General features: G+C 43.2%; 1 protein-coding gene across 1 annotated transcript; it reads left to right on the top strand.

Annotated features, from left to right (window-relative positions):
* Positions 1-51,696: 51,696 nt before the first annotated feature.
* On the top strand, positions 51,697-57,611 carry LOC134602554 (sesquipedalian-1-like). The gene is made up of 2 exons (XM_063447526.1): positions 51,697-51,966; positions 56,753-57,611. Exon 2 carries the CDS (start codon positions 56,770-56,772, stop codon positions 57,547-57,549), a length of 780 nt encoding a protein of 259 aa, XP_063303596.1. The 5' UTR covers positions 51,697-51,966; positions 56,753-56,769; the 3' UTR covers positions 57,550-57,611.
* The last annotated feature ends 14,478 nt before the right edge of the window (positions 57,612-72,089 follow it).

Here is a 72,089-nt window from a genome sequence, read left to right as displayed (position 1 = left end):
CCTAGCTGGAACAGGGGACAACCCGCAGCACTTCTGCCCACAGTCACCATTGCTTGACTGGGGCCCTGGAACCGCTCCTTCCTGGAGCCAAATTAGGAATTTGCTCTAGACACCCCCAGGCACTGGCCGACACTCAGTCCTGGGAGCTCTAGTCCTTAAAGGGACTTTCCCCATGGAATCCTCCACACTGGAACAGTGATTAAAGAATAGCCCTTTCCCCTCCCAGTAACCAAACGACACATAGTTCTGGGAGTACAAGCTTGAACACGTTTAATGGCAGCCACAACTGGCCTTATATGCAGGTCCCCATGCAAGGGGCACTCCCACCTTGAACTGAGAGTAGACTACAGTAAAAACATGAGTGCTATGAATCTGATTCATAGCACTCTAGTTCTTTCTGCACGGGAAGGGGTGTGTATACTTAGTGTATGTTCTTATCTAAGTATTTTTACTGCTTATTTGTTTAGGGTGTTGGGGAATACCTTTTCACACCCACGACCGTGTCAGCACTGTGAAAGCACCATTCACTTATATAATTTCGATTACAGTAAAAACATACACATGATTACCTTGGCTCTCAGGTCCAGGACACTCACATAAAAAAACAAGACAATCCCTCCCCTGTGCCTGGGAGATATTTGAGTCAAGCACTGTACTAAACTCAATTATCTCCTAGCACAAAAAACACACATTTCCTAAACACCCCAAAAGCACCTTAAAAATACATAAAACTACACAAAAGTTACATCCCCTGATAGCCCTGATCAGTTCAGGGGTTCCGGAATTTCCTGGAAGTCATAATTTGACCGACCGCATGCATGGTCCCACGCACAAAACAGTTCCAGAAAATCAGGGCTTGCAGTCGGTCTAGTTTGGAAAATAGTTCCATGAACTTGACGACCAAACACCGATGCCTGTGTTCATGCGTACAAGATGGCCGCCACCTCGTGGTCGTCCATAGGAAATGTGGCCACCCAGACGAACACTTAGAACACTGCAGTGGAAATTGCTTAACAAGCTCCAGGGTGGTCTCCAGTTCGTGCGCCTGTTCGGTTCCCGAGCCATATAGTCCAAATACACGAACGGAGACTTTTACATCACATTTTACAAGGTCCATAGTCTGTGGCAAGCAGGCTCCTCCAGGAACTTATGGCAAACTCACTTGGAAAGGTGAGTTTGCCACAGCCCTTACCAAAAGTTTACATACCCTTGATTGTTTGGCCTTGTTACAGACACACAAGGTGACATACACAGGTTAAACTGGCAATTTAAGGTTAATTTCCCATACCTGTGGCTTTTTACATTGCAATTTGTGTCTGTGTATAAATAGTCAATGAGTTTGTTAACTCTCATGTGGGTGCACTGTACAGGCTCGATACTGAGCCACGGGGAGCAGAAAAGAACTGTCAAAAGACCTGCGTGACAAGGTAATGGAACTTTATAAAGATGGAAAAGGATATTAAAAGATATCCAAAACCTTGAAAATGCCAGTCAGTATGGTTCAATCACTTATTAAGAAGTGGAAAATTCGGGGGTCTTTTGATACCAAACCAAGGTCAGGTAGACCAAGAAAGATTTCAGCCATGACGGTCAGAAGAATTGTTCGGGATGCTGGAGGTATTTTATCTGCATAAACAACATGGTTTAAGAATAAACATGCACTGTGGTCTTACGTGCTCCCAACTTGCGCCGTTACAGTCCATAATCAATGCGGCGAGGCTCATCTTCCTGTCCGCCCGCACCTCCCATGCCTCACCCTTCTGTCAGTCCCTACATTGGCTTCCTATAAAATATAGAGCTCAATTTAAAATTCTGGTTCTTGCTTTCAAATCGCTACATAATGCTGCTCCCACCTATGTATCCTCCCTTATACACAAGTATGTCCCGTCTAGGCCCTTACGATCTGCTGAAGACTTAGGTCTATCTTCTGTCCGTACTCCCACCTCTGATGCTCGCCTTCAAGATTTCTCAAGGGCTGCACCGTTCCTGTGGAACTCGCTTCCCTCCTCCGTTAGATGCTCACCCAGTCTCCACTCCTTCAAAAAATCGTTTAAAACCCACTTCTTCATAAAAGCGTATCAATTAAACTGTTAATAGCTCCCAACTGATTCCTCTTCTGCAACTGTCACTAGTTTAATACTATCCTTACCTTTTTGTGTCATTTTACCCCACTCCCTCTAGCATGTAAGCTCATTGAGCAGGGCCCTCAACCCCTCTGTTCCTGTGTGTCCAACTTGTTTGGTTACAACTACATGTCTGTTCGTCCACCCATTGTAAAGCGCTGCGGAATTTGACGGCGCTCTATAAATATCATAATAATAATAATATACATGTATTATATATTTTTATTGGTTTATTTACGAAGGACAAAATTACCTATTTGAAAGAATTCTTTGATTTAGATGTTTTTCCAGCTTTGCTTTTTTGCTTATAATTTTTAATTCTCAATTTTCCACAATTCACAGTTTAAAGCAGGTATTCTTAAAGGGACACTATAATCACCAGAACAGCTACAGCTTATTGTATTTGTTCTGGTGAGTACAATTATTCCCTTCAGGCTTTTTGTAGTTAACTGTCTTTTCAGAAAAATGCAATGTTTACATTTCAGCCTAATGATAACTCAACTGGCCACTCCTCAGATGGATACTGGAGGAAAGTGCAGCACAGTTTGTACAGCAGTGCAGCACAGTGTGTAGGGCATTGCAGCTTCCTGGGGCTTCCTGGGGCAGTGCTGCACAGTGTGTAGCACTGCCATTCGGTGTCTATACCCTATGCATACAGACACAGAATGTTCCTCATAGAGATGCATTTATTCAATGCATCTCCCTTAGGAGATGCTGATTGCCAGGGTTGTTTTTGGCTTGCGCTGGCTCTGCCCCTGATCTGCTTTCTTGACAAGCTCAGCCAATCCAAGGCTTTCCTATGGAAAGCATTGTGATTGAATCAGGTCACCACTTCTGATGATGCCAGCCAAGCAGGCAGATCAGGGGCAGAGCCATCATCAGTAGATTGGAATAAAAGTATGGTTTTACTATATTTAGGGGAAGGGTGGAAGGGGGCAGGGAGGCTGGATAGTGATTTTAACACTATAGGGTCAGGAATAAATGTTTGTGTTTCTGACCCTATAGTGTTCATTTAACTTGTGAGGTGTTAGTGGAGAGGTTTGACATTCCTCCTTAACATTTTTGTAATTGCTTATGTAACAAACTGCCATTTGCCATTGGAGAGGACTGATTGCCAGCCTCCTGCCCTGCGACTATGGCCCTGGGATGTATTGCCCTTTAAGAACTGTATTTGGGCATAATGGATTTTTATAATGCTGTCCCTGGCTCTTTAATTACTTTGGAGCAGTGTTGCAACTTTTAAACTGGCACTTCGGATGCAGTCGAAGTGCCGAAGTAGTCGCCATTTTAACTTATTCGAACGCAGTCAGCGGTGTGTGCAGCCAAATCTATGGAACTGTTTTCGGCTACCCAATTGCACGAACACCGCTGGCCCATTCCTTCTACTTTACTTTGACACCGCGGCTGGAGACTAAGTCCCGTTCGAAGATTCGAACACTCGTTCGAATGGGACTTAGTCATTTTCTCAGTGTAAAATAGACCGACCGCACAGCCCAAATCCATGGAACTATTTTGGGCATGAAAATGTGCTTGTGGTCGGTCAAAAGTGACTATCTCCCGAACGGCTGAACGGGTTCGAATGATTTTTGGGTATGTTTGTATTTGGAATGTGCTGATTAATAATATGTAACTATTAATATTGGATGTATGGTTTTAGAGTTATGAAAGTTGGGTAAAAAGTATGTTTTAAACTGTACGGATAATTGGGTTACCTCTCAGGCTAAGGGGAGGAGATGTGTGGGATGTAACCATTGTATAATTGTCTGTGGGCATCTCCCTTGCAGGGGAGAATTGCATAAAAGCAGAGTGTGTGTCATTAAACCAGAGTTCTTCTTGACCCTCAACACGTAGTCTTGTCTCGTGATTGGAGGGGACAGCTATATTCACACTGGGGATTGCTATGCGCTGCATACTCCCTTGAGCTTTAATCACTTAGCTCTTTTGAGAGCTTGCTCCTGTTACACTCTCCTTGGAGGAGAGGTCTTCCCCACACGGTCCTGGATGCTGGAGGTTCATACAGGGTGGAAGGAAGACGGTGAGACTCCAGTTAAGCTACAGCGGTTGTGGAGTCTGCAGTGGTTGTGGTGTCTGCTGCAGTGCTTGGAGTCCTCAGGAAGCGCTAGGAGCATCCGTCAACGGAAGGTGGCCGTTACAGCTTATTTTTAGAATTTAGTTTCTAGTTTCGATAGTCCCGAATGACAAATACCTTAGCTGTGATTGAATTGAAAAACTGCAGTATTTTTTATGTGCAAAAATTGATAATATATTAGAAGAATAAAACATTGTATGCACACAAATTAATAACATATTATAAAAAAGACATGAAAATGACGTAATGTATACAATATTAATTACTTTTCAGAAAGAAGGGGAGGTGTATATTGTAAGTTCATTCGTGGAAGGTGTGAGCCTCAAAGGGTTAAGAACCCCTGGTTTAAAGGAATACTCTAAACACCAGAGACACCACAGCACTGTTTCTATTCTGCCCCAGGCTCCCCTGTTTTTTCTTTGCTTCATGCTCCTCTGTTCCTCCTCTACCCTAGGCTCCCCTGCTTCAACATATTTACATAATACAGATAAAGGAACAGTGCACACATACAAATATAGGTTTACATTTTATAAGGCTACTTAAAATCACCTATCTCAGCAAACAAATATGGTGACTAGTTCCACCATATGGCCACACTGTGTTAAGCCCACCATTTCTTCACAGAACCTCAATATCGGTGGGTCCTATACTAATTCCAATGTAAGAGACAAATTAATATAGATCCAGATATGGTTATTACAGAGTTACCTCAAGGTAAACATATAATTGGATGTAAATGGGATTTAAAAGCCAAATGTAACTCTGAAGGCAATGCCTGTAGGTACAAGTCACAGTTAGTGGCAAAAGAGTATTCACACAATCTGATTATTTATCATCCACACAATGAGGATTATGATGCTACTCTTGCTCCAGATGTAAACCAAAGTATTTTCAAAACACTGATGACAATAGTTGCTCTACGGAAAATGATTGTGAAACATCATGAAGTCACAACAGCCTTTCTTCAAGGCAATCTCGAAGAAGAAATATATATGACACAACCAGAAGGATATGTGAAAAATGGAGAAGAACATCTTGTGTGCAAATTATAAAATCCCTCTATGGACTTAAGCAATCAACTTGAACATGGAACTTAAAAACAAACAGTTCTGCTATATGAAGGATTTACTTGAAGTATAGATGAGCCGTGTCTTTACACAAAATGTGTAAATTCTGAATATTATTGTCTAATCACACACAAAAAGAATAAGCAAATTGAAAAGTTAAATGCAATACTCAACCAGCACTTTGAGACTAAAGACCTCGGAGATGTGACATATTATTTAGAAATCAACATACAGCGTGAAAAGGATGGCAGCTTTTTGTTGAACCAGAGATCTAAAATTGATGCTGTACTTCAGCAATTTGGCAAGCACTCCAATGGACACAGCATATTTAATGTCAGAAGGAGAAGAATATTGTCTTACTACAAATGATCAGTACAAACAAGCAGTGAGGGCATTGCTATTTATTGCAATTACTTCCCGTCCAGACATTGCAGCTGCCATGTCACTTCTCTGTAGACACGTAAGTGAACTGGACTTCAGTCAAGAGAGTCAATGGGTATCTTAAACAAATGACAAACTTAATCTGAAACTGTCCACAACTAGTGATTTTAACCTCATTTGCTATGTGGGCTTGGATTGGGAAGGTGACCTCAACAATCGCAAATCTGCAAATAATTAATTGTTCAATTAGGAAGCGCTATATTTTGATCCAGAAAAATAGCAAATTGCAGTGGCTTTATCTTCTACAGAAGCTGAATACATATGTGCTGCCTGTGCCAGTCAAGAAGTTGTTTGGTTGTCAATTACCTGAAGCATTTGGATGTCAGACATCATTACCTTCATGATTTTGTTAAAAAAAAAATGTGTCTGTGCTTACATACTGTGAGACTGAAAACGTGATTGCAGATGCTATGATAAAACTGCTTACAAGACACAGATTTGTACAACCAAAGTCCAAAAAGACCTGAATGAACATAATGAGTAGTTGTTAAGTGGGGTGTGTAAAGGATCCTATTATCTCTGTAGTACCGATCCTTGCAGCTTCTCCCGAACTCCCAGCAGAATAATAACGAAGTAGTGATTATAGCTCCCGAGACTTCATGAAGGGGTAAAACGATCTGCTTTATTGATGGCCAAACTCAGCCTTTGTATGGTGGTCTCCCAGCAAGGAAACTCCCACAGGGGACCTTGTGGAAAACTGTGACAGAATATACAGAACCAATCAGTTTACAGTACAATTATTAAACACACCCACAGTAACAGTGCAATCCCTCCTCTCTATCCTGGAGATAATTAACTTAAGTGGTTAGATAGAACCTATTTATCTCCAGGTAGAGAAAACATTTCCTTTTTACATTTTGACAAAACTGTATTAAAATCCATAGCTCATATTTGGCTGAACGTAGTCTCCATGTTTCACATACCCCCAGATAGCTTGGATCTGAGCGCACAATATAGACGAATAGTGCTCAGATCCCACGAACACAGTTCTCAATATCGTTCGAAACAGTTCCAGAGGGTCGATGACCATCTACCGCTGAGTGTTCGACGATTTTAAAATGGCGACCGCCACGTGTTCGGCAAACGAACGCGGACCACCAAGCCTTTCATCAATTACCTTGTGGTTAACCACAAGGTGTGGGTTGTAAATGAGCTGCACACGACCGTGGTGGGAGGTCGGGTGGTTCGGGAGTTTGTTCAGCTCTTTTACAAATACACAGAATAGCCAAACACACGAATATTTAGACAAAATGCTGTTTCCCTGAGTCTGTGCAAACAGGGATTTCGTCACAGGGTGTTAGAATATATGCAACAGCTAATGTAAAAATCTAGTTTATATGTACGAATATAGTCTCTACTATTCAGTCAGTAGATGGCAGTGTTTTAAATAGCTGTATTTGTTGTATCCTCTTGTTATCTGAAAAAAGTTAGAATTAAAAAAGGAAGAGGAAACCAGTAACGTGAATTAAAACATGCATGAGAGGGAGATCCATGTTTGAAGAAGATTTATGACTGTGCATTCATAATTTCTGTAATTTTTAAAGTAATCCAATAGTGTGTGCATGTCTGTATGTGCATGTCTGTGTGTGCTTGTGTCTGTGTATGCCTGCCTGCATACAACTATTAGTGTATGTCTGTGTATGTGCCTGTCTGTGTGTGCCTGTGCATGTCTGCGTGTTTTTTTTCTGTACAACTGTGTCTATGAATGCCTGTATGTGCCTGTCAGTACATATCTGAGTCAATGCATGCCTGTATATGTTTTTCTGTGTGTGTGTCTGTATGCCTATCTATGTATGTTCCTGTCAGTGTGTGTATTTGGTGCATTCTTGTGTCTGTGTGAGCACCTGTGTCTATGTGTGTGCCTGTGTATATATGTCTTTATGAATCCACCTGTGTGTCTGTAAGTATCCATCTGTGAGTGTGTCTTTATGTGTGCATCCATGAGTATGTTAAGAGTCATATATTGTAGTTTGTTGGACATGTCATCACCTATGGCAGAAATATATTGCAACCCACATGGGTACATTTGGGACCATTACTAAAGGTATCTCTGTGGGTGGGGTTGCTCTCATCAACTGAGGGTCCACCAACAGACTGACTTAGATCTTCATGAGTAGAAGCAATACAATCACATTTTGGTTGTTGGTTGTAGTTTGCATTTTATATTTTACTTTTCCACTGTTGCTGCTTGCATGATGGCTTGGCTATGGGAACACATTCTGTCATTGTTTACTTGTGTGGGTGGTGGCAGTTGCATGTAAATTTTGACAATACATCCTGTCTATGTGCTATTACATGCCTTTGCATGCTTTGAATTGGAATGGTTATATTGGCGGTCCAACAAACATGCATATGTCTTTTATCATGAGAGAAGCAGCTGATGATGGAAGAGAAGCACTTCAAATACTGAGAGATTATTATCGAGGCCTCAATACACATCGCCTCAATAGAAGTCTAGGAGCTGCCAGCAGGGGGACTGTCTGAGCTGTCAGACAGTCCCCCAGGCTGCTAAAAAGTTATATATATATATATATTATCAAATAATTAAAACATTTTATAATATATAATACTTTGAGATAAATACACATATATCTCAAAATACACTCATAATGAAATCATATATATGCTTTAATTATAATATATTATACATATATAGGAAATAACATACATACACAAACATACACACACGTATTATATGTATATATAAATATTATATTTGAAATACCCTAGGGTGTCTACTTTTTTAAAAAATATGGTTTGATAGGTTTCAAAAATGTCCCAAATAGGACATGGGTGCATGACGACCAGCTGTGAAAATTCCAAGTTGGAAAACTGGAATGTGCACCCTCCAAATAAGGTCTTTTAGCCCCCAGAGAACCCAACACACCTGTACATGGGTGGTATCACTGTACTCAGCAGATGTTGCTGAACGCATATTGTGGTGTTCTTTGGCAGTAATACATAACAGGAGCTAAGAATCCATGCCTAAAGTACAATGTGTGTGAAAAAGAACACACACAAAATGACTACCCAAAAGGTTGACATAGACTGGTGGTAGAATTAGTGCATGGAAAGTGTTAAAATACCACCATTGGAAATACCCTAGGGTGTCTACTTTTCAAAAATATATGGTTTGATGGAGGTAAATTACATTGTCCGGCTTCAAAAAAGTCCCAAATAGGACATGGGTGCATGATGACCATCTGTGAAAATACCATGTTGGAAAACTGTAATGCGCACCCTCCAAATAAGGTATTTTAGCCCCCAGAGAACCCAACACACCTATACATGGGTGGTATCACTGTACTCAGGAGATGTTGCTGAACACTTATTGGGGTGTTCTTTGGCAGTGACCCTCAGTACATGTATTCTTAAACTGCTATGTGTGTCAAAACAAATCACCAATTATTATTTTTTTTTTTTAATTTGGCATATTTTGGTGGTAAATGGTTGCATGAAAAGAGTCAGAATACCCCAAGTTTAATACCTTAGGTTGTCTTCTTTTAAAAATATATATACATGTGAAGGGTTATTCAGGGATTCCTGACAGATATCAGTGTTACAATGTTACTTGGTTTGGAAAAATGGTTTGGAAATAGCAAAGTGTTACTTGTACTTATAGCCCTATAACTTTCCAAAAAAAGCTAATAACTTGTTAACATTGGGTATTTCTAAACTCAGGACAAAATGTAAAAACTATTTAGCACAGGTTTTTATTGGCGGTTGTAGATGCGTAACAGATTTTGGGGGTCAAAGTTTGAAAAAGTGTGTGTTTTTTTACATTTTCATCATATTTTATTTATTTTTTATAGTAAATTGTACAATATGATGAAAATAATGGTATCTTTAGAAAGACTATTTAATGGAAAGAAAAACAGTATATAATATGTGTGGGTACAGTAAATGAGTAAGAGGAAAATTACAGCTAAACACAAACACCACAGAAATGTAAAAAGAGCCCTGGTCCTTAACGGTAAGAAAATTGAAAAACCATCTGGTCACTAAGGGTTTAAACAGTTTGCCATCAATATTACGTAAGGTGATGCAAAAGTTACTTTTATAGAATACAGTGCTAATTCAAATGACAATTTGAAAGTGAGTAATATGATATTTAAAATGAAGCATGACTTTATTATTGCTTCTTACAATTGCGGCTAAGGGGGGCAACGGGCCAGAGCTTGCTCAAACAATCCAAATGAAGGTCAATCATTGTGGTGTAATTTTGTAGTAGCCCACCACAAAAAGATGCAAACTGTAGCCACAAGAAGAAAGACAAGCAACATATAAGGATGACAAAATACATTCAAATGTTTTTAGAATCAGAAACGACCAATTCGATGTGTTAGCCCAAAAGAACTAATAGTCGACACAGGGGCAAGATCCCATATAATTACTAACATCAAAAAGATAAATATTTCATGGAGTTTGTAGACTGAAAAAAAGACAGCAGGTGTTGCACTGGAGAGAGGTGATGTAAAGACTTAGCAGGAAAGCAAAATGAGCAACTTTAGCTTAATGAAGCAGTTTTGGTGTATAGAGCATGCCCCTGCAGCTTCACTGCTCAATCCTCTGCCATTTAGGAGTTAAATCCCTTTGTTTATGAACCCTAGTCACACCTCCCTGCATGTGACTTGCACAGACTTCCATAAACACTTCCTGTAAAGAGGGCCCTATTTAGGCTTTCTTTATTGCAAGTTCTGTTTAAGTAAGATTTTCTTATCCCCTGCTATGTTAATAGCTTGCTAGACCCTGCAAGAGCCTCCTGTATGTGATTAAAGTTCAATTTCGAGATTGAGATACAATTATTTAAGGTAAATTACATCTGTTTGAAAGTGAAACCAGTTTTTTTTTCATGCAGGCTCTGTCAATCATAGCCAGGGGAGGTGTGGCTAGGGCTGCATAAACAGAAACAAAGTGATTTAACTCCTAAATGCCAGTGAATTGAGCAGTGAAATTGCAAGGGAATGATCTATACACTAAAACTGCTTTATTTAGCAAAAGTAATTTAGGTGACTATAGTGTTCCTTTAATAATCCTTATAGGTCACTGCAATTATGATAACATTGCAAAACGATTGAATTTTCTAGGAGGAATAAAGATTATATGTAATATTGATAGATCTAATCAAAACTGTGAAGTTCGCACTCAAGTGCACTTTGTTCAGAGTAGAAGCAAAGAGCTGATGCCAGAGCCACAGCAGCACTACAGTTGGTGTACACTGATCTAGAAGGTCCCACAGAACCACAAGCTAGATCAGGTTTTGAATATGCCACAGCATTCACTGATGATTACTCTGGCGCAGTATTTGTGCCCCTTCTTGGTCCCTCGCTCTGCCTGTGCCCTTCTCCTGTCCGCTGCTTGCACCCGTACGGCCAACTCGCGCTTGCAGGACTTCTCGCGGGCGGCTCCCATTCTATGGAATAGCCTGCCTACCCCCATCAGACTCTCCCCTAGTCTTCAATCATTTAAGAAGTGCCATAAAACCCATCTCTTGAGGAAAGGTTATGGCCTCCCAGAGTAACCTCTACATTACATACCTGTCTCTTGCTCTCTCCTAAAGGGCAGCACTCTACTCTCCCCTCCTCCTCTACTTCACTCCCACCTTATTTGATTGATATTTTCTGTCCTAATATGTTGTACCCCACCTCCTATAGACTGTAAGCTCGTTTGAGCAGGGTCCTCTTCGACCTATTGTTTCTGTAAGTTTTCTTGTAATTCTCCTATTTATAGTTAAATCCCCACCTCTCATAATATTGTAAAGCGCTACGGAATCTGTTGGTGCTATATAATGGCGATAATAATAATAATAATAATACTTCATGAAATATAGATTAAAGCAGTTTTAACCGCTGAAAGGTTTATTGCTAACTCAGCTCCTTATGGATAAGTAAATAATCTGACAATGGTATTGAGTTAATGGGTGAAAATTTTGCTCACTATTAAACGAGCAAAGTATAAAACATGAGACCCTGCATCTTGCTCACCCCATCTTTTTATGTCTTTTGTACGTCTTCTTTCTTCTAACTCAGTGGTTCCCATACTTTTTAGGTTCAAGGCGCCCTTAATATTTCAATATTTTTCCAAGGCGCCCCAAGTCAAAATTTCTAGTTGCTGCATTTACCGGCACTATAGTGTAATGTACAGTGTTGGTGTTTGAAGGGGTGCTTGTATATATATAGTTATTGTGGTTTAATACAGGGGTGTTTTTTTATGTATTCTAAAGACTGAAAATAAGTCTACAAGTGGTGACTATTCCAAAACGGACTGGTCCTCCCAGCTTGTAGAGAATAACACCTTAGTAGACACTCCAGAAGTGTCGTGGGGCTTAACCCCTATGCGTGAAACAATAGGGATACTCCGACTACTGGTGACAGAGTGATAGAGTGCTCAGTGAAAATAAGTGAAATAATACATTTTTTTCTTTATTATTTCACTTATTTCCACTGAGCACTCTATCACTCTGTGCAGGTAACCAACAATCTAAGTTTGGTTCTGCACACTTACATGTCATAATTTTCGCTTATCTTTTTCCTCCTTTCTAATCCTGAACCTATCTTAGGGGTGAAAACGGTTATTTGCAATATAATGGTGGGGTTTTATTAAGAGTGACGTTAGCTTGGCAAAGATCCTCTGACTTTGTAGTCTAAGCTTTACTCCCAGCTACTAATTGCAGCTTTTTAGCAAGTTTAAAGAGGGGTAAGGCTATTAGTGACTAAGTCATTCACAGATGCTTGGACTCTTTTTAGCTGAAGTTCTCAATGCTCGTTACAAATGTAAACTCCCAATTGCTTTTGAGTGGCAAATAGATACGTTGTGTCATTCAAGCATTGTATGAAACACAGTATCTAATTTTACCACATGACAGGAGGCTTCATATTTGCATATCTTTCTTTACTCAATACTCCAGCAGCATAGAAACAGAAACAACCAATCATAGAAAAAGATATGCTGCCCATAAAAGGGCCTGTCTATGACATCACTTCCTCTTTCTTTGCTGCTCCAGCCAACATCAGGTCAGAGTATTTTGCCTCTCTAGCAATTCTTATTGTAATTCGTTTGGTGTTTCTATATATTGATTTACACTTTCGAATTTCTCCTACCTTGGCTCCCTATCAACCTGTACCTTCTGTGCACTTTCTGTCCCCCCTTTTAAAAGTATATATTTTCTGCCTTTCGGCCGGTACCCGCGTGCGCAACGACTATCAGCGTCGCGCGCGCCTCATGGGCCGGCCCTCTCCTTCTGATTTTCGTGGGGGCTTGTAGGGGACGGGTAGAGGGAGATTGGGGTTAATTTTGTTTGATTGTTTAATTTCACGCCGCGCGATCGCGGACCGCGGAACTCCTTCACACGCGGGCGGCAGCCAACTTGGATCTCGCGGCTCGTGAGATACCGGGCGGCGCCTTCCCCGCTCGCTCGGCGGATCGGTAACTCACCCGACCGCCGGGCTCCACATGTGCATACCCTCCCTACATGTATTATAGCGAGAGGACTAAGACAAAGTTTTTTTTTCTCTGGATCTCTATACCCTTGGTTGTGAATGCCTCAGTGCCTGCCAACACAGGACCTTTATGTATATACTGCCTCAAATTTAAAATACATGCATGCATTAAAGGAGACATATATTTTACAACACAGGACCTTCATGTCTCCAGGCCCACAAGGTCATACAGGCTCTCTGTACCCTATATAGGGGCATATCATATACCCTACCTAGGGTCATATATGGTACATTGCTATACCCTTCACAGGGCCAGACTATACTGCCATACCCTGCAAGGTCCAGTCATATTCTGTCATATCCCTCACGGGATTTTACTATTACCGTCCCTGCCCAGGGAAGGCTATTTATACACCCTACGCTGGGTTCTACTGTATTACTGTACATTGCCATACAACTGTATGTAGGTGTCCTCTGGGTATTTTTCATGGCACACCACCTGGGGTGACCCCCCAGATATGCATGCTCGGTCACTCACTGACCTATATCATTGATGTGGGTGTCCTCTGGTCCACCACGGCACACCACCCGGGGTGAACCCCGATTACAAGCACGGAGGCCTAGACCTCAGCTCATAACGATTGCCTGTTGATTGTGCACATAACTCTGATACAACTGTGGTGAATCTGGATACACCCAGACACTTTTTCCCATCTGCTACAATTCAGGCTCACACCTACCCCTCTACACTACTGACTGACGGACGACCCCCAGTTGTACCAGAGGGCTGTCACCATATATAATAACCACCGTTACACACCCCACTATCTCTCCCTTTCGCCCTACAGGACGAGAGAAGATATTACGAGTCATGGAGGACACTCAGACCAGCCAAGATTTTCAGGCTATGATTGACGCCGCTGTGGCGGCCTCGGTGGAAAAAGCCCTACTGAGAACACTACCCCAAAGCCAGGGCGGCACAAGCCCCCCAGAACCAATGGGAGCCTCGGGATCCGAGCTCTCCAAGACGAAGAGGCAAAGGAAGGGTTCCCCCATCCTCAAAAGCCAAAGGCAAATTACCCGCTAAGCGGAGTAAGAGCACGGAAAGGCGTCCGCCTACACCCCGAGCACTACACTACTCAGACGAAGAGGATTCGTATGTACCACACGCTTTAGACGTGGTGGACGAATGGCACGGGGACGGCTCGCCATCGGAGGAGGAAGAGTGGCAGGACCTACCCACCACCTCCTCGAGATACGTCAAGGAGACTTTTCTCGGCGAAGACGACCAAGAAGAAGATAATTCTTATGACAAGAAAGCCGGAAAAAACGGAGACGGAAAGTTCACAAGGGAACCCCTTGTTCGATCCGCGTACCATTCGACACCCACGCTCTTCCGAATGGACACTACCAGACCACTTGACGAACTTCATACACTATTGGCTACGTAAGCCTCTAGAGAAGGACGTACGGGCACGCCTCAGAGCAGAATGCCCTAGACCACTGATACCGGACAAAGTAGCGCTTACACCCGAATTTGATAACACGGTAGTGGTCTTCATGTCTTGTTCAGGACGTGACCCACGTAAGGGTGTGGAGAAGGGCATGAAGGCGGCACAGGACAAGGTGCTGGACCTACTCGGCCCCATCGCGAAGATATTATTTTTTGCAGACCTGGCACTCAGCCAGGGATCTCAGCTCGACCCGAACATAATACGGGAATGGACCCAGCGATCAGTGTGCCTTCTAGGCAACGCCAATGCTGCACCGTGCACAGAAAGACGTAGGTCGGCACTGATCCGAATTGATAGTAAACTCCTGGACCTAGGTGCCAAAGAATTTGGACCGAAAGCACAAGGGCTCTTGTTTGGCGATGCTTTTATCTCGGAGTTGAAAAAGCATGTGAATCTCTTAACCACCTTGAACAAGGCCCAGACCTCGCTCAAACAGGTCTTCAACAACACACCGGGAACAGGTGTTTTTGGAAGGGCTGGTCGGCAGAGGAACCGAGCCACCAGCTGTTTCTGGGCGTCAGGTTCCAGACCTTTTTCACAAGCCCCAAGTTTCTTCCCTTCCACGACGCAAAGACCATCCTCGTACCAAGGGACAGGAAGATCGAGAGGCTTCAGGGGCCGAGGCCGCGGCCGTTTCTCTAATGGTGAGTACACCTACATACCAAAACGTTTCCAATTTTATAGCAGGCAGCCTGTCCTTTTTCTTACAGAACTGGAAGCTTATTACCAAAGACGCCTGGGTACTCCAGATGGTGAAAGGTTTCGTCATAGAGTTCTCAACAACACCCATTCAGACCACTCCTCCCCCCCACATACACATGTCAGCGGAACAAAGGCGCCTGGTAGATGAAGAGATCCAATCACTCTTCAAGAAAGGCGCGATACAGTACGCAACAGGAGGGGAAGGCTTCATAAGCAACATCTTCCTGGTCAAGAAGACAACTGGCGAGTACAGACCAGTTATCAACCTCCGACAATTAAATTCCTACGTGACATACAGACACTTCAAAATGGAAGGAATCCACCTCCTTCAAGACCTTCTCATCAAAAACGACTGGTTCACACGCCTGGATCTCAAAGACGCGTACCTGTCAGTACCCATGGACGTACACAGCCGCCGTTTCCTACGCTTCCAATGGCAAGGACAACTCTGCCAGTTCACGTGCCTGCCATTCGGCCTCAGCTCGGCGCCGTGGTGCTTCATGAAGCTGCTGAGACCGGTGATGGCTCACATTCGGTCCTCGGGCATTCGATGTCTGGTATACCTGGACGATTTGCTAATCTTCTGCGAATCTGCTGCCAGACTGAGATTGCAGACGAAATTTGTCGTTCGCTTGCTGGAATCCTTAGGTTTCATGGTGAACAGACAAAAATCGTCTCTCTCCCCCTCCCAATCAGTCCAATTCCTCGGGTTCGATATCGACTCGGAGGAATGCGTGCTTCGGTTACCCCAGACGAAGATATCCTCGATACGGAAGGAAATTAGACAGATACTGAAAATGGACACCATAACACTCAGGATGCTCGCCCGGATCGTGGGACTTCTCTCCTCTTCTATTCAAGCAATATTCCCGGGTCCATTGCACTACAGAGCCATGCAACGGTTGAAAGCGGGATACCTACGCACCGGACATTCATACGACAGCTGGATCCCACTGTCGACGGAGGTGAGAACGGAACTCCGATGGTGGTTACTGCACATTCAAGCATGGAATGGCAAGGCGATTTTTGGCCCTTCCCCAGACTTCATCGTGGAGTCGGACGCCAGCGGAGGCCCGTGGCGAGGGGACGAGACCGAACTCCACATAAACTGCCTGGAACTGATAGCGGGGTCCTTCGCCATCCGCAGTCTGGCCAAGGACAAATCGAACTGCTGCATCCTACTCCGCATGGACAACGTGTCGGCAGTGCAGTACATCAACCGCCTAGGCTGGGCCAGGTCTCGAGCTCTGACAGAAGCCACGAAAGACATTTACAAGTTCTGTCTTTCACGGAACATCATGCTACAGGCGGAATACCTACCGGGAATCTCCAACCTGACAGCGGACTGGTTCTCGCGCCACTGGCGAGACACCAGCGATTGGACACTCAACAAGGAGATATTCCAAGAACTGCAACGGTGAAAGTATCCACTCGCAATAGATTTGTTCGCCTCCAGGACCAACCACCAGTTACCGAGGTACTACAGCTGGCTCCCAGACCCGGAAAGCGAAGCCACGGACGCATTTCTACAGAATTGGCCCACTCAAGGAGCGTATGCATTCCCACCGTTCTCCATGATTCCACGGGTGCTACGATACGCACGCACCCACAAGATATCACTACTGCTCATCGCACCCCTCTGGCAGAGCCAACCATGGTTCCCAGATCTCCTGGAGATGTCGTGCGAGAACCCACTTCTGCTCCCCAACACTCCTCTAACTCTGACGGGACCTCTGGGAGAGTCTCACCCCCTCATCCTGGAAGGACAACTGGAATTAGTGGCATGGACGGTTTCAGGGGCTCCTGGTCAGTCAACGGCCTATCGCAACCAGCTAAGGATCTCCTCTGGGACTCATGGGCTCCTGGCACCAGGAAATGCTATATTTCCGCATGGTCAGCCTGGAACGATTGGTGCGTGGAAAGGGATTCAGATCCCTTTACAGCACCTGTCCCACTGATCCTTAACTGTCTATCATTATGGGATTGGGGTCATGTTGTGTTGATATTTATCACTCGCTTTTACCTTCAAAGCCATATGTTTATCTACAGGTTACAAATCCTAATATCCATTGGTATTTCAGGTTCTTGTTGTTTATGTTATGCGGACATGTTGCCACGCCAGAGTCCTTTCACCTTTTTCTTTTTCTTTCAGCGTGAACGCATTCTCTGCGGGATGAAGTCTCGTCTTCCATACTGCTGCATCATGGAAATATCAGAGTTTATTTTGCCCTACTATGTTGTCGAATTGTTAATATGACGTGTTTATGTTTTGACTGTTACTTATATTTTTTCGCCTCAAACAAAGAGGAAGTGATGTCATAGACAGGCCCTTTTATGGGCAGCATATCTTTTTCTATGATTGGTTGTTTCTGTTTCTATGCTGCTGGAGTTTTGAGTAAAGAAAGATATGCAAATATTCGCCTCCTGTCATTACTAAAATTAAGATTATTAGTACACTAAAGCTAATATAATCTTCAATTTGCAGCTACACAGTATTGGTGGTTTATTAACCTCCACACATTTCTAGTTTTCTATTCACCCCTCAGGGTCTGCAGATAACCCTAGCTTAATCGGGTACCCCTTATTATCATTATTTCTTTGCTAGACTTATTATTTAAGCTACCGATATTTTTGAGGGTTGTTCAGAGGGTTTTGGTTCTCGATTAGGCTCCCGGTCTATGTATATATATATATATTTATTTTCAGACATGGACCTTGTGAATGACTATTAAAGTCCGGAGTCTGTATATAGATATTTTTTTTACAGATATTACTAGTGTCCAGGGAGTTGGAGGCAAGCCTATTGGCTGTAGTATGTATTTGTATCTGTTTCTGACCTCCTAAGGTGGGAGCACGGTTAGATACTGTTATTTTCTAATTCAGTATTTTTCTCCTTTTTGATATATTACTTTCTACATTTCATTGTTTTAAGCTTGAATTCCAGTTGAAACTCTACGATCTGGATTTCATAACCAGTAGTTGGAGTATCCCTATTGTGTTTGTATGTAATGTTTGCGCTTGATTGCATGGGTGTGTCTGAATGTAATGTTCACTCTTAAATGTGAATGTACATTTGTGTGAATTATTTGTGTTTGAGTGAAGGGGTGTGTTTGTATATCCTTTTGGGGTTTGAATGCAGGTGTGTATTTGTATGTAATATTTGTGTTAAATTGCAGGAGTGTGTTTGTATGTTGTGCCGGTGTATGACTGCCTGGATGTATGCATATACACCGCCACATACATATATACATACATACATACTTACACAGATATACATACACACAAATTCATATAGACACTGACACATAGATACACACACACACACACACCTTAACACACGCATACACTAACCTATACACACACATGCACCCTGACACACACAAACATTGATACATGCACACACCATGATACAGACACACACACTGACATAAAAACACACACCTTGACACACAGATGTGTGCGCACAGACACACACACACAGATGCACAAGCTGACACACACATACACAGATGCACAATCTTACACATACACAGATGTACCACCTGACTCACACACACTCATACACAAACACACAATCATACACATACACACACACTCAAGGGATATTTTTTATATCTCCAGTCACTCTCCTGTTAGCTTACCTTATGTGTCCAGGATAAGGAGTGCTGGTCCTGCTGCTGTTGATAGGAGTGAGGGGTTTGGAGCAGCTCCTAGAGTGCTCCTGTCCCCTAATGCTGCGGCTGCCACCTTTCCCTCATGCAATGTCTCCCTGCACAGGCTGTCACTTCCTCTCAGCCGGCCGACGCTACAAGGACGAGTCGCAGCCTTAAAGGGCCGCGGCACCCGACTAGGTCCCTCTTCAGCAGTAATGTTTCCCGGTGCTATGATTATAGCACAGGAAACATTCCAAGGCACCCCTGGGTGCTGCCGCTGCTCTAACTCTACCTACACTTCACCCCACTATAATAATAGTGATAAGGGCCAATAGAACTAATACCTGTTTAAAGGAAGAGACAAATGGAGACAAAACGAGACACAGCAGACCTAAGATCTTTTTATTTGTTTTATTGTTGTTTGATATAATACATAATTAGTGTTATAACATAAACAGTTTCATCTAAATATGCAATTATTACTGGAACATTTACTCATTGTATTTCCCCAGTTATATATATATATTATTATTTTTTTCTGTTCAGTTAATTTGTAATTCATACAGTGTTATTGTCATTATTGTTATTGCGTAATTTTTAATAATAATAATAAAAACATTTGAAAATAACTAATACCTGTGAAATGAATAATTTTACTTACCATCAGAATTCTTCTTTCTTCTAACTCTTCTTTTCTTCAGCCCCAATAAAGGCAAATAAAATCGATATTACCAATGCAAGAATTTAATCTAAGAATGATTAGCAAAAAAACAAAAAAGGGCCACAATTGCATTAATCTTTGACACAAATTGAGCTCTCATAGTGGGTGCCATTGTCTTCTTCCCTTTTTATAATTATGGCCCCCACCTGCTGCCCATAGGTGTGGGCCTGGTACTAGGTCCTCCCACCTTTAATTTTATATAAGGTTTCCACCCATCACATGACTAATTTTAATGTCCGCCACCTGATGTCCATGGCTGCCCAGTCGGTTTTAGACATTTGGTAAATATGCCCCATGGCAGGTGGTGACATATGGAGGTTCTAAACCTCCCTTCTAGTAATACGGGAGTCTTGATGACTTTTTTACTTTTTTTAATATGGGCCTGGCTTAAGGTCATATCCCAACAGAATGAAAAATTAGTCCTCAGATTGAACAAGTCATTCAAGTCAGGGTTAAAGCGGCACTGTCATGGCCGAATCCCGTTTTTTCTTAACCCCTCTCCCGACTCCACTACATCTAACTGACCCCCTAGTCACCACCAAATGCCCCTAAACCCCCCATATTACCTATTTTTTATTCTTTATGTTCTGCCCCGATCTATATTCAGGGCTCTGCCATCTTTGTGTGGGTAGATGATGTCCCTGTGGGACACGTAATCTGCCCACACTAGATAATGCTGTGAGATTCCCGCACATGCCCGGTTAAACACTTGGGCATGCGAACGGGAATTTAATCTATTCAATCATTCGTCAGAAAGCTGAATGTATGAATAGCATTGTCAGACGAACAAACTAACACTGAGTATCAGTTTATTACAAGGAGGGAGCTACCGGCGCGCAGCTCCCTCCTTGTAAATTATAAAGATAGAAGCAGCAGGGAGCAGTGCTCCCCACCACTTCATAAGGTCCCCCCCTCACTCTATGGGGGTCAATATGACCCCATATTAGCATAAGGGAGATCACAGTAAAAAAAAACAAAAAAAATACTATCCAGCCCCCACCCCTGCGCGGTGGGTGGGGGCCCTAAAAAACAATAAGGGGGAGGGACCTACTGTCCTCCCCCCTGGCCCCCACCCCTGCGCGGTGGGGGGGCCCATAAATTACAATGGGGGGACCTACTGTCCTCCCCCCCGGCCCCCACCCCTGCGCGGTGGGTGGTGGCCATAAATTACAATGGGGGGGACCTACTGTCCTCCCTCTGGCCCCCTACCCTGCGCGGTGGGTGGGGGCCATAAATTACAATGGGGGAACAGACCTACTGTCCTCCCCCCTGGCCCCCACCCTTGAGCGGTGGGTGGGGCCATAAAGATAATGAGGGCAGGGGGACCATCCAATCAGTGTGCTTTGTGTCATTTTACACAGCGTGGGAAAGTTCTTTGGAATTTTCCCACGCTGTGTAATTTGACTCATAACAAATCGTGGGCTTGGAATCTAACCAATCAGAGTGCTCTTTGTCATTTTACACAGCGTGTGAAAATTCCAAAGAGCTTTCCCATGCTGTGTAAAATGACACAAAGCACTCTGATTGGATGGATTTCAAGCCACCCAATCAGAGTGCTCTGTGTCATTTTACACAGCGTGGGAAAGTTCTTTGGAACTTAAACCAGCCAATCAGAGTGTTCTTAGCCTAATTGCAGGGAGGGGCAAGGCTTTACAAGCCTTCCCCCACTCTGCAGAGCTCAGACTGTGCGGAGCCCTCCATGGGTGAAGATGGATTGTTTTTTTTGCGCTTGGTTTTTTCGTCTGGTTTTTTTTTTTTGTGGTCAGCTTTTTTATTTTATTTTAAGTTCGACGGGTATGATGTTTTTTTATTTGGCCTTTTTGGGGCTGAAAAATGAAGATTTTAGAAAAAAGAAGACGTCAAATGGTAAGTTTAATTTTTCTTTACAGGTTAGTTATTTTATTCCCCCCTCACTATTGCTTAGGGTGAGGGGGGTAGGTAGGAGGTTACATTTTTTTTAGGTGGGGTGGTGGATGACTAGGGGCTTGGGGACCCCTAGTCACCTTTGATGGGGGGCGGGGGAATTTGTCTTAGTAGGCCCCCCCATTATCTTTATGGCCCCCACCCACCATGCAGGGGTGGGGGCTGGGGGGGAGGACAGTAGGTCATTCCCCCCCTGATTGTCCATTATGGCCCCCACCCACCGTTCAGGGGTTAATAGGTCAATAGGTTTGCTGCTCACTGCTTACTAGACATGCCCCTACTCGCGGCACAGCGAGTAGGGGCAGATCATTTACTAATACTAAGTAATCTTTACTTAGTATTAGTAAATGTGGCTGAAAGACCAATTTAGGTCTTTCAGCCTTTTGGAAGATAACTCCCTAATACCGTTGGAATTAGGGAGTTATCTACTAAGCGGCTGCAAGATGCAGCCGCGGCAATGAATAGGATCGGAGTTTTATTCATTAGAATGAAATTCTGGATCAGGGGATTGACCGGACAATACTCCTCGTCGCCCCCCCCCTCCCCTTCCCCCCCCCCTTCTTTTTCTTTCTTCTAGTACCACCGGATCCATCTTTTCTATCCCTTTATGCAACACTGTTATCTTCCTATCTCTACCTGCCTAGCTAAATTCTGACACTATGCAGCTACATAGGCCTGAGAGATTAGATTAGGCTAAAACACATGGTACAGGGGGAAAGGCGGTGGCCCTACGACAGGCAGCCACCACAAGTATATTTAAGTGACAACTGTCGCAAATTACACTCGAGATCTGTAGGCCCCATCTGCCAACCAATAGGATGTAGGTCCTTAGGGTACAATGCGACACACAGGGGACTCTGACCACCAAGACTCACTGGAAGATTGATACGATCCTGGATCTAGCAAACCAAGAGACCACATACCTCTTCTTCATTTTTTCTTTTTCCGATATTCTGTCTTTCTTCCTGTTCTTTCTTCTCGCAAGTACTCTAGACTTGCACCCCGGCAGGAGGAGGGGACTGGCAGGAATCCAGCCAATATATACAATTGGATACAGTTAACTGTCCTAAGCTAGTAAAGGCTCCATGCAATGGCTGGTGTAATCGTTATGTAACGAAGGAATGTACCATAATCACTGGTAACTGTGCAAACACCTGTCTTCAAGCCTACGGTTGTTAAATGTAACTAGTTAACGCAGCCAGATCCTCAAATCACTGCCACTGTAAATAGTTCATGTAGATTAGAAAACCCAGAAAAACCCTGATGACATTGCAAACAATTGTCGCTCATTATATGTATGATTCCTACTGTACTAACGACACAGCTTGTCTTTCTTACAATTGTATTTATTTTCTATTTTGTTTTCTAAACATTCTGTAATACTCATGTGTCACTCTATTGCATGTCTATCAGTGCAAAAATAAAGAATTACAAAAAAAAGAATGAAATTCTGATCCGAACAAAGTGCCAAATTGCATTCTAAAACAAACGAACATACTGTTCTCATTGAGTTAGAACGCAATTCGGCAGTTTCGTCTAAAATGACAGGAAGCATCGCAAGATCACAGAGGAAAGGTAAGAATTATGGGAAAATTGCTCTGACCAGTGGAAATGAAGCACACTTTGCTCCTCCACTGGTCAAAGCTGGTCAAGCGGAGGAAACCTCCATAAGGCAAAGAGTCCCTACTTTGTATAATGATTTTAAAGAAAACTAAAGAAGACAGGAAGAAAAGAAGAACAGATCCTGAGAGAGGGGGAGAAGAGGAAGAGATTGAGGAAAGGTAAGTTCGGCATGACAGTGCCACTTAAAATCAGTCAGGTAGAACTTGGAACAAATTGCTACATGATTATTTAAGGGCAAAATTTGTATTCACCAAGAAGTATAAAAATATGAAAATATGAAGTAATACTAATAATGTGGGTAAATGATCTCATTTTCAGTGCAAGTAATGAAACATTACTCAAGTCAAGGATGCTAATATTTAATATGAAAGACCTTGAAAGAATCAAACATTTCCTAGGTATTGATGGTTTAGTAAGGATTAATCAAAAAGATACATATCAGAGATCCTGGAGGAGTCCGGTAAGGCAGATTGTAAACTAGCATCAACACCATGTGAACAAAGTTAGAACTTGGCCATCACAATGATTCTGTAGATGCAAAAAGATAATAGGTAGCTTACTATACACAATGACCTATACAAGGATGTACTTTAGATAATAAGTAGCTATTATACAGAATGGGTTTAGGCTGGATAAGCAGAAACTATAACAATGCTTCTCAAAAGCACTCATCTCACCCCAAAATGGCATAATTACTACTTAATTCTCCCTCCCAGCCATGCTAGCCATCCAGCACCCATCATAGAAGACCTCCAGGAGAGTTTACAGATGCAGGAGGGTACCAGAGGCACGGTGTACCTGACTGGTAGCAACCACTCAACTCCCTGGAACTCGGATAGTGGGTCAGCCGTGGTCCGCTAAAACTTTAAACAGAGCGCTCTCTGTACCCACACCACCTAATAGGGCACTTTTTGGAGGGGAGACAGGAGGGGGAGTGGGCATCCAACGGTACCCTGGACTTGGAGGAACTGTTTTGAATTACAGAAAGCACTGCTGTTTTGGGTAACCGGGACTTTCCACATAGTGCAATGGAATTCTGTGCCAGATCGGGGGTAAGCCGTGACCTGCTGAAACTTTGACTTCCATCTAAATTGGCTACCCACATCAGATCCTGTGAACACTGGTTGTGAGGGGATGTGGACACAGGAACAAGAGTTATGCTGCATTTTGTGTTCCCGGGCCGAGGTATCTGGACCCTAATTAAATTATCTGCTCAGGTACAGACACCAAGGCGCTGGGGATGTTGCAATTCTATTGGTTTCCCTGTTGAGATCCCAAGCATAAAAGGTGACATGTTGTGACAATAAATCAGTTCTACTCCTAGTATTTAGACTTGTCAAATGTATGGGGGGGGGGAATGCTATAACTCTTCAATTATAATCATTGAAACTACTCTGGAGAGCTCGAAACACTGAGGGAAAGGGAACCTTTGGTGGTGATACTCTGGTGAGCCACCACATATGGAAATCCAAGAAACAGTCGACATCAGCTTTGTTTACTGTCTTCATGTGAAGCTGAATATATGGCTTTGGTTGTGATTATACAGTTACTCAGAGGAATGGACAATCAATGTTCCTCCCTCATTATATATATTGCCCTGTTATCCTAACCTTAAAAAGCAGCAGACAACATAGCGGAATAATATTCCTTCTTTGTGAATTTAAAGATACTTTAGTGGAAACAGACAGTCAGGATCATATCCTGACAATTCAAAACATGTTTCATTTCTTCTGTTTTCTTTCATACAGTTCTAGTTTTCACCAATGGTGGCCTCCCTAGCCACTAGTCACCTCAGTTTCTCTTACCTGCATACAGGGCCGCCATCAGGGGGTGACAACCATGACGGTTGTCACAGGCCCGGCGGCCCTGGGGGGCCCCACGTGTAGCGATGGAATTGCTGCTGGTGCAGTTGCACCGGGGACCACACGCTGATGGGGCCCATCGGGTGGCCCACGCACTTAGGGCCACCCGATGGGCCCTATATCTTCAGAGGCCCGGTCAGCACTGTGGCCGTGTTATAGCGCTGTGGCCGTAGCGCAAGTGCTGCTGGGAGCTCACTCCACGCAGGAGGAGAGCCAGCGTGGAGGCCTTGAAGAGGGAGAGCTGTGCTGGCTCCCATCAGCCCCAGCCACCTTCCTGCAAAGAAAAGGTAAGAACAGGAGGGTAGAAGAAAAATTAGCTCTGTGTGTGTGTGTCTGTATGTATGTATTTATGCCAGTATCAATGTATGTCAGTATGAATGTATTTATGTGTGTATGCATGTCAGTGTATGTATGTCTGTATGCATGCATGTATGTCTGTCAGTATGTATGTCTGCATGTCATTATGAATGTATGTATGTATGTCTATCAGTATGTATATATGTCTGTATGTCTGTCACTATGTATGTATGTATGTATGCCAGTATCAATGTATGTCTGTATGTCATTATGAATGTATGTCTGTGTGTGTGTGTATGTCTGTTTGTATGTGTGTATGTCAGTCTGCATGAATGTATGTCAGTATGTCTGTATGTATGTATATATGTCAGTATGAATGTATGTACAGTTGCAAGAAAAAGTATGTGAACCCTTTGGAATGATATGGATTTCTGCACAAATTGGTCATAAAATGTGAATAGAATAATAGAATAAAACAATAGACAATCACAGTCTGCTTAAACTAATAACACACAAAGAATGAAATGTTGCCATATTTTTATTGAACACACCATGTAAACATTCACAGTGCAGGTGGAAAAAGTATGTGAACCCCTAGACTAATGACATCTTCAAGAGCTAATTGGAGTGAGATGTCAGCCAACTGGAGTCCAATCAATGAGATGAGATTGGAGGTGTTGGTTACAGCTGCCCTGCCCTATAAAAAACACACACCAGTTCTGGGTTTGCTTTTCACAAGAAGCATTGCCTGATGTGAATGATGCCTCGCACAAAAGAGCTCTCAGAAGACCTACGATTAAGAATTGTTGACTTGCATAAAGCTGGAAAGGGTTATAAAAGTATCTCCAAAAGCCTTGCTGTTCATCAGTCCACGGTAAGACAAATTGTCTATAAATGGAGAAAGTTCAGCACTGCTGCTACTCTCCCTAGGAGTGGCCGTCCTGTAAAGATGACTGCAAGAGCACAGCGCAGACTGCTCAATGAGGTGAAGAAGAATCCTAGAGTGTCAGCTAAAGACTGGCCAATGCTAACATCCCTGTTAGCGAATCTTCAATACGTAAAACACTAAACAAGAATGGATTTCATGGGGGGATACCACAGAGGAAGCCACTGCTGTCCAAACAAAACATTGCTGCACGTTTACAGTTTGCACAAGAGCACCTGGATGTTCCACAGCAATACAGGCAAAATATTCTGTGGACAGATGAAACCAAAGTTGAGTTGTTTGGAAGAAACACACAACACTTTGTGTGGCGAAAAAGAGGCACAGCACACGAACATCAAAACCTCATCCCAACTGTGAAGTATGGTGGTGGGGGCATCATGGTTTAGGGCTGCTTTGCTGTGTCAAGGTCTGGAAGGATTGCTATCATCGAAGGAAAAATGAATATTGCTGAACTGAAACAGTTCTGTAAAGAGGAATGGTCAAGAATTAGTCCTGACCGTTGTGCACGTCTGATCTGCAACTACAGGAAACGTTTGGTTGAAGTTATTGCTGCCAAAGGAGGTTCAACCAGTTATTAAATCCAAGGGTTCACATACTTTTTCCACCTGCACTGTGAATGTTTACATGGTGTGTTCAATAAAAAGATGGCAACATTTCATTCTTTGTGTGTTATTAGTTTAAGCAGACTGTGATTGTCTATTGTTGTGACTTAGATGATGATCAGATCACATTTTATGACCAATTTGTGCAGAAATCCATATCATTCCAAAGGGTTCACATACTTTTTCTTGCAACTGTATGTGTGTATAGATGTCAGTGTATGTATGTCAGTATGAATGTATGTCTGCATGTCATTATGAATGTATGTATGTGTGTATGGATGTCAGTATGCATGTATGTCTGTCTGTATGAATGCATGTCAGTATGTATGTATGAATGCCAGTATCAATGTATATCAGTATGAATGTATGTCTGTGTGTGCAGAGCATGATTTATATCTTCTATAAACGGCCACACCCGATTAAATCAGACAGCCTTTACAGTGAGAGAAGTTGTGTTCTGCATTTGGCTCTTACTGATACTGACAAAGACATCTGTGCCTGGCTCAACTGAATCCTGATAACCTGCTCAACTCGGATTTCCTTTGATCCATCCTGATTCATCCAAATATCCTGCTTTAATTCAAACTGGACTTTGTTTTCTATTATTCCTTATTTGCTTTGGATCTAACCTGCCTGGACTTCTGGACTTTACTAACCATCCTATTAATTGCAACTCTGCTGGAAAACCCTGATCCACTTATCTGGTAACTTCAGTACAAATCCTGCAAACTAAAGGGACTGTTCTCCTTAACTCTGAACCAACCTGGATTTCATTTATTCCTTTATTCTGCTGTTTATTATTTTCTGATATTATGTTTACTTGTTACCTATTATTTCACTGATAGGTTTCCATTTCTCCTGTAAACCTGCTTTGGGGCAAATTGCCTAAACTTCTATTTCTTCTTCTACTACTCCTTCAAACTTGCCTGTAATTCTGTTTCTAGGTCCTGCTTTCTCCCTTTATCTTTATTCCTTTTCTGTTTATCCTGTTCTTATTGTTACCTTTTTGTCTGAACCATGTCTAATAATTCAAACTACATGAAGTCAACCCTGGCATAAGTATCCTCTCTGACCTGCTCAGAATCATGACACAGACACATATAGATTTGTAATACAAAAAATGGACACATATACTTGTGTTCTATGCTGGTAATTCATCACTCTTCAAATAGGCAAAATTGACTCACTGCCTAGAAGTGAGCTTAGTAAGGAGCAGTATTAATTTTGTCGACTAACAATTTTAGCTAGATTTTAGTCAACTAACATTTTCGAGATTTAGTCAACTAAAACAATTCAGATGACTAAAATACGACTAAAACAAAAATTTTGGGTTTTTTGTCAAAAGACTGACTAAAACAACTAAATTGAAATTTGCCGCCAAAACTAACACTGGTAAGGAGTGATAATGTAACATGTTAATTGAAGGGAAAAAAAGCCATTAGGGTGCTCAATATTTTTTTGTAGCCCAGAATAGGAGTGGGTGCCCCAATAAGCGCATTTTAAAATGCATAATATAGGATTTCAATTATTGCAAGTCCCCTGTCATCCTGCAATGTGCCACTGCTTACCTTTCTTTCTTCCATCTCTGACTGGATGTCCTCCCGCTTGCTGAAACTAAATCTCTATAAAACTGAGCTTCTTGTCTTTACTCTTCCTAATACTGATGCTCCTCTTTCGCTCTCCCTTCAAATTAGTGGTATCCACATAAGTCCATCCTTGCAAGTATGCTGTCTGGCCTCACATTTGAACCTCACATCCAGTATGTTGCCAAATCCTGTAGATTCCATCTTAAAAATATAGCCCACATCCGCCCTTTTCTTAAGCAATATGCTACCAAGGAGCTTGTCCATGCTCTAATTTCCTACAAGCATTATTGTAACCCTCTCCTAACTGGTCTTCCCAAAAGTCGTATTGCCTCACTACAGTCTGTAATGAATGCTGCTGCAAGACTGATTTTCCTCTCCAGTCGGTCCTCTCACACCTCACCTCTCTGTCAGTCCTTACATTGGCATCCTGTATCCAGTGGCGTACACATGACCTATGGGGCCCTGGTGTGAAAATTGATCCGTGGGCCCCCCCCGCACGCTTACTCTGCGCAGGCCGGGGCCGCAACACATGGCACCGGGCACCTGGTCGCAGGGGTTGCAGGGTTGCGACCCCTGCGACCGCGGTATGTACACCAGTGCATGCAGATGCACACACACTTAAAGGACCACTGCAGACACCCAGATCACATCAGCTCAATGAAGTGGTTGGTCTGGGTGTCAGGTCCCTCTACTTTTAACCCTGCAGCTAAAAGCATTGTAGTTTCAGACAAACTGCTATGTTTCACTGAGGGTTAATCCAGCCTCTAGCGGCTATCTCACTGACAGCCGCTAGATGCGCTTCCGCGATTCTAAGACACTGAACGTCCATAGGAAAGCATTGAGTAATGCATTCCTATGGGCGGTTTGAATGCGCGCACACTCTTGCCGTGCATGCGCATTCGGAGCTGAGCGGCGGAGGAATCCCCAGCGCCAAGGGAGTCCGGCGCACACACTCTCACGAACAGACGCATACACACTAGCTAACAGACACACACATTTACTGACAGAGACACACTCAGCGACAGACATACATACACACTCACTTACAAAACATACACTCTCACTGACAAACACACACTCACTAACAGACATCAAACAGACTCACTAACACAAACACACTCAGTAACAGACACACACAGTAACACACTCACTGACACTCACTAGCAGACACACACTCACTGACACTCACACTAACACTCACAGTAACACTAACACACACACTAACACTCACAGTAACAGTAACAGTAACACACACAGTAACACTCACACACTAACACTCTCAGTAACACTAACACACACTAACACACACAGTAACATTAACACACACTAACACTCACAGTAACACTAACAGTCACAGTAACACTAACACACTAACACTCACAGTAACACTCACACACTAACACTCACAGTAACACTAACACACACTAACACACACAGTAACACTAACACTCACAGTAACACTAACACACTAACACTCACAGTAACACTCACACACTAACACTCAGAGTAACACTAACACACACACACTAACACATTTTTTTTTCATTTAATCCCCCCAGCCTCCTTACCTTTTGGAGTGCTGAGGGGATTCCCTGGGGTCCAGTGGTGCTGCTGGGCTCCTGGGGGGCCGGTCACCTGGCGGGCAGGCAGGCTGGCGGGCGCGTGAGGGAGCACACTCCCCTGAGTGGCTCCTTTTCAGCTCCCTCGCGCGCCGCATACTGATACCGGCGCCGGAAGATGACGTCAACTTCTGGCTCCGGTATCAGTGCGGTGCGCGAGGGAGCTGAAGAGGAAGCACTCAGGGGAGAGTGCTCCCTCGTGCACCGGCCAGCCTGACTGCCCGCCGGGTGTAATCAGGGCCAGCCTCGGGGGGCCCGGAGGTGGCCGGCTCCTGGGCCCCCCAGGAGAAGAGGCTGACCCAGTGCGTACATACCGGGTCACAGGGGCGGCCGGGCCCCTGCGACCCTGGTATGTACGCCACTGCCTGTATCCTATAGGAGTCCATTCAAAGTGCTAACCCATACCTATAAAGCACTGAACAATTCTAGCCCCTCTTATATTTCTTCACAGATCCACAGATCCTTCTCTGTCTCTCCGCTCTGCCCGTGACCTTCTCCTGCCCACTGCTCACACCCGTACGGCCAACTCACGCTTGCAGGACTTCTTTCTATGGAATAGCCTTCCTACTGCCATCAGACTCCCCTAGTCTTCAATCATTTAAGAAGTGCCTTAAACCCATCTCTTTAGGAAAGCTTATGACCTCCCAGAGTAACCTCTACCTTACATACCTGTCTCTTGCTCTCTCCTAAAGGGCACCAGCTTGGTGAATTGAATGAGTTTCAAATGATGGGAAAGAGAGAGAGGGGGGATGGGCAGAGTTTTAACCCCTTAAGGACCGAACTTCTGGAATAAAAGGGAATCATGACATGTCACACATGTCATGTGTCCTTAAGGGGTTAAAGGAGCAGTGGGGTGAAAGGAGAAAGCCTACACCGCCACCTTTACTCTCTGCTTGTCTTGGATTGTGGGTAAAGTAAAGACCACCAAAGGATAGTGAGGCAGGGTTAGCAGTATCAGAGGGAGAGAGCCATGTTTCTGTTAGTGCAAGTAGGTTTAGGGTGTGTGAGGTAAATAGGTCATGGATGGAAGTTGATTTAAGGGTGCTGCACACAGAGCATGCATTCCAGAAGGCAGCTTTAAAGGAGGAATTATAGCGAGAATTACATGGGTGGCTTAGTAGTGGAGGGACCAGGGTTTGGAGCGACATCACCAGCTGCTAGGAGCAATAGGATGGAAAGGAAGAGAAGGTGGGAATAAGATTTAAATGTTGGGGATGAGAGTTTTTGCATTTAGGGGATTTAGAAGGTGTTTGTGGAGAAAGACTGGATAAATGAGTAAAGTGCATGTGATGAATGCAGAGAGGGAGCAATGAAGATGATGTCAACAGGAACAGGTAGGTAAAACGATAGAGATATTTTAATGAGGGAAGTGAGAGAGAAAGTGAAAAATAGAAGTAAGAACATTAGTAGGAGAATAGGTGCTGTGTTTTTAAGAGCGGTGTGACTTGTAGATGTGGTTAGGAGGATTAAGGGTTAAAGAGATATTGTGTGAGTTTAGCTATTTTAGGTGTGGTGGGCTTGGTGGGCATGATTGGTTTGTCAGGAAAGCTTGGTAATTTGGGCTATCTATAAATGTAATGAGTACCATGGGGAGGGTGGGAAATGACCATCCAGAAATGCTACCTCTGCTTAGGGCAAGTCCTGCAGGGTTTAGTGCTGTGAGTCTTGGGTGTAGCTGTTTCAATATTGTATGGGGCCCAGGCTATAAAGGAGAGAATCTAGGGTTAGATAAGACATATTGTGGGTGGAGATTCATTGAGGTGTTAAAACAAAATCAAGGAAAGAGCAGATAAAAAGGGAATTTAAATTTAAGGATATGAGGGAATGGCAGAGATTAGATAGGTAAGTCATAAATAGGGAACATCATAAGTTAATGAGGCTTAGAGTGCAATAACTAACACTAGCAAAACAAACATTTAACTAAACAAGAGTTAAGGATGGAGGGTGCAATAGTCATCAATTAAGCAGTAATACTGTGGGGGGCCTTCCTTGTATAGCGCACCACTTGTGGGAACAAGTGGCCGGGCGGATGGCGCTTCTGAGGGAACAACCCCTCACAGAGTGGGTAAGGAACGTTGAGTCTCTAGGAGAGTGCAAACTGATCCTGGACAACTCATACCGGGCGCTATGGTGGTGCACAGTCCAGCAAGAGACTTGGATGGCAGAGGGCGTTCAGCCGGAGGTGTTGGGAGAATCTTGGCTTACTTTGCTCAAGGAAGGAGCGGTTAAAGGACCCCAGTCAAGCCAGGCCACTGTGGGCAGAAGTGCAGCAGTTTGTCCCCTGTTCCAGCTAGGAAGCGGTCCTTTGCGGAGGTACCCAGCCAGGGGTACAGGGAGCTCTGTTACATGTATAATAACTATATAGTGTGTGTGTGTGTGTGTGTGTGTATATATATATATATTTGTAGTCAGGGACCAAAGCCGTATCTATGATAAGTTAGATATATGGACAAGTCGGTTGTGGAGTGCCGAAACCGACGTATCGGGTAGGCCTGTAATAAAAGAGGGCCCACCTGTAATAGTAATATGTATAATGAGAGAGGTGGGAGGGATGAACCCGGTAGCATCAGCCCTGTGGTGTAGGGGGCTCAGGGACCCTGATACACACTGACACAGAGCAGAATAGGGACTGTTCCCCCTACATAGGGTCACTTGGCAGATATGGATTGACACCTGTCCTCAGGGACCCTGGTACACACTGACGCAGAGCAGAATAGGGACTGTTCCTCCTACATAGGGTCACTTGGCAGATATGGATTGACACCTGTCCTCAGAGACCCTGATACACACTGACACAGAGCAGAATAGAGACTGTTCCCCCTTGGCAGATATGGATTGACACCTGTCCTCAAAGCCCCTGATACACACTGACACAGAGCAGAATAGAGACTGTTCCCCCTACATAGGGTCACTTGGCAGATATGGATTGACACCTATCCTAAGGATCCCTGATACACACTGACACTGAGCATAATAGAGACTGTTCCCCCTACATAGGGTCACTTGGCAGGTATGGCGTGGTCGTGGGAGGAGGATGATGACTTTCACCTCTTCCCCTGTTAGATTCCCGTTGTGCTGTGACATCACCCTTATACGCTGTGTAAAGCATACTTTTTAATTTATTTTGAAAGTGCTGCATCCTTTCCGACTTATAATTCGGTAACATTTCCGCCACTGTCTGCTTATACCAGGGGTCTAGTAGCGTGGACACCCAGTACAAGTCGTTCTCCTTCAGCCTTTTTATACGAGGGTCCCTCAACAGGCACGACAGCATGAAAGACCCCATTTGCACAAGGTTGGATGCCGAGCTACTCATTTCCCGTTCCTCCTCCTCACACAGAGCAGAATAGGGACTGTTCCCCCTACATAGGGTCACTTGGCAGATATGGATTGACACCTATCCTAAGGATCCCTGATACACACTGACACAGAGCAGAATAGAGACTGTTACCCCTACATAGGGTCACTTGGCAGATATGGATTGACACCTGTCCTCAGAGACCATGATACACACTGAAACAGAGCAGGATAGAGACTGTTCCCCCTACATAGGGTCACTTGGCAGATATGGATTGACACCTGTCCTCAGAGACCATGATACACATTGACACATAGCAGAATAGAGACTGTTCCCCCTACATAGGGTCACTTGGCAGATATGGATTGACACCTATCCTAAGGATCCCTGAAACACACTGCCACAGAGCAGAATAGAGACTGTTCCCCCTACATATATGGATTGGCACCTGTCCTCAAAGCCCCTGATACACACTGACACAGAGCAGAATAGAGACTGTTCCCCCTACATAGGGTCACTTGGCAGATATGGATTGACACCTATCCTAAGGATCCCTGATACACACTGACACAGAGCAGAATAGAGACTGTTCCCCCTACATAGGGTCACTTGGCAGATATGGATTGACACCTATCCTAATGATCCCTGATACACACTGACACAGAGCAGAATAGAGACTGTTCCCCCTACATAGGGTCACTTGGCAGATATGGATTAACACCTGTCCTCAGAGACCATGATACACACTGACACAGAGCAGAATAGAGACTGTTACCCCTACATAGGGTCACTTGGCAGATATGGATTAACACCTTTCCTCAGAGACCATGATACACACTGACACAGAGCAGAATAGGGATGTGGAATAACACCTGTGGAGCTGGGCGGGTGCCGTTGATGTGCAGCAAGACGAGTGGCAAAGTGCACTTGCAGAGGTTGGCAGAGTACACGCTGAAGGCCTGACACCCAGACGCTTGCAGACAACTAACTGCTATTAGCTTACAGTTAAAACAAATTTTTGTTTTTAAAGGCACGCTATAGTCACACCAGATATGAGTGGCAAAGTGCCCTTGCTGATGTTGGCAGAGTACCCGCTGAAGGCCTGACACCCATACGCTTGCAGACAACTAAATGCTATTAGCTTACAGTGAAAACAATTTCTTGTTTTTAAAGGCACGCTATAGTCACACCAGATATGAGTGGCAAAGTGCACTTGCAGAGGTTGGCAGAGTACACGCTGAAGGCCTGACACCCAGACGCTTGCAGACAACTAACTGCTATTAGCTTACAGTGAAAACAAATTTTTGTTTTTAAAGGCACGCTATAGTCACACCAGATATGAGTGGCAAAGTGCCCTTGCTGAGGTTGGCAGAGTACCCGCTGAAGGCCTGACACCCATACGCTTGCAGACAACTAACTGCTATTAGCTTACAGTGAAAACAAATTTTTGTTTTTAAAGGCATGCTATAGTCACACCAGATATGAGTGGCAAATGCCCTTGCTGAGGTTGGCAGAGTACCCGCTGAAGGCCTGACACCCATACGCTTGCAGACAACTAACTGCTATTAGCTTACAGTGAAAAACGTTTTTTGTTTTTAAAGGCACGCTATAGTCACACCAGATATGAGTGGCAAAGTGCACTTGCTGAGGTTGGCAGAGTACACGCTGAAGGCCTGACACCCGCTTGAAGAAAACTAACTGCTATTCAATCTATAACAGTGAAAAACTTTTTTTGTTTTTAAAGGCACGCTATAGTCACACCAGATATGAGTGGCAAATGCACTTGCTGAGGTTGGCAGAGTACACGCTGAAGGCCTGACACCCAGGCACTTGCAGACAACTAACTGCTATTAGCTTACAGGGAAAAACTTTTTTTGTTTTTAAAGGCACGCTATAGTCACACCAGATATGAGTGGCAAAGTGCACTTGCAGAGGTTGGCAGAGTACACGCTGAAGGCCTGACACCCATACGCTTGCAGACAACTAACTGCTATTAGCTTACAGTGAAAACTAATTTTTGTTTTTAAAGGCACGCTATAGTCACACCAGATATGAGTGGCAAAGTGCCCTTGCTGAGGTTGGCAGAGTACCCGCTGAAGGCCTGACACCCATACGCTTGCAGACAACTAACTGCTATTAGCTTACAGTGAAAAACTTTTTTGTTTTTAAAGGCACGCTATAGTCACACCAGATATGAGTGGCAAAGTGCCCTTGCTGAGGTTGGCAGAGTACACGCTGAAGGCCTGACACCCGCTTGAAGAAAACTAACTGCTATTCAATCTATAACAGTGAAAAACTTTTTTTGTTTTTAAAGGCACGCTATAGTCACACCAGATATGAGTGGCAAATGCACTTGCTGAGGTTGGCAGAGTACACGCTGAAGGCCTGACACCCAGGCACTTGCAGACAACTAACTGCTATTAGCTTACAGGGAAAAACTTTTTTTGTTTTTAAAGGCACGCTATAGTCACACCAGATATGAGTGGCAAAGTGCACTTGCAGAGGTTGGCAGAGTACACGCTGAAGGCCTGACACCCAGACGCTTGCAGACAACTAACTGCTATTAGCTTACAGTTAAAACAAATTTTTGTTTTTAAAGGCACGCTATAGTCACACCAGATATGAGTGGCAAAGTGCCCTTGCTGAGGTTGGCAGAGTACCCGCTGAAGGCCTGACACCCATACGCTTGCAGACAACTAACTGCTATTAGCTTACAGTGAAAACAATTTTTTGTTTTTAAAGGCACGCTATAGTCACACCAGATATGAGTGGCAAATGCCCTTGCTGAGGTTGGCAGAGTACACGCTGAAGGCCTGACACCCAGACGCTTGCAGACAACTAACTGCTATTAGCTTACAGTGAAAACAAATTTTTGTTTTTAAAGGCACGCTATAGTCACACCAGATATGAGTGGCAAAGTGCCCTTGCTGAGGTTGGCAGAGTACCCGCTGAAGGCCTGACACCCATACGCTTGCAGACAACTAACTGCTATTAGCTTACAGTGAAAAACTTTTTTTGTTTTTAAAGGCACGCTATAGTCACACCAGATATGAGTGGCAAAGTGCACTTGCTGAGGTTGGCAGAGTACCCGCTGAAGGCCTGACACCCATACGCTTGCAGACAACTAACTGCTATTAGCTTACAGTGAAAACAAATTTTTGTTTTTAAAGGCACGCTATAGTCACACCAGATATGAGTGGCAAAGTGCCCTTGCTGAGGTTGGCAGAGTACCCGCTGAAGGCCTGACACCCATACGCTTGCAGACAACTAACTGCTATTAGCTTACAGTGAAAAACTTTTTTGTTTTTAAAGGCACGCTATAGTCACACCAGATATGAGTGGCAAAGTGCCCTTGCTGAGGTTGGCAGAGTACACGCTGAAGGCCTGACACCCGCTTGAAGAAAACTAACTGCTATTCAATCTATAACAGTGAAAAACTTTTTTTGTTTTTAAAGGCACGCTATAGTCACACCAGATATGAGTGGCAAATGCACTTGCTGAGGTTGGCAGAGTACTCGCTGAAGGCCTGACACCCAGGCACTTGCAGACAACTAACTGCTATTAGCTTACAGGGAAAAACGTTTTTGTTTTTAAAGGCACGCTATAGTCACACCAGATATGAGTGGCAAAGTGCACTTGCAGAGGTTGGCAGAGTACACGCTGAAGGCCTGACACCCAGACGCTTGCAGACAACTAACTGCTATTAGCTTACAGTTAAAACAAATTTTTGTTTTTAAAGGCACGCTATAGTCACACCAGATATGAGTGGCAAAGTGCCCTTGCTGAGGTTGGCAGAGTACCCGCTGAAGGCCTGACACCCATACGCTTGCAGACAACTAACTGCTATTAGCTTACAGTGAAAACAATTTTTTGTTTTTAAAGGCACGCTATAGTCACACCAGATATGAGTGGCAAATGCCCTTGCTGAGGTTGGCAGAGTACCCGCTGAAGGCCTGACACCCATACGCTTGCAGACAACTAACTGCTATTAGCTTACAGTGAAAAACTTTTTTTGTTTTTAAAGGCACGCTATAGTCACACCAGATATGAGTGGCAAAGTGCACTTGCTGAGGTTGGCAGAGTACACGCTGAAGGCCTGACACCCGCTTGAAGAAAACTAACTGCTATTCAATCTATAACAGTGAAAAACTTTTTTTGTTTTTAAAGGCACGCTATAGTCACACCAGATATGAGTGGCAAATGCACTTGCTGAGGTTGGCAGAGTACACGCTGAAGGCCTGACACCCAGGCACTTGCAGACAACTAACTGCTATTAGCTTACAGGGAAAAACTTTTTTTGTTTTTAAAGGCACGCTATAGTCACACCAGATATGAGTGGCAAAGTGCACTTGCAGAGGTTGGCAGAGTACACGCTGAAGGCCTGACACCCAGACGCTTGCAGACAACTAACTGCTATTAGCTTACAGTGAAAACAATTTTTTGTTTTTAAAGGCACGCTATAGTCACACCAGATGAGTGGCAAAGTGCCCTTGCTGAGGTTGGCAGAGTACCCGCTGATGGCCTGACACCCATACGCTTGCAGACAACTAACTGCTATTAGCTTACAGTGAAAAACTTTTTGTTTTTAAAGGCACGCTATAGTCACACCAGATATGAGTGGCAAAGTGCACTTGCTGAGGTTGGCAGAGTACACGCTGAAGGCCTGACACCCGCTTGAAGAAAACTAACTGCTATTCAATCGATAACAGTGAAAAACTTTTTTTGTTTTTAAAGGCACGCTATAGTCACACCAGATATGAGTGGCAAATGCACTTGCTGAGGTTGGCAGAGTACACGCTGAAGGCCTGGCACCCAGACGCTTGCAGACAACTAACTGCTATTAGCTTACAGTGAAAAACCTTTTTTTGTTTTTAAAGGCACGCTATAGTCACACCAGATATTAGTGGCAAATGCACTTGCTGAGGTTGGCAGAGTACACGCTGAAGGCCTGACACCCAGACGCTTGCAGACAACTAACTGCTATTAGCTTACAGTGAAAACAAATTTTTGTTTTTAAAGGCACGCTATAGTCACACCAGATATGAGTGGCAAAGTGCCCTTGCTGAGGTTGGCAGAGTACCCGCTGAAGGCCTGACACCCATACGCTTGCAGACAACTAACTGCTATTAGCTTACAGTGAAAAACTTTTTTTGTTTTTAAAGGCACGCTATAGTCACACCAGATATGAGTGGCAAAGTGCACTTGCTGAGGTTGGCAGAGTACACGCTGAAGGCCTGACACCCGCTTGAAGAAAACTAACTGCTATTCAATCTATAACAGTGAAAAACTTTTTTTGTTTTTAAAGGCACGCTATAGTCACACCAGATATGAGTGGCAAATGCACTTGCTGAGGTTGGCAGAGTACACGCTGAAGGCCTGACACCCAGGCACTTGCAGACAACTAACTGCTATTAGCTTACAGGGAAAAACTTTTTTTGTTTTTAAAGGCACGCTATAGTCACACCAGATATGAGTGGCAAAGTGCACTTGCAGAGGTTGGCAGAGTACCCGCTGAAGGCCTGACACCCATACGCTTGCAGACAACTAACTGCTATTAGCTTACAGTGAAAAACTTTTTGTTTTTAAAGGCACGCTATAGTCACACCAGATATGAGTGGCAAAGTGCACTTGCTGAGGTTGGCAGAGTACACGCTGAAGGCCTGACACCCGCTTGAAGAAAACTAACTGCTATTCAATCTATAACAGTGAAAAACTTTTTTTGTTTTTAAAGGCACGCTATAGTCACACCAGATATGAGTGGCAAATGCACTTGCTGAGGTTGGCAGAGTACACGCTGAAGGCCTGGCACCCAGACGCTTGCAGACAACTAACTGCTATTAGCTTACAGTGAAAAACTTTTTTTGTTTTTAAAGGCACGCTATAGTCACACCAGATATGAGTGGCAAATGCACTTGCTGAGGTTGGCAGAGTACACGCTGAAGGCCTGACACCCAGACGCTTGCAGACAACTAACTGCTATTAGCTTACAGTGAAAACAAATTTTTGTTTTTAAAGGCACGCTATAGTCACACCAGATATGAGTGGCAAAGTGCACTTGCTGAGGTTGGCAGAGTACCCGCTGAAGGCCTGACACCCATACGCTTGCAGACAACTAACTGCTATTAGCTTACAGTGAAAAACTTTTTTTGTTTTTAAAGGCATGCTATAGTCACATCAGATATGAGTGGCAAATGCACTTGCTGAGGTTGGCAGAGTACACGCTGAAGGCCTGACACCCAGACGCTTGCAGACAACTAACTGCTATTAGCTTACAGTGAAAACAAATTTTTGTTTTTAAAGGCATGCTATAGTCACACCAGATATGAGTGGCAAATGCACTTGCTGAGGTTGGCAGAGTACACGCTGAAGGCCTGACACCCAGGCACTTGCAGACAACTAACTGCTATTAGCTTACAGGGAAAAACTTTTTTTGTTTTTAAAGGCACGCTATAGTCACACCAGATATGAGTGACAAAGTGCACTTGCAGAGGTTGGCAGAGTACACGCTGAAGGCCTGACACCCAGACGCTTGCAGACAACTAACTGCTATTAGCTTACAGTGAAAACAAATTTTTGTTTTTAAAGGCACGCTATAGTCACAACAGATATGAGTGGCAAAGTGCCCTTGCTGAGGTTGGCAGAGTACCCGCTGAAGGCCTGACACCCATACGCTTGCAGACAACTAACTGCTATTAGCTTACAGTGAAAACAAATTTTTGTTTTTAAAGGCACGCTATAGTCACACCAGATATGAGTGGCAAATGCCCTTGCTGAGGTTGGCAGAGTACCCGCTGAAGGCCTGACACCCATACGCTTGCAGACAACTAACTGCTATTAGCTTACAGTGAAAAACTTTTTGTTTTTAAAGGCACGCTATAGTCACACCAGATATGAGTGGCAAAGTGCACTTGCTGAGGTTGGCAGAGTACACGCTGAAGGCCTGACACCCGCTTGAAGAAAACTAACTGCTATTCAATCTATAACAGTGAAAAACTTTTTTTGTTTTTAAAGGCACGCTATAGTCACACCAGATATGAGTGGCAAATGCACTTGCTGAGGTTGGCAGAGTACACGCTGAAGGCCTGGCACCCAGACGCTTGCAGACAACTAACTGCTATTAGCTTACAGTGAAAAACTTTTTTTGTTTTTAAAGGCACGCTATAGTCACACCAGATATGAGTGGCAAATGCACTTGCTGAGGTTGGCAGAGTACACGCTGAAGGCCTGACACCCAGACGCTTGCAGACAACTAACTGCTATTAGCTTACAGTGAAAACAAATTTTTGTTTTTAAAGGCACGCTATAGTCACACCAGATATGAGTGGCAAAGTGCACTTGCTGAGGTTGGCAGAGTACCCGCTGAAGGCCTGACACCCATACGCTTGCAGACAACTAACTGCTATTAGCTTACAGTGAAAAACTTTTTTTGTTTTTAAAGGCATGCTATAGTCACATCAGATATGAGTGGCAAATGCACTTGCTGAGGTTGGCAGAGTACACGCTGAAGGCCTGACACCCAGACGCTTGCAGACAACTAACTGCTATTAGCTTACAGTGAAAACAAATTTTTGTTTTTAAAGGCATGCTATAGTCACACCAGATATGAGTGGCAAATGCACTTGCTGAGGTTGGCAGAGTACACGCTGAAGGCCTGACACGCAGGCACTTGCAGACAACTAACTGCTATTAGCTTACAGGGAAAAACTTTTTTTGTTTTTAAAGGCACGCTATAGTCACACCAGATATGAGTGGCAAAGTGCACTTGCAGAGGTTGGCAGAGTACACGCTGAAGGCCTGACACCCAGACGCTTGCAGACAACTAACTGCTATTAGCTTACAGTGAAAACAAATTTTTGTTTTTAAAGGCACGCTATAGTCACAACAGATATGAGTGGCAAAGTGCCCTTGCTGAGGTTGGCAGAGTACCCGCTGAAGGCCTGACACCCATACGCTTGCAGACAACTAACTGCTATTAGCTTACAGTGAAAACAAATTTTTGTTTTTAAAGGCACGCTATAGTCACACCAGATATGAGTGGCAAATGCCCTTGCTGAGGTTGGCAGAGTACCCGCTGAAGGCCTGACACCCATACGCTTGCAGACAACTAACTGCTATTAGCTTACAGTGAAAAACTTTTTTTGTTTTTAAAGGCACGCTATAGTCACACCAGATATGAGTGGCAAAGTGCACTTGCTGAGGTTGGCAGAGTACACGCTGAAGGCCTGACACCCGCTTGAAGAAAACTAACTGCTAATCAATCTATAACAGTGAAAAACTTTTTTTGTTTTTAAAGGCACGCTATAGTCACACCAGATATGAGTGGCAAATGCACTTGCTGAGGTTGGCAGAGTAGACGCTGAAGGCCTGACACCCAGGCACTTGCAGACAACTAACTGCTATTAGCTTACAGGGAAAAACTTTTTTTGTTTTTAAAGGCACGCTATAGTCACACCAGATATGAGTGGCAAAGTGCCCTTGCTGAGGTTGGCAGAGTACCCGCTGAAGGCCTGACACCCATACGCTTGCAGACAACTAACTGCTATTAGCTTACAGTGAAAAACTTTTTTGTTTTTAAAGGCACGCTATAGTCACACCAGATATGAGTGGCAAAGTGCACTTGCTGAGGTTGGCAGAGTACACGCTGAAGGCCTGACACCCGCTTGAAGAAAACTAACTGCTATTCAATCTATAACAGTGAAAAACTTTTTTTGTTTTTAAAGGCACGCTATAGTCACACCAGATATGAGTGGCAAATGCACTTGCTGAGGTTGGCAGAGTACACGCTGAAGGCCTGGCACCCAGACGCTTGCAGACAACTAACTGCTATTAGCTTACAGTGAAAAACTTTTTTTGTTTTTAAAGGCACGCTATAGTCACACCAGATATGAGTGGCAAATGCACTTGCTGAGGTTGGCAGAGTACACGCTGAAGGCCTGACACCCAGACGCTTGCAGACAACTAACTGCTATTAGCTTACAGTGAAAACAAATTTTTGTTTTTAAAGGCACGCTATAGTCACACCAGATATGAGTGGCAAAGTGCACTTGCTGAGGTTGGCAGAGTACCCGCTGAAGGCCTGACACCCATACGCTTGCAGACAACTAACTGCTATTAGCTTACAGTGAAAAACTTTTTTTGTTTTTAAAGGCATGCTATAGTCACATCAGATATGAGTGGCAAATGCACTTGCTGAGGTTGGCAGAGTACACGCTGAAGGCCTGACACCCAGACGCTTGCAGACAACTAACTGCTATTAGCTTACAGTGAAAACAAATTTTTGTTTTTAAAGGCATGCTATAGTCACACCAGATATGAGTGGCAACGTGCACTTGCTGAGGTTGGCAGAGTACCCGCTGAAGGCCTGACACCCATACCCTTGCAGACAACTAACTGCTATTAGCTTACAGTGAAAAACTTTTTTTGTTTTTAAAGGCACGCTATAGTCACACCAGATATGAGTGGCAAAGTGCACTTGCTGAGGTTGGCAGATTACACACTGAAGGCCTGACACACAGATGCTTGCAGACAGCTAACTGCTATTAGCTTACAGTGAAAAACATTTTTTGTTTTTAAAGGCACGCTATAGTCACACCAGATATGAGTGGCAAAGTGCACTTGCTGAGGTTGGCAGAGTACACGCTGAAGGCCTGACACCCGCTTGAATACAACTAAATGCTATTCAATCTATAACAGTGAAAAACTTTTTTTGTTTTTAAAGGCACGCTATAGTCACACCAGATATGAGAGGCAAATGCACTTGCTGAGGTTGGCAGAGTACACGCTGAATGCCTGACACCCGCTTGAAGACAACTAACTGCTATTCAATCTATAACAGTGAAAAAAGTTGTTGTTTTTTTTAAATGTCAAGTTTACGCCATTGTGATACCAGATATGAGTGGTGGCACTGGGCAAGTGGGCACAGTATCCTCTGTGAGCCTGACACAGAAGCTGGCAGACAACTAACTGCTATTCAATCTATTAGAGTAAAAAAAAAAATATTTTTAAATGTCAAGCTTAAGCTATTGTGACACCAGATATGAGTGGTGGCACTGGGCAAGTGGGCACAGTATCCACTGTGAGCCTGACACAGAAGCTGGCAGGCAGGCAACTGCAATTACTTTACACAGGAAAAGAAAGCAGACTGATATTCTAGCCCTAAAAAGGGCTTTTTGGGGTGCTGTTCTTACAGCACAGTTAAGATGAGTCCTTCAGGACTGTAGTGGACATGAATACCCTAGCCTAGCTATCAATTTCCCTATCTAATGAGCAGCAGCTAAACTTTCCCTCCTCTATCTAAGAATGCAGCTTCAGAATGAATCTAAAATGGATGCTGTACAGGAGGTGGGAGGGTCTGGAAGGGAGGGTCTGCTGCTAATTTGCTGGAATGTGTCTGCTGACCGTGAGGCACAGGGTCAAAGTTTGCTCAATGATGACGAATAGGGGGCGGATCGAACCGCGCATGTGTTCGCCCGCCACGGCGAACGCGAACACGCTAGGTTCGCCGGGAACTATTCGCCAGCGAACAGTTCGGTACATCACTACTTACCATGTGACAAACGTACGGAGATTAGGTACTATCCTACGGACAATAAGGTGCCCGGTCAAAATGCCAGACCTTTACAGGTTATCCCTCACTGGACTAAACCTCAATATGCCCCTATTTACACTGCAGGGCAAACCACTCACTAAAGCTAAATTCATAATTAGTGATGTACCGAACTGTTCGCTGGCGAATAGTTCCCGGCGAACATAGCGTGTTTGCATTCACCACGGCGGGCGAACGCATGCGCAGTTCGATCCGCCCCCTATTCGTCATCATTGAGCAAACTTTGACCACAGTGCCCAGTGCCACCACTCATATCTGGGGTCACAATAGCTTAAGATTGACATTTAAAATTATTTATTTTTTTTCACTCTAATAGATTGAATAGCAGTTAGTTGTCTGCAAGCATCTGTGTCAGGCTCAGAGTGGATACTGTGCCCACTTGCCCAGTGCCACCACTCATATCTGGTGTCACAATAGCTTAAGCTTGACATTTAAAAAGAAAAAACTTTTTTCACTGTTATAGATTGAATAGCAGTTAGTTGTCTTCAAGCGGATGTCAGGCCTTCAGCGTGTACTCTGCCAACCTCAGCAAGTGCATTTGCCACTCATACCTGGTGTGACTATAGCGTGCCTTTAAAAACAAAAAAAGTTTTTCACTGTTATAGATTGAATAGCAGTTAGTTGTCTTCAAGCGTGTGTCAGGCCTTCAGCGTGAACTCTGCCAACCTCAGCAAGTGCATTGGCCACTCATATCTGGTGTGACTATAGCGTGCCTTTAAAAACAAAAAAGTTTTTCACTGTAAGCTAATAGCATTTAGTTGTCTGCAAGCGTCTGGGTGTCAGGCCTTCAGCGTCTACTCTGCCAACCTCAGCAAGTGCACTTTGCCACTCATATCTGGTGTGACTATAGCGTGCCTTTAAAAACAAAAAAAGTTTTTCACTGTTATAGATTGAATAGCAGTTAGTTGTTTTCAAGCGGGTGTCAGGCCTTCAGCATGTACTCTGCCAACCTCAGCAAGTGCACTTTGCCACTCATATCTGGTGTGACTATAGCGTGCCTTTAAAACCAAAAAAAGTTTTTCATTGTAAGATAATAGCAGTTAGTTGTCTGCAAGCATCTGGGTGTCAGGCCTTCAGCGTGTACTCTGCCAACCTCTGCAAGTGCACTTTGCCACTCATATCTGGTGTGACTATAGCGTGCCTTTAAAAACAAAAAAAGTTTTTCACTGTTATAGATTGAATAGCACTTAGATGTCTTCAAGCGGTTGTCAGGCCTTCAGCGTGTACTCTGCCAACCTCAGCAAGTGCACTTTGCCACTCATATCTGGTGTGACTATAGCGTGCCTTTGAAAACAAAAAAGTTTTTCACTGTAAGCTAATAGCAGTCAGTGTCCTTAAAGCGGGTGTCAGACCTTCAGCGTGTACTCTGCCAACCTCTGCCAGTCCACTTTGCCACTCATATCTGGTGTGACTATAGCGTGCCTTTAAAAACAAAAAAAGTTTTTCACTGTAAGCTAATAGCAGTTAGTTCTCTGCAAGCGTCTGGGTGTCAGGCCTTCAGCGTGTACTCTGCCAACCTCAGCAAGTGCATTTGCCACTCATATCTGGTGTGACTATAGCGTGCCTTTAAAAAAAAAAAGTTTTTCACTGTAAACTAATAGCAGTTATTTGTCTGCAAGCGTCTGGGTGTCAGGCCTTCAGCGTGTACTCTGCCAACCTCTGCCAGTCCCCTTTGCCACTCATATCAGGTGTGACAATAGCGTGCTTTTAAAAAGAAAGCAAGTTTTTACACTGTAATAGATTGAATAGCAGTTAGTTGTCTGCCAGATTCTGTGTCAGGCTCACAGTGGATACTGTGCCCACTTGTCCAGTGTCACCAATCATATCTGGTGTCACAATAGCTTAAGCTTGACATTTAAAAAGAAAAAACTTTTTGCACTGTTATATATTGAATAGCAGTTAGTTGTCTTCAAGCGAGTGTCAGGCCTTCAGCGTGTACTCTGCCAACCTCAGCAAGTGCACTTTGCCACTCATATCTGGTGTGACTATAGCGTGCCTTTAAAAACAAAAAAAGTTTTTCACTGTAAGCTAATAGCAGTTAGTTGCCTGCAAGCGTCTGGGTGTCAGGCCTTCAGCGTGTACTCTGCCAACCTCAGCAAGTGTTAATTTGAAATGTGGGGCACAAGAACTTTAATCGAAAACATCTTTAAGCGAACTATGTTTTCACTAAGCTTAGTGAATAACTAACATTAACGAGTCGGATTAAACGCACTCTGCACTCGAGGTATGATATGTTTAAATGACCCCACTCTGGGCCCTAAATGGTAAAACGTTTCACATTGGCATACGAAAGGTATACATGGCAATTAAAATCAGAAAATATGTAAAACATTTTTAGATATACTGGAAATAAGTACACCAATACGATTAAGCACGTTGATTAATAAGATAAAGAAATGTTAATCTATCAAAGCGGCTTGAGAAAATATATGTTTAAAAAGATACAAAAATTTCAAAATCTGTTTATAAAAAAGAAATACTGCCTTAAAATTCAAAATGCAAGTATGAATATTAGCACACACAAGCTATCTACCAAATGTGAAAACTATTATTTAGCTTTTCTGGCAACTAAAAGTAACATACTACAGAGTTTACTATATTCAGTGCAATTTCTAAAGGAAGTACTGGCTAAAAAAATTCAATGCAAAACTAGCAAAGTTGTCAAAAACTGTATTAAGTCGGTTGTTTTCTTTTTATCTGGTGAATAAAATGTTTCTACATTATATCACACAGCTATTTGTCGTCTTCAAAAAATTCTTCTTGTGGTTTTGTCTTTCTGTACTTTCAGGATTCATGTTTGCACGTTTTTTTTAAGAATTTGCCAGGAATCTATTTTTGAAGTTGTTCCCCTCCTCTTGACACGATCAATGACCTGTGAGTCTCCGTAAGCATGGTTGACCTGTTAGTCCTGTTTTCCATTCAAGTTGCACATGATGTCCCGGCTAGGTTTCTCCAACAAATGTCGGAGCCTCGGCGTTGCCCCAATATGGAGGGAGCGTGGAGTTTGTTGGAGGCTTCGATGTGAGTAGCGAGTCCGGGGGGGACCCAGTTGCCCCAGGATTCCCTCGGCCTCCTGCATGTTGCATACAGTATGCCTGGCGTACGCATGGCGACTTCTCGCTTCAGTAGTTAGGACACGCCCCCCTAGCCCACCAGCTTTTACCATACAAGCTGGTGGAGTCTGAGGCGTTCAAAAAATTTGTAGCTATTGGGACACCGCAGTGGAAGGTACCCGGACGAAATTTCTTTTCAAAAAAGGCAATCCCCAACCTGTACTCGATTGTGCAAAAGGAAGTAATGGCATGTCTGGCACACAGTGTTGGGGCAAGGGTCCATCTGACCCTTGCCCCAACACTGGTCAGGGCAGGTATATCACCTACACTGCGCATTGGGTAAACCTGCTGACGGCTGCCAAGCATGGAATGCGTGGCTCTGCAGAGGAGTTGGTGACACCGCCACGACTTGCAGGCAGGCCTGCTGCCACCTCCTCTACTCCTCCTACTCCATCCTCTTCCATAACCTCCTCGGCTGAGTCCTCTTCTGCTGCTGCGTCTTGCTCCACATCAACGGCACCCCCCCAGCTCCCCAGGTGCTATTCCAAAACCCTATTCTGCTCTGTGTCAGTGTGTATCATGGTCTCTATGGACAGGTGTTAATCCATATCTGCCAAGTGACCCTATGTAGGGGCAACAGTCTCTATTCTGCTCTGTGTCAGTGTGTATCATGGTCTCTGAGGACAGGTGTTAATCCATATCTGCCAAGTGACCCTATGTAGGGGGAACAGTCTCTATTCTGCTCTGTATCAGTGTGTATCAGGGATCATTAGGATAGGTGTCAATCCATATCTGCCAAGTGACCCTATGTAGGGGGAACAGTCTCTATCCTGCTCTGTTTCAGTGTGTATCAGGGTCCCTGAGGACAGGTGTCAATCCATATCTGCCAAGTGACCCTATGTAGGGGGAACAGTCTCTATTCTGCTCTGTGTCAATGTGTATCATGGTCTCTGAGGACAGGTGTCAATCCATATCTGCCAAGTGACCCTATGTAGGGGGAACAGTCTCTATTCTTCTCTGTTTCAGTGTGTATCATGGTCTCTGAGGACAGGTGTCAATCCATATCTGCCAAGTGACCCTATGTAGGGGGAACAGTCTCTATTCTGCTCTGTGGCAGTGTGTTTCAGGGATCATTAGGATAGGTGTCAATCCATATCTGCCAAGTGACCCTATGTAGGGGGAACAGACTCTATCCTGCTCTGTTTCCGTGTGTATCATGGTCTCTGAGGACAGGTGTCAATCCATATCTGCCAAGTGACCCTATGTAGGGGGAACAGACTCTATCCTGCTCTGTTTCAGTGTGTATCATGGTCTCTGAGGACAGGTGTCAATCCATATCTGCCAAGTGACCCTATGTAGGGGGAACCGTCTCTATTCTGATCTGTGTCAGTGTGTATCAGGGATCCTTAGGATAGGTGTCAATCCATATCTGCCAAGTGACCCTATCCAGGGGTAACAGTCTCTATTCTGCTCTGTGTCAATGTGTATCATGGTCTCTGAGGACAGGTGTCAATCCATATCTGCCAAGTGACCCTATGTAGGGGGAACAGTCCCTATTCTGCTCTGTGTGAGGAGGAGGAACGGGAAATGAGTAGCTCGGCATCCAACCTTGTGCAAATGGGGTCTTTCATGCTGTCGTGCCTGTTGAGGGACCCTCGTATAAAAAGGCTGAAGGAGAACGACCTGTACTGGGTGTCCACGCTACTAGACCCCCGGTATAAGCAGACAGTGGCGGAAATGTTACCGAATTACAAGTCGGAAAGATGCAGCATTTGCAAAATAAATTAAAAAGTATGCTTTACACAGTGTATAAGGGTGATGTCACAGCACAACGGGAATCTAACAGGGGAAGAGGTGAAAGTCATCCTCTTCCTCCCATGACCACGCCATACCTGCCAAGTGACCCTATGTAGGGGGAACAGTCTCTATTCTGCTCTGTGTCAGTGTGTATCAGGGATCCTTAGGATAGGTGTCAATCCATATCTGCCAAGTGACCCTATGTAGGGGGAACAGTCTCTATTCTGCTCTGTGTCAGAGTGTATCAGGGGGTTTGAGGACAGGTGTCAATCCATATCTGCCAAGTGACCCTATGTAGGGGGACAGTCTCTATTCTGCTCTGTGGCAGTGTGTTTCAGGGATCCTTAGGATAGGTGTCAATCCATATCTGCCAAGTGACCCTATCAAGGGGTAACAGTCTCTATTCTGCTCTGTGTCAATGTGTATCATGGTCTCTGAGGACAGATGTCAATCCATATCTGCCAAGTGACCCTATGTAGGGGGAACAGTCCATATTCTGCTCTGTGTCAGTGTGTATCAGGGTCTCTGAGGACAGGTGTCAATCCATATGTCGAGGTGTCAATATGTCAGGTGTCAATCCATATCCATGGTGATTTAGGAATGTTAGGTGATTTCTGCCCTTTATGGATTAAAACTAGACTCTGCATCAACTGTGTAATTTTCCATGGGAGTTTTGCCATGGATCCCCCTCCGGCATGCCACAGTCCAGGTGTTAGTCCCCTTGAATCAACTTTTCCATCACTTTTGTGGCCAGAATGAGTCCCTGTGGGTTTTAAAATTCGCCTGCCCATTGAAGTCAAAATTTCGTGTTCGCGACATCACTAATGGTAAGAGGATGTGAACTGTTTGGTACTAGGATAGGCACTTAAGATATGGTGTTGTATTCCAGTCAGGTAAAGTTTTGTAGTGTTAAGAGAGAGTTTTAAATTGGGGCGGGCAAAAAGGAGAGGAGTGTTACGATAAGTGTCAATAATAAGTAAAAAAATATACATAAATAAAAAAAAATACAATTTAAAAATAATATATATATATATGTATAGATATATATATATATATATACTGCAAGGACTTGCACTCCTGGTTACCTTCAATAGTGCTGGTCTGGCAAATCATATAGATACCGTAAAAAACAAACAAAAACAAACAAAAAAAAACACTCCAGGGACTTTGTTGAAATAAGACTTAACTTTTATTTCATCCATTAAAATGATGTCATTTTGGACACAGTTTGGCCCAGGGGTCTGAACAAGAAATATACAATGTCTATATTTTTAGAATCACGCAAGGATTCTTTGTTTGAATGACATTAACTATTCTTATTTAAACCTATTGCCTCACTTATTTTATTCACATCTTAGGGATGCTATGCTGAATATCTAATGTCATTATATCACTAGTCGCCCTATAATAGGTCTCTCTGAATAATGTGCGTTGGTACAACTATATGAGTGTCCTCCCTACACCTTATCCACATTTGTGAGCGCTATTGGTTCTGCATTTATCAAAACGGATACACTCGTTCGTCTTATTGTATCCATTTCATGTAACTATTCAAATGTTGCTTTCCTTCCATATTTTGCTTAAGTCTGCTACATTTAAACAAATTACTTTGGTACATCATCAACTCGGTGTAATCTTATTTGTGATAGCCGAAATATCCTATCTAATTGTGTATATATGTGATTTCTGAGCCCCATCCTTATTTATCATTTATCCTTATTGTTTTTAACATACTCCCCTTATTTTTTATTTTTTTGTATTTGGGGAGTATATATCCAGTATTCTAATGTTTTTTTTTGTTTTTTGTTTTTTAATTACTACTCTACCTGAACCATGGGATATGTCTACTAAGTTGTACTAACAAATGGGAATTATCAGGACAGCCACTGAGGGCAGACCTAGTGCTGCAATGTAAACATTTAACATTGCAGCACTAGGTGCAAAAGGGACACAGCGCCCAGACCACTTCAATGAGTTGAAGTGGTCTGGGTGCCTACAGTGTCCCTTTATTATGAAAAAGGTGAATTATGCCTGAACAGACATATAGCGCAAATTCCTGTTTATGTGTACGTTTTGTTTTGATCACAAAGTGTACAACTATATATTTATCACCTATGTGTTAAATTTATACGTGTGTGTGTGTGTGTGTGTATATATATATATATATATATATATATATATATATATATATATATAAAATTAGTTTTGTATATTGTATTTGTTGTAATATTGTATCCTAATACAGTCCTATAACAGTTAATGCGATGTTTTGTAGACCCAGGACATATTGAGAGAAATCTCAATGTATCCATCCTGGTGAAATATTTTATAAATAAATAACTGTCTCAGTCCTTAAGAGGTTACTATCTATGGAATCCCCGCAGCATATAACTTCTACATACTGGACAGCCGCACTCATGTGATTTTTCTCCAGATAAAAAACATTTCTTGACTTGACAAATTCTAGTTTTGGGGGTAGTGCACTGTACGTAGATTTGGAAATGGTGAATCGCTCGCTATGACTTTAAATAGATTGTATAGTGCAGATAAGATAGTAAACTGCAATCAATATGATCGAGCTGCAAACTATCACTGATTTAATATAGCTCTGCAGGATTCCTCAGTGGTTCTGTTTTAGGACCTTGCAATAGGTAGGTTTTCAGTAACGACTAGATGTTACAATAAGGAAGAGGGAAGCGATATCTTTCATTCTTTCATTTGACGTGGCAGGATTGACTAGGGACAAAACCATAAGGGAAACCATGGAATAAAGAGCAGCAACGCCAGATCCCAGGCGAAATGTGTGTCAGGATTCCATACAGAAGTCCACCATGGAACTAAGAGTAACAAACCCAGATCCCAAACAGACAGTGTGTCAGCATTCCAATGCGCTCCGCATGCCGGATCTTCCAGACAGCCGAAACATGACCTAGTACAGCCGCAAACTTATCAACAACAAGGGAGGAGAGCGGATTAATTCAGACTGGGCAGGCATCGGAGAAAAGGTAAATAGTATTTCCACACCGTTTAGTGTGTTAAAGGTTTTCTAAGCTGAGGAGAATTCTTTTTTTAAGCGTTTATGCAGTTTACTTAGTAACAATGTAGTTCGTGTTGCTATATATTTATAGTCCTGCACTTTATAACAGGTGATGTAATAAGATTAGTTTTCACTATCTCGCTAGGCTAGACAGAGAAGAAATTCCGGTATATCTGCTCAGCACTGTGCTGCTGACTTTACATAGATCTGTAAAACAAATTAAGCTATAAATAAATGTCAGGCACATGTTTATACCAAAATAACTACGTAGCTTATTTAACGACTTTGGCATTTTATCACACCACATAAACAATGGATGAGTGAGGACAACTATAGAAGTCCCGACCAGGATTCATAATTCAGAGGATTGGATTTGTTTTTGTAAACATCGGTGCTTTTTCCACTGGTTATTTATTTTGCACCCTTTCCATCATTTTTTCTTCTGTGATACTTTTTGTATTCTATTTTATGCCATTTTTTTGTTGTTGAATGCAAGACAGAATATTATTATATTATCCAAACAGAATGTACCGGCAAAGAAGGCAGGACGAACAAGGCTAGGTTTACAACATTTAAATTAATAAATTGGAACAGATTTTTGAATTCCCAAAACAGACACTTTTCAGAGTCCTGAGGCAGAGAGTAACTGTCCTTTGGGTAGCTTTTAAAGTGTGATTTTAGTCAAATCTTCCAGCTTTAACCCCTTAAGGACCAAACTTCTGGAATAAAAGGGAATCATGACATGTCACACATGTCGTGTCCTTAAGGGGTTAAAGAAGCACTCCAAGTACCATAAGCACACTGTAATGGGTATGATGAGAGGAATACCCTTGCATCCTAGTTACAACATTTGATGATGATTTCATTTCTTACCTGGGGTCTGCTGGGTTCCTGTAGCTACTTCTGGAAGTTCTCTGACTGTGCTGCTTGACAGTATAGAGAACTTCCGGCAGAGATAGAAACAAGTGCACAGTGGACCACGGGTAAAAAGTAAAACTTGTTACCAAAGTCTGCTGTAGTGGTTATGGTGCTTGGAGTGTTAAAGGAAACCTGCCATGCCACTTTGTGCTCTGAATTTTTTTTTTTTTCCTTTAGGGAACGCTATAGTGTATTTAACACAAACATGTATTCCTGGCAATATAGTGGTAAAATAACTATTTAGGTGTCCACGTCCCCTCTGTGTAGTAAAAGACATTTAACCTTTTCTCACACGCCATGCTGGTATTGCCTCACTCCACCTACAAGGCTGTATTATTATTATTGGTATTTACATAGCGCCAGCTTTTTTCGCAGCGCTTTACAACAAAAGGGGAATTTACCAAATGAGACAATAACAAAGTATAACAGGAACAAGAGGTAGTTGAGGACCGTGCTCAAACGAGCTTACAGGAGGTGGGGTAAAAAAACACAATAGGAAGGGTATTGCAATAGACAGCAAATAGACACGGTGGGAAAGTAGCAGAACTGGAGCTGAGAGTGGTGTGTGGCCCTTTAGGAGAGAGCAAGACAAAGGTTTGACAGATAGAAGTTACTCTTGGAGACCATAAGCATTCCTAAAAAGATGGGTTTCGAGGGACTTCTTAAAGTAGTGAAGACTAGGGGAGAGTCTGATGGACCGCCATCCCCTTGCTCACAGTGCCTAGAGAGATATTGGCTATACCACACTGATGATGCCTAACAAGACTGAAATGATCGTGCAAAGAGAGCCGGCCTGTATTTCTGATCTGTTCTGCCCTTTTGGGTGGAATCAGTCTGAGAAGCATGGCCTGCTTTTCTTTGTAATTGCACACCGAAGGGCAGGCTAAATGAGCTGTTGTCCGGTCACAGCACTCTCTTGCAACTTGTTTCTTGCTCTCCTTGGGGTAGGCAGGCTGTTCCAAAGGAAAGGAGTCATCTGTGAGAAGTCTTGCAGGCGTAAATTTGCAGTAAGGGTGCGAGCAGCAGACAGGAGAAGGTCACCAGTAGAGCGGAGAGACTGAGAGGGGGCATAGCTTTGAATCAGTGAAGAAATGTAAGTGGGGCAAGAGTTGGTTAGAGCTTTATAGGTTAGGGTTAGTATTTTAAATTGACACCTGTAGGGTACAGGAAGCCAGTGTAAGTATCGTCAGAGGGGTGAGGTGTGAGAGGAGTGACAGGAGAGAAAGATCAGCCTGGCAGCAGCATTTATCACAGATTTTTGGGGGGCAGTACGGCTTCTGGGGAGACCAATTATGAGAGAATTACAGTAATCAATGTGAGAGATTACTAGAGCATGAACAAGCTCGTTGGCAGCGCAAGAAAGGGGCGTATGCGGGCAATGTTTTTAAGGTGGAATCGACAGGTTTAAGCAACAGACTGGACATGAGGTGCAAAGGTGAGGCCATGATCAAAAATGACAACAAGACAGCAAGCTTGAAAGGATGGGGTGACGCAGGTACCATCAACCTGCAGGGAGAGTGAAGGTGGATCAGTGTTATGACGAGGAAAAAAAGGAAACTCAGGACCCCCAATGTACAGGTTGTATGTTTTTTTGAAAATGAAAGGCGCACAATAGGGTCAGGAACACAAACATGTATTCCTGACCCTTTAGTGTTAAACCCACAATCTAGCCCCCACCCCCGCGCCTCCCTAAATATAGTAAAATCTTACATGTATTTAAGTCTGAAGCTGCTGCCTGTGTCTGTGAACTGCCTCTGTCTGCTGACATAATCAGTAAAGGTGGTCTGAGCCAATCACAAGGCTTTCACAAAGGATTGGCTGAGACTGTCAAAGAGGCAGATCAAGGTGCAGAGCCAGCACAAGTTAAACACAGTCCTGACCAATCAGCATCTCATCTATGAGGAAAGTTCAGTATCTACATGCAGAGGGTGGAGACAGTGAATGGCAGTGTTACTTACTCTGCAGCACTGCCCAAGGAAGCAGCTTTAGCAGCCATCTGAGGATTGGCCAGTGGAGTTATTACTAGGCTGTAATGTAAACACTGCATTTTCTCTGAAAAGACAGTGTTTACAGCAACATGTCTGAAGGTAATGATTCCACTCACCAGAACAAATGCAATAAGCTGCAGTTGTTCTGGTAACTATAGTGTCCCTTTAAATAGGGGGCTTGCAAATTAAATTCTCTGGATTTTCTGGCTGGGTTGTTAGACATGTCCCTCAAATTGTAATTTGTTTTAAAAAAAAAATTACATAAAAATAAATATAGAATTTAAATATTTATATTTAAAGGCTACGTGTATATTTATGTAATTATAATATAATATCAAAATACAGTTAGAATGAAATTGCATATATAAATATATACATTTTTTCGATTTTGTTTGTTTTGTTTTATGTTTTTATTATTTTTATTTAGTCATTATTTTATTTTTATGTGTGTGTGTGTGTATATATATATGTGTGTGTGTGTGTGTACATTAATTCTAAGTGTATTTTTACATTAATATAAAACAAAACTAAGTATTACAATATACATATATAATATGTTGTGTGATTTCTTGAATATTTTTATTTTTCAGCAGCAGAGAGACTGCCTGACAGCCCAGGCAGTCCCCTTGCAGGCATCTCCATAGATGCCTATTGCAGCCATGTGATTGCTCTGTGAGAGCGATTACATGGCCCGTGGGGTCTTGATTCAGCAGAGGGGGACTGCCTGGGCTGTCAGGTAGTCCCCATGAAGTGGATCGCCGGGAAGGTAAGTACTGCCTTGCGCCTGGGGCTCTATACTGTTATGCCGTTCTATGCCGCCACAACAGCTTTAAAGCCCATTATAATGTGGACGGCATAGACACCGTAACGGCGTTAAGGGGTTAAAGGAACACTATACAAACATGTATTCCTGATATTATAGGTTTAAAAACCACTTTAAACCTCTGGCCCTCCTTGGCTCTTCTTAGAAAGTTAAGTAATTTACCTTATTTACAGCTGGCTCAGCCCACGCTCCACTTCTATGGCATTATTGTTGATGATCTCAACCAACCCAATGCCTTAGAGGCTGTTGCGCATGAGTGGCAAAACTCTGTGCTGCGCCAATCAGTATCTCCTCACAGAGATGCATTTACATCTCTGGATTATTTACTTCATCTGTCAATAGTTTTAATGTTGTGGCTGATCGGTGTACATGTTTCTATATTGTGCAGTTTTCAGAATATGTTGATATAAAAAAATCCATATATGAATATTACATTTATAATCTATGCCAAAACAACTCACCTAAAGTAACTTTTTTTGTTGTTAAAGGATACCTGTAATGTTTTTTTTCAATTTAGTGGGAATGTATTCTTCAGACATTTTATCTATACATTGTGCTATTGAAGTCACTAGCACAATGTATAAATTATGTCCAATGTGTAATTAAAAAATATGCTTCTTCTACCTCCCTGGCAGACAGGAATATACCTTTTCAAGCCATATTATGAATGGGGAGTTACTGATTGGTTTAGATTGTCAGCTGGCCATTCTAACCCACCAATGGCGCCATTGCCAGGCTTTCGTTCTGAAGATTTTGACAAAGCGGATGTAGAGGGGTCCAGAGAGAAACAGCATAGAGGGGTTTCAGCATTTACGTATGGTTTACCCCTTATCAGAAGCCAGCACCTGGAACATCCTGACACCAAGTTGCTATGGTGAATAAACTCTTCCTTTTAGTTGAAAAATAGGCAACAGGTTCACTTTAATATTTTTTATTGTAAATATTATGTGAGGATGTATTTTTATTTTTTTATTATTTCCTTTCTTCTTCGTATTTGTTGATCTGCATATGCTATCTATCTGTAGGTGACATCTCCCAAGCAATGAACATGAAACTTAATGAAAAAAGTATGGTACATTTTGCCACCTCTGATTCTCCAGCAGACTACACAGGATACCTCAACAAGAGAGGTTCACAGAATTCAGGCTACAAGAAAAGGTGGTTTGTTTTAAAGGGGAATCTACTATTTTATTTTGAGAATCGGGATTGCAGAGAACCTGTGGGCGTAGTCGTGCTTGAAGGGTGTACTGTGGAACTCTGCCAGTCCAGTGAAGAGTATGCATTTGCAATTTCATTTAATGGAGCAGGATGTCATCCTTACATCTTAGCAGCAGAATCTCAAGATGAAATGGAGGGTTGGGTGAAAGCCTTGTCTAGAGCTAGTTTTGACTATATGAGACTTGTTGTGAAGGAGCTTGAAATGCAGCTAGAACTGATGCAAAAAAGCCATACTCGTAAAAAGCATAGCCGGTACCGAGGTAAGGCCCGCACTGTTGCCCGTACAAAATGGGAAAATTCTTCACAGATGTGCAACCTAAATGGCTTTGTGAACTCAGAAGACTCCAATATGGCATCGCATACCAGTCAGAAGGCTCCGGCATGGCAATACAACCAGGTTATTCCACCACCTTTACCCCCTCGTAGACGTGGTGCTCAGTGGGTTGATGCTGTAACACCAACTTCCTCTGTTAAATTATTGGAAAGCCCAGTGTGTCCTGGAACTGTCTGTTTCCACAAACTGCACGAGTGGTATGGAAGAGAAATTGAAGAGATACGAAGAATTTGGCAGAATGAACAGAGAAGCCAACATGAATCCGCATAGGAAAATTATATATTTGGCTGTACAAGCCTTGTGTTAGAACTGATTTTATAAGTCGTATGCATATTTAACCCCTTAAGGACACATGACGTGTGACATGTCATGATTCCCTTTTATTCCAGAAGTTTGGTCCTTAAGGGGTTAAAGGACTTGGATTTTGCTGTAAGTGCAAACATTTTGTACACTTTTTCTTCTTTTTTTTAAAAAAATGTCTTCATTATTAACATTCTGAAAGGGATTATGAAAAATCCAGTCTCCTTTTTCATATAAATATATATTGCTGTGTTACAACCCAATAGCTAACTAAACATAGTACTTGCTAGCGCAGTACTATTCAACCTAATAAACTCCCATAGTATTTACTATAGAATGAGGAACAGTCACATGCAGAGAGAGAAAAAAAAGATAATTGGTAGAACTGCCAATGGCTGCATTTTTGTTGTTGTTAATTTTTCCATTTGTCTAACACAGGGGTAGGCAACCTACGGCACTAGTGCCATGCACGGCACTCGGGTGTCTTTGCACGCTTGACATTCCCGTGGCCGGCCTAGTCCCCACTGGAAGCCACCCACACTGCTAGATATACACAGAAATGCAGAATAACCCTCCCCTCATACAAATAATACGGACAGCCCACACACAAACATGCACACAATCCGCACAAACGAAACCCCACTAACAATCCATATACATGCACACAACCCCACATGCAATACCCCAAACAGCCCCCACACACTACCAAACACACACTTTGACATATCCATCCACACACATACACAATTCCACAAGCAGCCCCCATACACAGCCCACATTCATATGTATCATACGCAATACCATAAACTACTCATGAACATATATAATATAATAGCTCGTATACGCAGGGCCTTCTTTAACGCGGGGCAAACTGGCCAGCTGCACCGTGAGCCCTGCTGGGCTCAACTATTTCTTACCCTCTGGCCGGTAATCCGCACACTAAGGAGGCCCACCGCGTTGCCCGTGCGCAAAGGACCACCCGGTTGGCTTCTGTCAGCAGGGGCCCCGTCGCACGCTGAGGCGCTTTAACCCCTTAAGGACACAGGACATGTGTGACATGTCATGTTTCCCTTTTATTCCAGAAGTTTGGTCCTTAAGGGGTTAACAGCGCGAGCGGGCCCCTTGCTTTTCGGCAGCAGGCTGGGAGGAAGTGATGACCGCGCATCATTTCCTCCCACAAAGAGAGGAGCGCGCGGGAAAGAAGAGTAGGCTGATTGGAGAGGGGCTGGCCGAGAGCTCTAGACCAACTCCCAACACCTTCAGCAACCAGCAGGAAAGGTAGGAAACTGGAGGGTGGGTTTTAAAGTGTATGTCTGTCAGTGTGTGTGTGTGTTAGTATGTCTGTGTGTGTGTGTGTGTCATCTGTGTGTGTCAGTATGTCTTTGTGTGTCAGTATATCTGTGTGTGTGTCAGCATGTCTGTGTGTCAGTATGTCTGTGTGTTGCACGACAGATGGGGATCTACCTTTTAATCACCCGTGCAACAGGGAGACCCCCAAAAATTCTTGCACCTCTCTACTTTAGGTCCGCCACTGTGTTGAGATGGAGGACGTGATTGCATGCCTGAGGAGGGGGGACAGGGTTCAGGGGGCCCCAAGCAAATGCTTTGCCCAGGGTTCAGTCACTATTAAAGACGGCCCTGCTTATACGCACAAATCCAACGATACAAAGCAATTACAGTAAAAATAACACAAGCAGAATACGGCAGCATACACCCCTCGATTAAAAACAAAATAAGACCGGCACGCTACAGGACATCACAATCCTGTATCGGCACAGTGCTGCTAAAAGGTTGCCTACCCCATGTCTAACATTTTATTTAAACCAAGGATAGTCAACTTGGTCTCTACCGCTCACTAGTGGGCGGTTTAGGATTTCAGGTGGGCGGTGGTGAGTTCTGAAGAAAACGCAGAGTGGGCCTCGAAGGCCGTGGACCAAGGCTGGCAGGGGAGAACCTTTCATCTCCCCTGCCGGCCCATGCAGAGCCAGCCATGGTGTAAGCCCTCTCAGGCTGGTGAGGAGATAAAATATCCACTTAGTTCCAGCAGAGGGAGGGAAGGACCTGGGAGACTCTGTGTTCCGCCCACGAGCAGGCTGGTCAGAGCGTTGGCCTGCAGCCATCTCACCCACCTACACACAGCATAGACCTTCACAAACAAACACAAGCACCCTTCACACACAAAAACACTACACCCCTTACACACCACACACACACATACACACATACACACACACTGCCCCCTCATACACACACACACACAGACTGCCCCCCTCATACACACACACAGACTGCCCTCTCACACACACGTGATGTTACTACTGCAAGGGATTCTGGATGGGCATATGCAAATTTGTAGTGATGTCCCGAACTGTTCGCCGGGAACCGTTCACTGGCGAACATCGCGTGTTCACGGTCGCGAATACGCGCAATGTTTGGTCCGCCCCCTATTCGTCATCATTGAGTAAACATTGACCCTGTACCTCACAGTCAGCAGACACATTCCAGCCAATCAGCAGCAGACCCTCCCACCTCCATGACGAACACGCTATGTTCGCCGGCGAACGGTTCCTGGCGAACTGTTCGGGACATCACTACAAATTTGTTCAACAAAGAATAGCTTTTCACCTCATTATTCCATTTTAAACATGGATTCCTTGGAGTTTGTGTTTGCTGTACAACAGCTTTGAAACACAACTCAGGAAGAGATGCAAATAAATATATATATATACACACTGTATATGCTGGTTGGCACTCCTCCAATGTGGAAAAACATTTTTGTATATAGCCTGGGTGCAATCCTGCATTGAATATATAATAAAATGAAATATAGGGGGCACTCACAATTATCAAAATAGTCGTGCAAATGATGTTTTATTCGGTCATCACAAATGTAACTGTGCTTACAAAAAAATCAATGTTTCGACCCATAATTGCAAAGTTGATAGCACAGAGAATACGGTGCAATTTGTCTCAGCTCTGGTAGTGGCAAAGAACTGCTAACATTTATAAAATGCCCAGAGAGAGCCAATTGTTGACTGTGGCTCTGTCATTTGGTGCTCATAGACCTATCCTGTAATCTACTGCTGGACAGGAGTTTATAGAATAAGAATATACTGCTCAAAGACCAGAATGAGGTGTTTCCAATTGCAGGATTCTTCCTGGTTATGGAACGGACTTCTTATAGCTGCAGGATTTTATCTTTATGAAATACTCCGTTAATGGGGGAGCGGCAGAGCTGCTTCAAATTAGGTTGACTTCCTTGTAATTCTTTTTACAAGCAACATTGTTACAGTGCCTCAAGCCTAATTTTTTTTGTCATAGGTTTGTTTATTGTTCATTCTGGCATGTGTGAGTTTAATGTAGGAGCATGACTAAGCAGTTAATGTAATAACTGAAATGTTGCCTGGATTGAGCCACATTGCTGTGAGTCAATAAAGTATTTTATGTAATCACCTGAACATAAGTTTCTGGGAATAGTCATAATTAGGCAGCACAAGCACTGATTTAACAAAAAAAAAAAAAAAAAATTATCCATGAATTGTTCAAATCCCCCATAGAAAAGCATTGTTAAGTGTATTTCTATGGGGAAGGCCTAATGTGCCCGAAATTCATTGCGCATGAGGTACCCCTTGATGTTAACATTGGAGGAGAAGGAAATGGAGACAGAGTCAGCGCCAAAGGACTTCTATAGATAGGGATACTATAGTGTTAGAAATGCAGTTTTGTATTCCTAACACTATAATGTTCCTTTAATGGTGGCAGTGATGATTTATAAAAAAGAGAGGCATGAGTGTGCCTTGTTTCCAACTATTTATTTCAGTGGAAGATTTTGTGAAACAAGTAAGCTGCTTTTACTGCCTTTCTTTTAAGAATAAACACAAAAATCCTTCAAATTCTGAATGAATCTTGCCTGGCTTCCTCAGGACTTGACCGGCGAAACGCGTTGACATCATACGAGGGGGCTGAGTCTGCAGAGAGCTCAGGAAGAATTACACAAACGCCGCTCGTGTTACAGTGAAACCGGATCACTGTGTCTCAAGCACACAAGCTACCTTGAGCCAGCCACTCCAGCACCACCACCAGCTGAACTTTGAATAAGCCTGGCAGTGAGTAACGGCTTATGCCGAGCGCACTCACCACGCTCTTTTGTAAGAGATAGTGTGTTTGCTTTTTTTTTTTTTTTTTTTATATATTACTGATTCAAACGGAATAAACTTATCTGCACTTTAATGGACATAACATTTGGGTTGTAATTCTATAGTATTCAAATTATAACTATAACTTTGATTTCCTTAGCCCAAGTATATGGGTACTTTTTTATGAGAATCTCTATATATTAATAAATGATATTCTGAATGTATATTTAATCTAGCAGTCTGCACTATTATCTGTGTTTATACCTTTTTTTTTTTACATATATGCTGTAAGATGTGTTGATCTGTGTTGATTAAGTAAAATCACATTTTTCATAGTCTATCCACTTTGCTTTGGGTATATCACCTAAATTGTTGTTTTAATACAGTGCTCCACTCCTATTTTACATACATTTTCTTTTGACTCTGTTTTGTGTGTTGGGGTACAACACAAGAGTGTGTTAGCAGCATTTTATAATTAGATAAATACAATTCATAACAACTCGAAGCATACAAACTATTATTTTTTAGAGTGCTCCAAAATCAAAAAAGAACATTTTATATTGTGACTGTAATGAATGATAACATCATCAAGAAATAAGAAGTAAAAATAACAGCGGAATTAAGGGTCGCAAAGATGGCTTATTTTTTTTTTTTTTTTTTTTTTAATTCTTTATTTTTGTTGTGCGTGGTATAACAAGATGCTTGTTCAGCCACAATAGCAGTCACAAGCAGTAATGTAACAAACAGTTGAAACATAACATGGCATATGAGTATACAGCACATTTTTAGTTTTATGAGAGAACATAATAGGGTCCAACGCTTCAACAGTGTACATAGAATTAGACCGTTTAAACATTGGCATGAGTAGGTGCACATCGTTTAGTTTTGATTTAAAAAAAAAAAAAATTGGATTAGTTTAACTAGTGAGTTTCAAGCACGTATTCTAGCATAATTGTGTAACAGTAATGTATTACAAGATAGCGTCTCATGTTAAACAGGCAGGGTGTGTGGGGGTTTTAGCTGTTTGACGGGTAACCACGCTTATTCGCTTTAAGAGTTTAGTTAGGTATAACAACCCTGTAAGAAAACCACCAGGCTATATAGTGTATGTTAACAGTTGGTACCTGTTAACTGATAGTATGTTTGATATTATGGGTTTACGCGTGTAGCATTCACTGAGAGAGCACCCTTATGGGGTATGCTGGGGCAGCGGGTTACATGCTGTGCAGACAACAAAAACAAAAATCTAGTAGTGTAGCAGACTATGCTTCAAAGGTCGCGTGTATTAGAGGAGGCTAGGCTAGACATGCCTATAACAGCAGGAGTGGAGTTTAAGGTTGTGGTTATTTGGCATTGCTTTTTCAAGAGATGAAACATTCATACAGCTTTAGACTGGTTAGCCTTGCATTGTGTGGGTGTGCTGCGTTTGCCTAACAGCGTGGCTGTACATTTTCAGAGAAATGATTTTAAACAGGCTTGTACATGCGCTTCTATTCACTGCCCTCAATAGTGGACGATTGGTTAGGGCTCATAGTGTAAGTAACTAGCGAGGTAATAACATATAGAACGTGATATACCGCTGGAGTTAAATCTTGACAAAAAACAAACAAACAAAAAAAAATATATAACATTACGAGTAAGGGTTAATGTTGGCATGGGGTTACACATATTAATTACATGTCGAGCTAAAATGAAAAAATGAGAGTCCGTAAAGTTCAACTCTTACACATCCATGTTGCTGCAAAAGTCCCATGATTCTTGTCACCTGGCCCTTCTCAGCCGATGCCCCCACGTGGCAGAAGGTGTGCAAGCCTCCCGGTGAGCTGTCGCAGGGCAATTCCTGCAGCTGCTTCCTTCGGTGGTGCTGCTGGGAGCTGTTCCCATGCGTCCCAGGGATGCGGACTTTGGGGCTGGTCAGCGTCGTGGCTGGTTGTGTGAGTATTGTGAGGGCTCACGCTGTGCCGGTCCAGAGGTGTTGGTGCCGCTGATTGGGAGTTTGGATGGGTGTCTCGATCTGTCCTGTTTAGAGGCTTGGGGTTGTGAGCGTAGCTGTCCGAGGGCCCCGGCGCCGTTTCCCGCCATATTGATCTTCGGCTTTGTTTCCATCTTGAGGCCGCTCGGGAGTTATAGGATGGGTACTCCTGCAGGTGGCGCCGGGTAGCCGGGCGTATCCACGCCTTAACCGCTCTCACCGCTAGCTTGTAGGTCTGTCTCTTGTCCTTGAGCTTCGCCCAGAGATAGTTGCATAGCCGGCTTACAAACTCTAGCGTGTGCGTGGGCGGCTTAATTGGTGTTCGCTGGGTCCTAGGCTGCTTCTGAGCCGCCATCTTGGCTGGGCTCAGTTTGTCGCGTGTGGCTGGTGGTTTGGTCGCTTGGGAAGGCGATAATATGGGGGTTAGCGCCCCCAGCGAGGACCGGGATGTCCCCCGCCGGTCCAGAGGGGGGGGGGGGTAGGGTTGCCGCCGAACCAGACCGAGTATTTAAAGGCAGGGAGGTCGGCCGCCTCTCCCCAGCCCTTATTCAGTAGGCCGCAGCAGCGTGGCTCAGGTCTTCATCGGGTTACAGGCTAGATTCGGGTGTCTGCGTGTGGCTCAAGTATCCCGCTTCCAGATAATGCCTTTCAATAGCATTTATTAGTCGATTAGTCATGGTTGTCCCGCTTCAGAGTTAGAAAGGCCCGGGAGCTCAAGTCCCACACGTCTGCCCCGCATGGCAGCCAGGCTCCGCCCCCCGCAAAGATGGCTTATTTTGGCGTGATACCGAAGAAGTGGAAAAATGGCATTGTATGATAGGAGCAATACTTTTATACATTAGAAAATGTCACATAAGCACAAAGCTGTCTCAGATATGAAGAGAATCTTTTACCGGAATTTGCCTAAATTTATCAGATCAGATTTTTCATTTAGATTTTTTTGTAAAGGGGACAGACTAGAAAACTTGTGGCCTCAGCTGGAGTCTGAATATTACTTGTAAGTGCTTTTTAGTTACTTAAACTAGGTACTTAATCTCAGTCCAAACTCCACTTGTACTGATATGACCATTTGTGGGCGACAACTAAAGAGTCTGTTAGACCTATGCAGAGGGCTTGCGTTTTCAGAGCTTTGAGGGAGTAATAGGACACCTTGCCATTTTCAGAGATTAAATGTAAAATCTTAGCTATGTCTTGTGGACAGTTTATATTTTGTAATATATCAGCAAGTAGACATGTGCAATTCGTTTCGGTCCAAATATGAATTCGGGCGAATTTCGGGCAATTCGGACATTCGGATACCTCCGAATGTCCGAATTGCCGAAGTGTCTTGAATTGACGAATTGACGAGGTCCCGAAGTTCCGAAATTACCGAATTTCCGAAGTGTCGAAGTGCCGAAGTTTCAAAGTGCTGAAAATCCGAAGTTCCGAAGTTGCCGAAGTTCCGAAGCACAGTATAGCCTAAGTACTAATATACTTACCCAGTGAAAGAAGAAGAATGTTACATTGTAAACAATTTTAAATAAAAAGTATACAAACATAGCCAGGATTCAGCTGTAAGCATTTGCAACACTTACAACAATCAAGTAACATACATTCATATAAAATGTAAGTTACTTGGCCAGTCATGTAATGACAGGAATGAATAAGTAGATAACTCCCTAATTCCCACAGTATTAGGAAGCTATCTACTAAAAGGTTGAAAGACCTAAATTGGTCTTTCAGACAAATTTACTAATACTAAGTAAAGATTACTTAGTATTAGTAAATTATGCCCCTACTCGCTATACCGCGAGTAGGGGCATGTCTATTAAACAGTGAGCAGTCTGTGGCTGCTCACTGTAAAAAAAATAAATAAATAAGGTCCCCCCTCCCGAGCCCCCACTATTGCCCCCCCACCCGGAGCGGCAGATGGGGGCCCTAATGTAAAATAATGGGGGGAGCCTATTGTCCTCCCCCCGGCCCCCCACCCCTGAGCGGCGGGTGGGGGCCCTAAATCAGAATAAGGGGGACCTAATGTCCTCCCCCCTGGCCCCCACCCCTGAGCGGTTGGTGGGGGCCCTAATGTAAAATAATGGGGGGGGACTTATTGTCCTCCCCCCAGGGCCCCCACCCCTGAGCGGTGGGTGGGGGCCCTACAGTAAAATAAGGGGGGGACCTAATGTCCTCCCCCTGGCCCCCACCCCTGGGCGGAGGGTGGGGGCCCTAAATTGGAATAAGGGGGAGGACCTAATGTCCTCCCCCCTGACCCCAACCCCTGAGCGGCGGGTGGGGGCCCTAAATTGGAATAAGGACCTGGTGTCCTCCCCCTGGCCCCCACCCCTCAGCGGTGGGAGGGGCCCCAAAAAGAAATGTCCCCCCCAGGTGACTAGGGGTCCCCAAACCCCTAGTCACCCCCTCCCCCAATAAAAATGATCCCCCTACCTACCCCCCTCACCCTAAAAATAATGAGGGGGGGACCTTTAACTAAGTATCTTTTAAAAAAACACTTACCATTAGATGTTTTCTTTCTTCTAAAATCTTATTTTTTCAGCCCCAAAAAAGGGCAAATAAAAAACCATAATGACCGTTGAAGTGCCGAAGTTCCGAATTGCTGAAGTGCCGAATTTCCGAAGTTTAGAAGTTCCAAAGTTGCCGAAGCTCCGAAGTCTTCAAGTGCCGAATTGCCGAAGTCCCGAATTGCGAAAATCACGAATTTCGGAATGCCGAACCGAAAATTATCCCCATGCACATGCCTATCAGCAAGTGCTCCTATCTTAACTTCCATACCGCATACCTCGGCATGATTTCTGATTGCCTCAAACAATAATTCTAGGGCTAAAACATACAACAGTGTTAAGAGGAGGCATCCCTGTCTCCCATTCAAGATTTTGAAAGGTGAAGATAGAAATTCCATCTGGAGGATTTGTGCTGTGGGACTGGAGTATAACGCAAAGATCTGCTGTATCACTAAAAGAGAAATGCCTTAGTATTCTAGCACCCATCTCAGAAAGGGCCAGCCAAATAGCTCAAATGCCTTTTCTGCATCAAAGGCCAGCAAAAGAACACCCTATCAAGCCCCCAGGAGCTTGAAGGACCAACGACCGTTTACAGGTATTGTCCATCCCCTTTCTGCCAGACACAAAGCCAGTTTGGCCATCTTTAATCAGTGTTGGCAGTATAGGGGTTAGTCTGTTTGTGATTGTCTTGGCATAGATATTTGTGTCAGTGTTTAAAAGTGAGATAGGGCTAAAATTATTGCACTGCATAGTAAGGGTCACTATAGTAGCCAACAGCATCTCCTGCAGTAAGGTTCTATTTTCAACTCCTAATTTATATATTTTGAGCAGATGTGGCGCTAAGACGGTTACACATTTTTTGTTGTTGAGGTTGGTGAGCCCATTGGCCCCGGGGAATTTACCAGAAGGCAAACCTCGAATGGTGTCCATTATCTCTATGAGGGAGATTGCTCTAAGTAATGCATCTAATTGAGTTGAACTGAGACTACATCATGTAGGTTTAGCGGAGGTGTCAATTTGAGGGAATTGTATGAAGTTAAGTCCCCACATACAATGAGGCCACACTGCTGGAAATCTTAAAAAAATTTCAGTACGGATTGTTGGAAATTGTGCGAGTCTGAGTTCGGGAACTAGACTCCGATTATAGTGAATCCTATACCTTATTATATATATATATAACCTTATTTAACAAGCCAACCAAAATTGACACTAGGGTCAATGTATTGGCCGTGGAGCGTAAAGGCTACGTCATTGTGGAAAAGCCCCTTAGTTTTATTTTCTGATAGGGCATGGAATTGGTTGGGAAAGTGCTTTGTATATAGTTTGGGAGTGTTGGACGATTTATAATGTGTTTTATGTATGCAAGCTACGTCTATATGGTGTCATTTTAGATCCTAAAACAATAATCTCCTTTTCCAAGGGAGTTAAGTCCTTTAACATTATACGTAACTACTTTCATAGTGTAATATAGTTGTAAGTGGTATGGAGCAGGACACCGTGCATATCATAGATGTACAAAAAAACTGTAGATCAAATAAGGTTAGGTATGTTACTTGATATGTTAATGAAATACATTCCGTACGGTGATACGTTTTCCAAGAGTGTGACAATAAGCAAACTGGGACAGAATAAGGGGAGGGAGGGAAAAGGGAGCAAAAAAAAAGTAATTGTGTCTTGATCTTGCAAGGCATGTGGGATGAGGGCCATGACACAGAGTCTTTTTGTAGGTAGCTTGACTCGGGGGGCTGGGGAGGAGGGAGCATAGGGGCCTAGTAAGGAATAGGCATTCCAAATAGTGGGCAGTCTCAACCGGTGACCATGTAGGTCGTCTTTTTTGGCGGGATGAGGGGGAGGGGTTGTGTGTATGTGCGTGGTGTGTAGCAGAACCCCTTTGGCTGTCCAATATATTTCCTTTGTAATATTATTGTTGGAACCTAAGAGTTTTCCCTGTGCCTGGATTATACAGAATGGCATACAAACATATGTGGCCATACTTTGTTCGGTAAAAAGATGTACAAGTCTGCATGTGAACGGCTATATTTACCATCCGAACTAAAGTACCGAACAACCGGACCAACCTGGTGTGAAGTGTGGCTGTAATTTACCTGCCTGTATGCTCGTTCCATTCCCTTGGTTAAAACACACGAACACTCTGATGTATTCCCTGGGTGGCCGCCATTTCGGCAGCGGAACACGGCCATCTTAAACTCGCGAACAGCTGTGTTTGATCGTCGAGTGTCTGGAACTCAAAAAACAGACACTCAACTAACCAAACACCTCTAAGACCTCCAGGACTTCAGAAAGTGACGATTGAAACACACGAACGGCTCGTCGTTCGGTAGGATGAATCCCACGAACTAGGGGATTCATCTGAATGTAAACTTAACCATGGATGGCATAGACTTTCGTGACTTTTGATGCACGAACAGAGACCGACCGCAGGGCCAAATCTCATGGAACTATTTTCGGCTACTTTACCCATGCGGTTGGTCAAATCTTTGCTTCCTCATAACTCCCGAACCCCTGGTCTGATCTTGGTGATTTTTGAATATGTGTCCCACCCAGATCAGGGCTACCAGGGAGTACCACATTTAAAGGTGGGGGAAAGTATGTACATTATAATTATGTTAACTGTTAAGCTAAGGGGAGGAGATGTGTGGGAGGTAACGTGTATGTGATTGGTTACTGTAGTAATTATGGTGAGTACCTCCATTGCATGGGAGAATCCCATAAAAGCAGGAATTGTGTCATTAAACTTGAGTTCTACTCCTGATACTGTGTGTCGTCCAGTGATTGGGAAAGGTGATGGAATATTATTGGTTTGCCTTGCTGATTGTGCTGGTTACCCTCTTGGATCTACTACTTGTTCCTGTATTATTCTAATATACCAGTGGAGTTAAGCTGTGGGAAATCAGCTCTCCGCTACATGGTGTATATGGGAAACAAGTGAACCAAAGTTTGAGAATTGGATACGGGCAGAGCCAAATCTAGCCAATACTTTAACCACATAGGTACATACAACAAAGGTTGTCACAGAGTAAATGTCTAACACAGCAACATATATATTATAGTATCTAAGCAGTTAGAAACACGCTGAACCTTTCAATAAAAGGGATCATAAACAAAATTAAAGCATATAGGATACGATACCCAGCCTGTACCATCTGTGGACTTAAGCTATAGACTATTCTGGAGACAGTCTGGGAACTTTCGGTGGTTGTTCAGATGGTATGTCTGGGAGGGGTAAGCCCCAATCTCTCAGCTTCTGGATTCCATCATTTACTGAGGAGATGAAGTAATTAGCGCCTTGCCTGTGTAGAATCAACTTGGCAAGGAATCCACAGAGGTAGGTGATTACTTACGTGCAGGGTGGACGTGATCAGCGCCGAAATTGAAGCATTGAGGCAGAGAGATCTGCAAAGACTTTTATGTTGGTATATGGATTGGGTAGGTCGCCATTCTTGGCCGCTTTGACAATTTTCTCCTTCACATGGCAAAAAAGGTATTCTTGTAATTACGTCTCAAGCCATAGACACAGGAGACATTTTGGTCTTCTGAGCATGTAGGTCCTGTCCAGTACCACTTGATCTGGATGGACCTCTGGTATAATCTCCTGGAAGAAGTTTAGGAGATAAGTAGGCAAGTCAGCGTTTAGGACAAACTTTGGTATTCCCCGGATACGGAGATTGTTCCTCCGGGACTTGTCTTCCAGGTCAGCAATCTTTAGCATCTGGGCTTCATCACCAATTCCAGTTCTTGGGATTTATCTGCCAGGTTGCTATGTGTGCAAACAAACAAAATATGTGAACACAACTCCAGTGAAAACAGTGATTAGTATACAAAAAATGGAGCTTCCCTGTATAAGGTGAAGTATCCAGAAAAGGTCCCCAAAGACTTCCTCTTGTCTTCAGCATACATACAAAATAGAGTAGGGGATTATCTGCTAAACACAGATCAAATGGAAAAACATAGCGTTTAACTGTGTGAGAGTGAATGAGGATATATAGTTAACAATTGGCCACTCACAAATTTTCAGATGTAAAAAAGCCTTGAGTGTAATCTTTTTCTTCAAAGTTTTCTATGTTCATCCTCACACTCCCATCAGTAGTTTAGGAATATTTGCTCAAAAGAGAAAATATATATGGAAAAATAAGGTGCAATTCCAGAGTAAAGTAAAAAAGAGATTTAATAACTTACATATCTGTTAAAAACAATAAGCATATCACCACTGGGCGTCCTACGCGTTTCGTCCTAAGATAGGACTTCCTCAGGGACTTGGTGCATCAATGACAGCAAAAAAGCAAGTGTATAAAACATCCCCCCCCCAAGTTCTTATATATCCCCTCCGAGCGTTCATCATTCAATCATTCTCGGCCGGTGTTGCTTCACTATTCGGGCGGCACTTCCTGTTTGGACAGGATATTGTCATCACGCACTTCTTCTGCGTTCCAGGCGTGCGTTCCACATACTCGGAAGTGGGTAGCGATCGTCTGATTTGCAGTTTTTTCTCGGAGGCATGAAAGTAAATAAGAGTACATGAGGGGGAAAGGCATTAAAAAACTCTGGATCGCTCTGGATGGCACAATATGTTTATGGATACGAAAATGTATCCCTTATTATCCTATTCTAAACTACAAAAAATGAATATATCAATAATTATAGAATATATATATAATATATAAACCATGGACTGTACATAAGTTATATACATATATGTATGATCCCAATCTATAAAATGAAATTAAACACAATAAAACAAGTATGTACATTAAAGCTGATACATTCCACCCGTATTAGTTGACTCTTTGGGATTGTTTCCAGCCATCTCTCCTGGTGACAACTTTTTCTATGTATATAGCTGTTACCCTCAGTTTTTAAAAAAAAAAAACATTTTGACTCGATTTTGTTATTCTCCACGAAAAAAGATATATCCAAAAAGTTTATAGTGATAGTATCCATCCCGTGTGTAAATTTTAGACCATATTCATTTTGGTGAATATAGTCCAAGAAGGATAATAGCTCATCTCGTGAGCCTCGCCAAATCATTATGATGTCATCAATAAATCGTTTCCATAGGACCAGGTTCGCTACCCAGCCATGCCCACTCCATATGTGGTTGGATTCCCAATCCCGCATATATATGTTTGCATAGCTGGGGCGAACCTGGTCCCCATGGCCGTGCCGGTTGTCTGTAAGTAGAACGAATCATCAAAAAAGAAAAAAATATGTTTGAGAATATAATGAATACTCTTCAGAATGAAATTTCGAAAATCAGATGCTATATTTTCATCTCTCTCCATAACTTGCTCCACTGCAATCAAGCCTTTATTATGTTTGATTACAGTATACAATGAGACAACATCAATAGTTACCCAGATGTAATCTGGTTTCCAAGTTATGTCTTCCATGATTCTCAAGATATGCGCTGTATCTTTTAAATAGGAAGGTGCTTCCTGTGCATACTTTTGGAGGTGATGGTTAACAAATTCCGATAAATGGGCGGATATAGAGTTTATGCCACTAATGATTGGCCTGCCTGGAGGTGTTATTGGATTCTTGTGCAATTTAGGAAGGAAGTAGAAAATGGGGATAATTGGAAACTTATTAAAAAGATATTCTTTGTTGTTCTTTGAAATTATGCCGTCCCTATATGCCTGATCTAATAAAATTCCCAATATGGTATTTTTTTTGTGGGGTCTCCTGTGAGTTTTATATAGGTATCAATATCACCCAGAATTCTATGGGCCTCCTGCATGTAATATTCCTTTGTCATGATGACTATGCCCCCCCCCCCCTTTGTCTGCTTCCTTTAAAACTATATTGTCCATTTTTTGGAGCTTAGTAATGCTTGCTGCTTCCTCTTTACTCATATTATATTTGTTTCCCCATTGATTGGTAAGGTTGCTA

Source organism: Pelobates fuscus, chromosome 3 (assembly GCF_036172605.1).
Source record: "Pelobates fuscus isolate aPelFus1 chromosome 3, aPelFus1.pri, whole genome shotgun sequence".
In the NCBI taxonomy this organism is placed as follows: Eukaryota; Metazoa; Chordata; class Amphibia; order Anura; family Pelobatidae; genus Pelobates; species Pelobates fuscus.
The sequence above is the reverse complement of the archived record's forward strand: the minus strand, read 5'-3'. Positions and strand labels throughout refer to the sequence as shown.

Coding starts and splice junctions, on each gene's coding strand:
- LOC134602554 (XM_063447526.1), top strand. CDS start 56,770: ATGAACATGAAACTTAATGAAAAAAGTATGGTACATTTTGCCACCTCT.